This window comes from Pyxicephalus adspersus, chromosome 4 (assembly GCF_032062135.1).
Source record: "Pyxicephalus adspersus chromosome 4, UCB_Pads_2.0, whole genome shotgun sequence".
Taxonomy (NCBI): domain Eukaryota; kingdom Metazoa; phylum Chordata; class Amphibia; order Anura; family Pyxicephalidae; genus Pyxicephalus; species Pyxicephalus adspersus.
Genome location: NC_092861.1, coordinates 66,924,604 through 66,996,692, shown reverse-complemented (window position 1 = coordinate 66,996,692; position 72,089 = coordinate 66,924,604). Strand labels below are relative to the sequence as shown.

Here is a 72,089-nt window from a genome sequence, read left to right as displayed (position 1 = left end):
AAGGATCTGCAAGACACTGATGGCATCCCTGTGCTCTCTTTCCTCCGCTAGTATAATTGCTTTGAATATACTTACAGAGTGCAATGCAATAGAGCAATGAGTGGCTTAATGAAGGACATGTAAGGCAAACGTTATCTTCAATTTTTTTATTTGTTTAAAACTCTTTTCTTTAAAAAAAAAAAAGGAGAAGCCCCTACCCTTCAGATCTTATGCATATGCAGTGAAATTGGTACTCTTTTTTTTTCCATTTACAGTGGCCCTGTCACCCAATCTCGCCCCTGCGCCATGTGAGATCAGGTGACATAGGCAGAAGCCAAAAGACAAAGGGTTTGATTTAATAATGCTCTCAAAGGCTGGAGATAATACACTTTCATCAGTGAAGCTGGGTGATCCAGTAAACCTGGATGATCCAGCAAAATCGATTTCTTAAAAATTAGTTGCTATTTGTTAGCAAATGTTTTCAATCCTGGAACAGATCTATTCTGAGTTTGCTGGATCACCCAGCGTCACTTATGAAAGTGTTTCTTCTCCAGTCTTGGAGTGCTTTAATAAATCATGCTCAAAGAGAAAAGATGGCAGCACCCAGCGCTTCCTCCATTCCGAGAGGAAGGTGGATTACCTAATCTAGGAAAGCTCCTGAGGGATCAAGGGATCTGTGGAAGGTAGGGTAAGTGAGGTTTATTTTTTTTTTAGTTACCTTTAAGGCAAGTCTCCATTTAGAAAAAAATCATATGAGCCATTACTCAAATGAGTAATTTAGCCATTGGTACAATCTGTAGATATCCCTATATGGAATATATAAGAGGAAGGTATACCTATAACAGGGCCGTAGAAGTAATAAAAACAATTACATATGAAAGCCCAATGGCTGAAAAAATATATGAGTGAGCTAGAACAAAAATAAGTAGAACTATAACACAAATCCTCAGGATCAGTAGATGTCACTATATCAAAAGCCCCTACCGTGACTCAAGGTGGAAGCCATGGTCCAGATACTGAAGGACAGAGAGCTCGATGCATATAGCCCACAGTCTTGGCTAGTATGTAATGGCAGTAAGCTTTTTCTAGTCACCAGCCCAACTGCAACTTATTTGCGGTTTACAATTCACTATTTGGAACATTATTTTCTTATTTAGTATGGTGACAAAGTATATAGTGCACATTACATGGTTAGTTCCATTACATAGATCACTACCGATATGGTATTTATGGTAATTATTTGGATATGAAATATAATATACTAGACCAATACACAAATAACATTCCCAACCATAACTTTGGCTAAAATCAAAAATATGAAGCTCAACTCTAGCCACAAATTTTAGTTTTAGTTTTTGAAAGATAGGAAGTTGGATTATATATATATCTAGTTAGGGACATCTCTTTTGAACCCCCCCTGGTGATACCAGCTTTCAAAGTATGTATTTTAATAGAAATCAGAATTATCCCCAGACAGCTAGAAGGCTGTAAGTATTGATAGGTGAACCCCCTCAATTGGCCAAGAGTACAAAGAATCTTTTTCAAAATTTTTTGGATCCAAAAAATGTTATGAACCTGTCAAATCCCAATGGAAGTCTATGGGGGGGGGGGGGGAATCTTGTTAAATATTGGTCCACTAGTAGGACTAATAGATAAACTACTGTTAAAAAAGGCAACATAAAATGAAAGACAAAAAGCCCCTTCCAGGTATATTAAAAAAACTAAACCACCCTTATTATGCCAATGCTTGTTAGCTTACCTACAAAAGCTTCCGAGCGCTAACTGTATAGCTGTACCATGTTCCCCCTTTTACTGTAAGGGGGATAGCTTAAGTCTCCTTGCCATAGCTCAAAGGTCATTCAATGCATTATGCCGTAGGCCTGCATGAATTACAAACCTGCACAATTCCTCATAAACCTATAGAAGAGTCAAATCCGAACCTCAGAACAGAGGCAGTCATAATTTTTTTAACTATAACTCTACGCATCAGACAAATGTACATGCATAAATTAAAAAAAAATAAAAATAAAAAATACATTTTGTCCAGTTGTTGAGCTGATTTTTCCCTCACTAGCTAAAACCTTGGCTATATGCCATATTGAAATAGGAATGGACGTATGTTATCATTTTGTTTCATAAACTTGAACGTCTGACAAGAAAGTCATCTTTAAAAAGTGCTTGAAATAAATGTAAACTAGAGAAGTATCTTACTTTATAAACCTTGGATTAGTATTCAAAAGCTGTTACAAAGAAAACAGTTGTGTTATAAACTGATGTCAGCATTGTGGGTGATTGAAGATCTTTCAGGCTGATTCGTGGATCGTTAAAATGAACACAGCATGGTGCACAGCAGAATAACAGACCATTGTTTCTGTTATTGGTGTTCCAATATAATATGAAGTTTAACTGCCTGGTCTAGAATAACTTTATTGCCAATGTTGTCAGCTGTTTTTGTAGAAGATTTCTGGTACTGTGAGTGTATGCTAGTAAGGAAGTTTCATCAAAGGTTATACATACACTTAACAACATTCAAGTGCCAAATAGGGTTTGGATAAGCAAGGTCATAAACAGAGGTCTATCTAAAACACAAGAATGGAATCATACTGTGTTAAAATTTGACATCAGAAAAAAAAAAAACGAGCCTAACTTACCATGGTGTGCACTTGTTTGGTTACATTTGTGCATGCCTGGATTACATACAACATAGTGCACTGATAAGGACAATGAGGGAAAGTCGAAAGTTTAGGAGGACCTTACAGGGTGAGTTAGAAGATCAAGAGATCCAACAAGAGCATAAAAACCTCTAAAATCCTGTAATATGATATTACCTCCTCCTTCTAACCTAAATTGCCTGGTGATAAAGATTCTGGTCTTATGAGAAGTGATAAGGTAATGCAGTGGTATCATCAACAGGGATGCAAATCTCCTTTCTCTCTTTAGCTGCTGAGTATAATCAATGACACCGCATCCCTGTCATACCATTGGACATGCATTTTGTTTCCTCTGTGGTGACTGGTTGCTTGGGTATATCCCTGGTCACCACATTTAGGAGAGAGAACAGATAGGAACTTTAAATAAATGAATTTTCTGAAAGTCATAGAGGCAAGCAAGGTTTGTATCATTATATTGAATTACTATAATCAACCCTACTTTACATATTCAGAAGAAAAAAAAATAGTTAAAATAAAAAAGTTTTAGAACAAAACAAACCTGTAGTATTTAAATATTAAATGATGTTACGTTATGCTCTGATCAGCATGATGATTTGTAAGATTCCTCTATACAATTAGTTATAGTGTAGGAAAGAGAACAAATTAATTGGTGCAATAGTCTGGAATAAAACATTTAAAAGATACATACTTAAAATTTGTATTACATTTATATCAGGTATTTCATTAGAAGCTCGTTATATTTTTAACCATTAAATTACTTATACGACACGTGGCAATGCAGATTTATACTGAACTATCACAATTTAAATAGTGATAAATGACTTTGCAAGGCACGGATTGCAAAGCTCAACATGGTAACATTGCTTCATTTTTGGTTTAAACATTATAGAATTCACAAATAATTTATATAGTCTCTTGCAACATCTGGTTAATCTGCATCACATATAATTAGCTTCACTAACATGTGTTTAAACTCACTATGTGAGAAATTATAGCAGTCCCAGGTGTTTACCTTAATTCTTGCTCAATCACTTTTGTTTATAATGACTGACAATTGTTTTGACAGCCTTTCAAGTCTTCTCTGTTATCGTTCGGCTATTCAATTTCCTCTGTTCGCTTTACCTACTTGAAAAAGCCAAAACCAATTTGGAGGTAAGTGATTCAATATAGTTATGAAAGAGGTCTTTAGAGATTTGAAAGCTGGCTGAATACATCATTTCTTTTTTCAATCTGGTTTTGTTGTTTATGTTTTGGCAAAATTCAAAACCTTATTTTGATCATATATTTTGGTGTATATAATGGTTGCATAGAAATACAAAACTGAGATACCTTGAAATATGGTTTATTGCATTGCTGATATTGAGAGTCAAGTTCTTGTAATTTATGTTCTTTAGACATTTTGTAATAAAAGAGATACAATTAGTATGATGACAAAAAATCCATAATTATTTGAACCTGCACAGAGAAATTATATGGATCAATAGTAGGATATGGATAGTAAAGGCAACATGAAGAAAGCTAAAAGTATATCTAAAACCTAACTATGGCATTTAGTTTGCTAAAGCTCTGTGTCCCAGAAAGTTCTGCTTTAATTTTTAAATAAAATATATATTTTATATATATATTTGTTATCCAAATGCTGCTTATTTCTTTAGGGTTTTTTGCAGCCCTTTTCTGTTTTACATATGTGCTCCATCAATGCCTACTTGCCATTTCTCAGAGAGAGTTTCCAGATGGTTAAATGGTAGAACATGCCTGTATCTTATATGCTGAAACTACTTGTAGTCCCCATTAAGACTTATGGGAAAGGTTGACAGCACTGAAGTACACCTTGAAAACAACAACAGAGTATTGTTGACCTATACCAGAAACAAATGGAAGCAGTTATTAGATGAAAGATTCAGATAAAAAAGTGACTGTAGGTACATCTATCTACTAGTAAATAATATGATATTTTCAATTCATTAATCTATTAGTACATATCTCTTTCTGACTCATGACTGCAATTTGACTATTTCGACCATATGTTTTCAGTTAGGTAGTTTTAGACTGCCAACACAACCACTTGTGATGTACGTTAATAAAGTGGAACTAAAGCCATAAATACTCACCTGTCCCTGTTCTGTCATAGGCACCTCCATCTTCTCCCTTCTTTTCTTCTTTTTCTATGCATCATCTGACCCTTTCTGCAACAAACACCTGGCTGAATCGCAAATACTCAAAGTGGAACTTTTAGTGCCACTTTAAATATTATAGTTAAGTAAAAGTGTTTTTTCTAGCTTAAGCCTTAAGCTGCGTACACACGTCCAATTTTTATCGTTGGAAATGAACTACGAACGACCGATTGGCCAAAAATCGTTTGTAAAAAAAGTAACCAACGACGCCGACGAACGAGGATAGTTGTTGGAAATATATATTCATATATATATATATATATATAACGATCGTGTCGTTATCTGTATGTACAGGATCGGTGCTATACGATCGTTCGCAGATATCGTGCAGGATCGTTCGTCGTTCGTTTACAAACGATAATAATTGGAAGTGTGTACGTAGCTTAATTGTCTTTGCTGAACAATACCCTGATAATATTTATGTTATTGCCGGTTTTTGTTACACTACCCTCTCTTGAAGAACATGATTATGGTGATGAACTAGGTGACAACAATGATAGAGTTTGAAATTGAAGAGGACTCTGTTCGTAAGGGTTTTGATCAGCATGAGTTGAGGTATTTGGCATGTAATTTGTGACTATCGATGAAGGCTTCAGAACTCCTAGCATCAAGACTGAGTGGGAAAAACCAGAGAACTTGCATTTCTGCAGTACTTTAGAACTGACAGTGGCTTTGTGTATTGCCATAACATAACATGGTTTAATGAAGAAATTTGGATTTCCAATCTACAAGTCAACTGAATGGTGACTATTCATTGATAGCTCAAATTTGAAAAAATAAAGGCCAGTGTGTTTGATGGTCCACAGATTCGGTAGCTCATCCAAGATGGACATTTCATCAGACAATGTCAGAAGTCAAAAAGAATGCCTGGGTATCATTCAAAATAAATGTCATAGAGTAACAAAAAATCCTTTCTATGAACAAAAGACAAAATTAACAGTACATTCAGGTTATCATTTCATTGTTTTTTCATTGTTTGTAAAATTTGTGTGTTTTTTGACAAAAATGGAGGGTACCCTGTATCGAAAAACTGGATATAATAGCAAAAAACTGGGGTAATTTCTGGATTCACCACCCAAAAATGAGTAAAAAAACAAGTAAAAGATCTAACTCAACAAAAAATGCGTTCCCCAGTGTAATTAGATGTTAGCAGTGCATATAAAATAATTGATGTAAAAAAGACTTTTTATATATGTACTTTATAGGACTGTAGGGATGGGTCCTAGATGGGAGATATAGTTTCCCATTATACAGAGCATGGGCTCTTTAAACCAAGGTGTATGCTTGGAAAGGAGTCCATGAGTGGAAAAAGCAACTATGAAAAGGTTTGCAATGGTTTATTTATTTAGGGGCCCTGTATTCTGCAATGGGAAGGAAGGTACTGGATGGGCCTTCCCTATCCACCCAGGTACACCCATTGGGTTGTCTACAGGGGACTGGAGGTCTGCTATTAATAACATGGGAAGTGGTATTGTAGCTTGTAGGCTGCAAACAAGCTAAGAATCCTGTGTTGCTTTAGTTTACCATGAAGCATCAAAGAATTGTAACAGAAGAATAGAGACCAACATTTTTTTAAGTAATGTGTGCCTTGATGCAAGGAAAAGGGGGGTGGGGGTTGGGACATTAAACTTTCATTTAATGGTTTGATACAAACTTGCATAATAATAAAAGAAATTACATTATTTTTACTGATCATGTATGTTAGTAACTATCTTGAGAATAGGAGGCTTTCTGCCTAGTGCCTAATGGTAAATCCAGACTTGTGAGTGCTTTTTTGAGATATGAATTTAGGTATGTATTCTGCCATTGAAAACTGCATGATTTGTGACCATAATAACAGATAATTGTCATTTTTTGGCTTTTGTTCTCCTTTTTTTGTTACTTATTCTGGAGTTTCTGCATTTTCAACATTAGCGTTAAAAGCATCTACTATACTTGACCTGTACCATGTTTTTCAGTGACACCTTATAAAACAAGAAATAAAATAGAGACCCCAAACAAAGTGTACAGCCCATGTAGATACAGCCCCCTTTGAAAATTGTAAGCTATCAGATCTTTTTTTTATTTATTATTGATAAATAATAATAACAATATTAATAATAAACAGTATTTATATAGCGCCAACATATTACGCAGTGTTGATAAAATGTGTATTTGTCTAATATGCTGAACTGTATGCCACTGCCATTTATATAGCATTTTAATCCTCTCTCCCAGCAGCTTTCCTTTCAGTTTTTTGCCTGGAAAAGGTTACAGAGAAAAGCAGCACAAACTCTTTTATTTGACATATTGTAGTTAGCATTCTGTAAACTTGAAAATCTTTTTTGAGGGGGAGCATACAAGTGTCAAACTCTTTTTCCATTGAATTATGTAGAATCAGCATCCATGGATAACTCTGAATAATTCAGTGTCCCTATTGTGAGAAGAATGATGAGGACAAATACTGCAATCTATTTATCTCTGATGTATTTGATAATTCTAAGGGTAATCACTTCTTCCTGTGCTATAGGTACAGTTATAATTTAAAAATTTGTCACACTCGGCTAATCTAAACCTAGAGGCTGCATGGACAGGCTCAGCTCTCAATGACTCGATCCAACAATGGCATCACAAACTAATGAGGGAGCTGTCAGAAGTGCTGCAGTGTGTGGGAGGAATAAAATGTTTCGATCACCAGATGAGATGAAAGCAAACCAGAAGAGTCTCTTTTGACATGTAGCTCTTAGTTCCTCTGGTATGTCAAGAGGCCTGTTTTTATCCACAGAAAGGTAAAGTCATCAGTACAAACCCATTTTTATCTACTATTCATTGGACACAGCCTGCAAATGTTGTTAAGCTTATCTCACATCAGGTCACTATAAAATATAATAAATGGGCAATGTGAATTAGGCAGCACAAACCATCATTTAAAAGAAAAAAAAATGTAGCCATGCACTAAATGCATATTGTATGCCTACAAATTACGTTGATATTATTGTCGTAAATGAAAAATGGTAACAAATGGTTGTCAAGGTAAAACTACAAATTACAATATTTAATGTAGGAGCAAAAGGTTTGCAAGTGTTAACATTAGAACCAAAGTTGAGTATTTGTTGAAAACAGTGACATGATAAGACAAGCATTTGCATACTGTACGTTTATACTTGGCTGTGATGCATGATAGTTCAACCCCCTGCCAATCTGAACGTGTTTAATTATTTCTGCAAGTTACACACAGCCTATTTTTATCTGAAGGAGTCTGATGAAATTCCATAGAGCGAAAAGAAATGCACATTTTTTAACAGAAAATATTACTTGTAAAGTAAGATAGATAAATACTTGGTTAAAATGCTAATGCAATAACTGTATATTCTAGTGAATTAGGAAAGATGGAGATAGTGGATATGTAAAGTTATACTTAGTGTGGTGAATTTCCACAGATTAGTTCTGCCTGCTTTGGAGAGTTTTTTAAACACCTCGGAAAATGTTTAAGAAGTCACTATAAAATATCTTGACCTTATATAAACCTCATATTTATTGAAAGAACGATTAACCAAATACAGATATACTTTAATTAGGTAAAGGATGCAGTCCTACAGCAGAAGTATAAAAGTATTACATACAGTATAAAAATATTACAAAACATTATAAATCTATATTTCACATTGAAATGTTCTAAAATGATATAAAATGTATCTTATATAATCAAACACTCTGCTCAGTTTAAAATCTGACATCATTGTCTGAAACACCATATTTGAAGACTAATGCAATGTCATACAGGCATTTAACATAATAATCAAGAATAATCTATAAAAAAAAAAAAACAAAAAAAAAAACTATAGGAATAAAAAAAACGAATATTGGTGCCAAACTATAGGTCCCAGGACTTTTTATACAGTTTATATAGACTTACTGGACTGTTACAAAAATATGACCCTTTCTTATGCACACAGTACCTTCATATTCAAACCACAGTGGGTTTGAACCCTGTTTGTTGTTTTTATTGGTGTTCTTTTATTTGATTTCACTTGTCTCCATATTTTTAGTTTTTTTAGGTTTGGGTTAAATATTTTGTGGGTTAACTTTCTGGGGGAAGGAAGTTGAACATATTTACTGTTAGAGTCTTTTTATTTTGGGGTGTGCAATATACACTTATTTTTATTATTATTATTATTAACAATAAACAATATTTATATAGCACCAACATATTATGCAGAGCTGTACATTAAATAATACACTTGTTACTGACCCAGACTAAAGTTGTCCATTGATTGCAGAATGTCAGCGTTAGGAGATACTTTTCTGGATGGCGATCCCATGCTGTGCGTCGCCTCAGTATCGTACCCCGTTTATTCCATCCAGCGATGTCACTTGCAGCAGCAAGGAGAATAAGAAAATAGGAGCATATCCTGTTTCCCTTTAGCCGTGTAGCCTGAGATGTTCCTTCTCCGCAACCCCAGCACAAACTCTGAGGCTGTACACAACTCAAGGTGATTTAGGAGCAGATTGGTCCCTGGGTTCATCCTGCACTGCCATTTATTGCCTTTTTGCTCACAGTCACCAGTTGCCTGATGTAGTGTTAAGCTGGGCTGACCTGCTTCTGGTGTGTTTGTTAGATTTCCTGTTCCTGACCCTGCAACTGTATGCTGCCTGGACCGACCTTTTGCCTGTGATGCCGACTCTGCTCTGTCTTTTCCCATTAATACCTTGTTTGGTGGACTGATTACCTCTGGCTCTGTATTCTTGACTTGCCCCTGCTGGAATCTTGGCACCAGATCATCTGTGAGCTCCGGAACTTCTGTCAGTCCTTCCATAGACGACATCCATTGCACACAGAAATCCTGGAAGCAACTGTTTACTAGGATGGCACAAACAGATTCCTGAAGCTGAGCGGGGGCTTCCTATAGGCGAAGAGTGCGGCGTTAGATTGGGGACTGTAGGCTGGCCTTACAGTCACTGCATACTTGTAAAATAAAGTAATGTGCACTCAGATAGCACATATTCATCCACCCTTTCCTATTCTTGAAGATGGCAAAAAGTTTAGGCAATGCCCCTTAGCAGAGAAAGAGGCCTTTTCTTTCTTAGAGTCGTTCTGCAATATAGCCAGGGCATTCAGAGGATGTAGTGGATTGGCTGACAAAGCCTTCATTTGTTTTCTAAATATATATTGTTGGTACACTTGTTCACCATGGTCTTCAGATGTATATTAAATACTACAGGGTTGGACACCAAAAATCCCAACAGACAGTAGGAATGTGGTAAATAGGTGAGCAGAGTGCCAAAGGACTAAATATGTTAAGTCTGCAAGAGTAGGACCAGTTTGAGCAATGTATCTACTAATTCAGTAATTGCTGATTTTAAATACAAAAATAAATGTATCATGCAATAGGCCCCTGTGTATTACACAGTTGACTGTAATAGATATGATTGTTTGCCTGGCATTAAGACTAATAATTCATATAGCTTTTTTCTACACTTTTATTTTCATTCCAACATTTGAATTGCAATTTTTTTTTTAATATTTTGCTTACATCAACCTATAAAATTCTTAATATTCTTTATATACCAAATTAACTGAAAATGTATGTTATATCCATGCATGTAGATCTTAGCGGTAATTATACTTTAAATGTAAAGTTTACCATCTGTTTTGTTTTCAGAAAATAGCTTACTTGAAGTATTTCAATATGGATAACTGTATAAAAAGGCATGCTAGCGAATTCATAGATTGTTTAAGTACTTATAAATTTAGATCTACAGAGATTGAAATGAGTACTTTCAGATAGCACATTTTTAGAGTAATTATTGGCACATTTACCATAAAGTATTATTTATTTGACTTAAGCATTTTACAGGATCATTTATTTTAGAAAAATAGAGATTTGTAGTTTAACCACTCAATGGCACGGTGCAATTATATTGTCACACTTAACAATGGTCAATATAAAATATTGGTCACATAAGGGATTCTTTTCCTACAGTGAGGTTGATTTCTTATAGGAGATTAGGCTGTTCACTTAAAGTGAATTATCACCTTACAAGAGAACACTTAATCACATGCTAGGAAATGGAAAAGAAAGAAGTTAAAAATATGAATTGTTTTGCACACAATTTGATTATTGAATTCAGCAAAGTGTAACTCTATTCACCAAGCTGAGTGAAAATCCTCTTGAAAGGTGATAATTAACTTTGTGAAGTGAACATCCTATATATAGCAAATCAACCCTAATGAGTCAGCCAACTCATAGGTTCTAATTTACTAAAAGGTAAAAACAGAAGCAGGGATAATGACTATAGTGTTCTTAATTTGCAGGCCTGCATAAGGATGTATGCTACATGGTGTATGCAAATTCCAAGTAGCTGAGACTAAATAAGATAATGGAGTGTGAAGGCATGTTAGAGGTTTGCTATGTTTTCCTTCACTTCAACTGTAATATAAAAAAATAATAAAAGTCCTGGATATTGCTGCAGGTAATTGTATATTCACAGATTTTTATTTGGGATCCAGGACCAAAGTTTCTTGGAAGAACCAAACACTCTGCTGGACAGGAACTTAAGGGGGTTCTGAAACAAATGGTTTAGCAGGATAAAGGAAAATGTATTCTATTAGGAAAACAGTTGAAGTTTCTGCCAGGGTTATGCAGCCAGCATGCAGGAAGGCTGTGTGTGGCTTGTATGTTGGGACAACAGCAGTGAAAGAAACCTAACAAAAGGGTTCAAAAGTGCTGGCAGAGCCAAGGAGGTCTCCCGATAACCAAGTCAGCCTAGTGATGTGTGTAATCTCAAAAAAATCACGCCAAGTAGAATGGTTTGTTAGGAAAAAAAGGGGCTTGAAGAATAGAAGCATACTATGGCATCTAGGTAGCATGTATGGCACTAAGGTAATCCAACCAAATAGGATATGTTTTCTTATAGGGACACCTGATAACAAAACTGATAAATGAGTATTGGTAGATTAGTAGAACATGCACAAAAGGACAAACTGGAACAAGGCCTGGAATGAAAACTGGAGGAAAACACAAGGTACCAACTTCTAGCTGGATCCTTGATGACTGATACATGATATTTTAATGACTGCATACCAAGTGGCAGGTTAAAAACACTGTAAGTTTAAGACATTAATCTTTACAGTCCATACAACTGTCATAAGCAATGGTAAACAAATGTCTGTGCATTTCCTTAATGTTATGCTGTTGCCTATAAAATAAATATATAATAAACTGTTATTATCTCAATTATCTCTTTACATTTGCAAAACTTTGCAAACAATTTCACAAAGTTAATAAAAAGTGAACCGAACATAATATTCACCGAATGAGCCGGTAAATCCACCAGATGGCAATGTTCTCCTGAGAATCCCTAAATGGTTTTATATTCTGTATTACAACCAAAGGCATTTGCTCTTGTCCTCATAGGATATGAAGAGATGATTAAATTGAAACAACTGCTTGCTAAAAAAAATGCTGATTTGCAGGCATTAATAAATAAGAAGTGCATGTTTTCCTTTCCATTCCACCACCACGCTGAAAACAATATGTCAACTGGAAACATGTTATTTGCTAGATGAACCCAGACACAAAATTAACACGGACCATTTGTTGCTAGAAAACCTAGTTGCTAAGAATCCATTTAGGATTCTCTTTAAAACATATATAGACTCTGCTTGTGGTTTCTTGATTCTTGGTTTTTATAATCTTTAAACTGAAAACATGGATTTACAGCCAAAAACAAGATTGTAGGTTCCAAATAATAAGCCATGACAGACTTATTATCCATCTACCACCCTAAAACAGAGCATGCGCCTTTGCCCAAGTTAACCGCATGCAATGCAGCAGACATTGTTTAATGTGCTATGGTAAGGAATGTGCAGTCAACTGGGACAAGCATTGATAGTTGTCAGCAGTGCAACTATTGATATACTGCATGTTTCATCATACTAAACTGTCCTTCGCATCATGGGAAACATCAGTGTACAGCTTCTGAATTACAATTACTGTCCAGCCAACAAGAAGTATGTAATATCACTAAAGGTAAACATACTTGCTTCATCCTGCATAAATTTGCTTATTCACCTGGTAAATTATTAGTACTAGAAGTACTGAAATTACAAGTGGTAAGCTTGGACTGGCCATCTGGAAATATGGGCAGCCAGAAAGTCTGGTGTGTTTGGGGGTATTCATCGGTAGTGTTAGCTCAAATGACCTAATCATTGTTATTCACTGTAACATACAAATATCATATTTGGCCCACAATAATTCTGTAATAACGTAGTAGTGTTCAATAGATGTTTCTTATTTTTATACTATTTAATCCAATTTCTGTCCCCAGGGGTTTTTACAGATCAATCTTCTCACAGGGTACAAAATGTGACACACATTAATTCTCCTCTCAACCCCTACAGAGCTCATAAAATACAACCTTTAATAATTTAATTAACCTATTTTGAAGTAGAAATTAATTATTAAACTATTTCCTGTGTGTGACTTAAACTTCTTCTTATTTAAATCCTCTGTTTCGGATGAGGCATAGCACTAGGTATCTCTAATATACTGTCATTCTTTATGCTGGTTCTTATATCTGCTTTATTTGTATTCATTCTTACCATTCATTTTTCCCAGATCCTATTCCTCTTTGTGTTGAGAAGTCAGGACAGTGATGCTTACATCAGGGATATTGGCAATAGTAGTTTTGCTTGTTCATTTGTAATTTATAATGCAGGTGGGGCCTTGGTCTGAATTCACAGGGGCCCCACACCAATAACTGTTGGTATGGCCTGTTATTGATACCACACCTTCTGCCACTGACACACTATAAGATTGCTAGAAGTGATCCATGGGAGCACAAAAAGGCCCTTATGGCAGGATGGATGCCATGCTCTAAATCACCCTTCCATATATATAAGATAGCCATGAGAATACAGAAATACCAACACAATTTACGGAAAATGCACCTTATACAGGTACAGCAGTGGGAAAGAATTTTAGAGTATAACCCTTAGATACCCAACAGTTCCATGTTACCTCCAATGTAGACTGGAATACTAAAATGAGTCAAAAAATACTAATTAGTAAGTCAGCCAGTATTATGAGAATTTGTGTGTGTGTGTAATAACCTTGTTGTTTAATTAGAATTTAATTCTGCTTCACAAATTAATTTGTGAATACCTGTCCCTCCACATTACCAAATAAAGACATATACTGTATGACACGGATGATAAATTGGCCACAGTAGTCCTTTAATAAACAAAACATTCAAATAAATAACAGTAACCAATAAAAATCATAAACAAGTCAATAAAGAATATCTTTGGGTATATGAACCTGATTACACCAAGGGACTGAGCTCCAGGTAGAACCAACAACAACCTGCGAAAGGGAAGACACCAGAGGAAACTCAGTATTTTTTTAAATATTCTTAAGTCTTCAAAACCCTCCAAAATCTGCCAAGTTGTCGAGACAGGAAAAAGCACATGACCCATATACAAAAACCCCAACTGTGGGTTGATAGGACAACTGCATTTTCCAGCCAACACTTTCTGAATGATCTTCCCAAGTTTCTTCACTTCAACCCCGTCCTGTGTCTCTCAGCCATCAAGCCACCTCAGATCAGGTAAGACCCCCTATTCCTTATGCCATTACCCATCAAGGAAAACAGCCACCTATTCTTTCATATGGCATGTTCATATCTGTATATTAGTTCATTTTCACTTTTGCAAATGCATGTTAAACTATAAAACGCTTAATCAATAAAGATTTATAAAGCAAGCAGTTTCATCCCAAAACTCTTTTATCTGAGATTTTCTATTGTACACACAACTTAGCAGTCACATAAAAGATTTTTTGTGCACAAAAGTGTATGAAAAGTAAAGCAGACTTGTAAATGAAGAAACATGGGATCTAGAAATTTGAAGTTGCATGCTTCTGATTTGCCCTTCATTATGGACATGTCACCGAAACAAGCATTAAGCCATTAAAATCTATACTTTCAACCTGCATACTTTTTTTTAAATCAACATTGAACTACACAGTGAATTCAGTATGAGGATGTCATCAAAACAGCATGCAGGGTAACACAACACAACAGGTGCCCTTTAATGCTGCCCTTCCTTTCAGCACAGAGTTTATGATTCTGAGTATAACTGCTGTCTCACCCAGGGTTCCTGAACTACACAGGGAGCACAAGCTTTTTTGTGCTTTTTTTATTGCTCATTATGCTTCTTTTAGCAGGTTATATCACATATCTCAGCTTGATGAATCAGGCCTGTGATGAGATCTGTCATTTGTGAATCTGCCATAGTCCTTGTACAATTAAATCGTATCACTGTGAAGGTCATTAGATAGAGCAACCTGTTCTGGTTATATGATGCGGGCTGCCATTTCTGACTTCTTGTTATAGAAATGCTCTTTGCCTGGATGTCTTGTTAATCCAGTGACTTTAGCCATTTCAGTTCAATTAACTTCATATACCTTTAACTAGACATAGGCCTATGTGCCTCTTTAATAATGCACCCAGAGGAAACTACTTAACTACATGTAAAACCTGTGTTTGTTACACTTTTGCTGAAGGTTGAAGTCTTTGTCAACGAAGCCTTCTTCTTGTAGGTGATAAGTGTGTCAAAGCTGACATAGTAAACACATATGCAGTAACTACTGTCTCTGGTTCCCTGTTATGAGTAGGAACCTCTTCTGTCAGTGACAGCCATAATTTAAGGGCAGCAGCTATGTGAAATGTAAGCTGTTGGTTCTGAGAGGGGCAGTTAATAAAAGTATCTTCTGCATAAGTATTGTGCTTGAAAATAAAGTAAACAGGTTGCAGCTAGAAAGGTGTTAACAGTGTAAATGTTATAGTTGATGTGATTAACGGTCTCCTTGGAAACACCTACAGCTACCTTAGTCTATCCCTTGTAAAATTCTAATACTTTACAGACACATATTATTAATTATGTATATGTAAAAAAGTATATTTATATAGAATATATTGAAAGTATACCTTACTTTCAGCCAACACACAGGTTTCACGTCACGTCGTCACACAGCCAACCAATAGTTAGCAACAGCTTTCTGTACTCACATAAAAACAATTCACATTTAAATAGATAAAGCTGTAAAATCTTACATTTTGTAAAATATTTTACCATTTCCTTCAAGGATTGCCTGTTGTTTACCAGGAAGATGGGTCCAAAAAGAAACTTGCTTGAGGGGAGCATACGTTGTAAATTGTGCATATTGTGCATATTGTTATTGGAACAACCATCGTTACAGGAGTAACTTTTTCAGCCAGGCAGGCCAATAACTCATGGGAATGTATTTAAGCAAATAGATGTGTATGACATAGGGGAGTTAAAAAATATAGGATGTTTGAAAAAAAAAAAGTTTGAAATATTTTTTAAAATAAATTGAAGTTATGGGACTTGAAACAAACAAAACTAAACATGAAAACAGTAAAAAAAAAATGATAAACTATTAAGAAAATGTATAAACTTTCAGCCAAACTACAATTGATTACACTTTTGGGATGTCCTAGGACAGCAGATGTATGGAAACTAAAGGTCTCTTTTATAGGGAGAAAGTTGGTTAACGCAAATGTTCTATTGGTTACCTCTCTAAACCTGTTGGCCACATTCCACAGGCCATGCAGAGATACCATCAAAAAATTATTTAATAAAAAGAAAGAAAAAGATTTGGATAGGGTAGCACCCTCACTAGAAAAGGCCTTTTTTGGTGTTGTTAGTTGGTTTCTCTTTTAAAAAGTAGCCTTTTTTAAGGAGTGATATTGTGGGGTTTTTTATTTCTTCTGTTTCTTAACTTTTGTTCTTTGTTGAAAGGCCTTCAGGCTTGGGATGCACAATACACATTGCTCAACACCTCTTACTAAGCATCTGAAATGCATTTTGCAGTACACACGCAACTACACTGCTTAAATAAAAAAAATAAATTAAAATAAATCTGTCACATTCTTCCCTATCACCATAGTAAAAACGAAATTTAGTCATACACTGGTTGAACCTTTTATCCCTGATTAAATTGACCTTTTATTGACCAGTTTTCTTTTCTATACCAAAACACCTGCCCAATAAAAATGCTTTTTTGCCATCCAATTTTACAATGCTGTATCATCTGATTAAAAAACAATTTCCAGCATCAAGACACTTTTGCATCTGTAAGAACAGTAACAATCTTCATTTTTGGAAATATCTGTAATAGGCACAAATCTTCTCAAAGCCTTTATTAACCTTAAAAAAAATCTCCTGTTTGTTTGCCTTTGTTTGAACTGTATTTTTTTTTCTGTCGGAGGTGAAACTACAGCCATGAAAAGGCTGAATAAAAGGAGACAATGGGGGAGAAGGTAAGTAAAACTTGGTAAACTGCAGGCTTTGCTCATAACCTTGAGACAATGGGCCTGATTTAATAAAGCTTTCCAAAGCTGGTGAGGATACACCTTCACCAGCGAAGATGAGTGATCAAGAAAACCTGTAATGTTCTTCAAAGTAATTTGTTAGCAAATGTTTTCAATCCTGGGCTAGATCCATTCCGGGTTTGCTGGATCACCCAGCTACACTGATGAAAATGTATCTTCTCCAGCCTTGGAGAGCTTTAATAAATCAGGCCCAATAGTGGAACAAATTTCCAACAGCAACAAAAAACACCTATATATCTGGCATAATATATACATGAAAGCTTTTTAAAACTTATGCAAATAGGGTATTGCACCACTTTTACACAGCTTAATTTGTCCAATGTCTTAAAAATCTACATTTGCAAGGAACATCGAGTTATTCCTGCCTTTCACATAGAAACCACTCCTCACCCCACTTTGCATTGACAGATTTGAGAGAATCATGGGTAAAGAAAAGAAGCTGTGTAAATGAAAAACAAATATGTACCATTCAGTCAGAAAATATTAATTTATTGTGACAGGGTTAAAAAACAAAGGACAATCCATTTAAGAAATTAAAGTGACACAATTAATTGGGACAATGTTTCTGGCATGCTTTATTACGTATAGTAAATATATTTTAGTCTTAGCACTCTCATTTCTAGCTATGCTTTTACAATTACTTATTAAAATTCATTAGGTTTCAACCCCCATCCTGCCAAAACTCACATTGTTTCTCCTTTCATTGTTTTCAGAGAGTATTATTGATTTTTAATGTGCATGTAATAGCATTTATGTTTTATGTATTCTAAAATCAGCAGCAGCTTATTTCATTAGTGGTGCAACCAATTCATCTTCTAAACTTCTTTAGGGCTTTTCCCAATCATTCACATGAGATACATAAGATGGAATTCACTTATTCATATTGCAGTAAAATAGATTTTATTTTAAGTATTTTACCTGACACATAAAATACAACACATAGTTTTACTTTACTTATCACTGTTTCCAAAAATATTTCTTAAGCCAAAAATTTTCTTTTGGTATTTTGGGTATATTGGGACAAATGTTAGAACACAATATTTATTGTCACGTGTGTGCCTGCTAGTGAGATGCTGCATTTTTATTTCACAAACATTCTTAAGGAATATCTAAAAACTGATAGACAAAAACAAAAAACTAAACCAATGACAGTAATTCTAACTATTCATAAGTGTAGCCAAATATTATATAAAATAATTTACCTATACATATATTCATTCTACATATATATTTATTTTACCTCCCTTAAACACTTCATGCCCTAAATCTAATCTTAAAATATACCTAATCCTAAGTATAATTAGCTCATCTCCAGGTGTCTGGTAATCTGCAATCTGATATCTGATGCCTATGGTAAAAATAGAGTATATGACCCATCATCCTTGTCATTATAAGGATCTTGTAGTGCTAAATCCACGTTAATAAATACAAAAGTCAGCCTGTTAAATATTTTCATTCCAAATGTTAAGGGCTAAGAAAATCACAAAAATGATAGAATTGTGCCCTTCCCTATGCAACAATGTTTAGAACTACATCTAATAATGTGTGTATGCCAGGGGCCTGGTAGGCTGCCCAAGAGAACAATAAATCACATTGTGCAAGATATTTTAAGCAGAACAATGCTCAAACTGCAGCATAAATAATAAATCACTTGCCGAAAGTGGAACATAAAAATGTTGTCCCAAAGGAAAAATGTCTAATACATGTCTGTTTGAATGTAGCTGCTTTACACCTTGTGGGGGTTAGGCACAGGATTTCATTCAAAGGCTGCAGTAGTTACAAGGTGATTGTTCAGAAAAGGAGCCTTTCTTTTCAAAGCTTGTTATATAGTTTATATATAAATATGAATGATTATAGGAAAATGTTTATTTTAGCCATTGCATGTTTAGTTACAGGTGGACAATCAAAATCCGGCAACGTCAGGACCTGAGGAGTGCGAGATTTGCGAAAATTACAAATTTTTTTATATTTACCTCCACACACAGGCCAGCTTTCCTCTTGCAGCAGCCGCGGACATCTGGCACAGTTGCAGGGAGCATGCAGCAGGGACATCTTAACGTGTATTTAGTTTAGCAAGCAAGACCTAACAGCTGTTTCTGCAGAACAGCACCATGAAAACATTAGTGGCCAAACAGTGTACTGCAGTCCCTGAAAGTGCGATTTGAAATTCATGTCGGGAAACTGAAGGACCCGGATTATAGATGGACGGATTTTCGATTGTCAACCTGTACATCTTCCAAAATACTCGGGCTTCGAGGGCTGATTTGAGTAAAACAAATCTGATCATACCATAAAAAAATAAAACCTTTTTCCTAATTTAATTAAAAATGATGTTGGATTGGAAAATACATCCCCACCTCTCAGATTGTAAGATTTTCGGGGCAGGGTCCTCTCCTCCTCCTGTGTTACTGTCTGTATCTGTCTGTCATTTGCAACCCCTGGTTAGTGTACAGCAGTACAACAGTGTAATGTGTTGTCTCTTTATAAATATGGTTTATTATTATTAATAATATTAATAATAACAATAATAAACATATTAATAAATAATGTGCTTTGACCTAAAATAGTTTTGTTTCCCATAGTGGAATCTGTAAGTATTCTTTCCTCTGTGTGTGTGTATATTGCCATTATTTACTTTAATTCTTTGTGAGAATGGGTAAGGGGTAATAATGTTCCACTATACTTCTTCTTGTAGGTTGTGTATGGTCACTCTTTTTATAGGGGACTTTGAGATTCAACCAAAAGCCCCCAAACAAACCTCCATATACTTTTTTGGGGGATTGGATATGGAAATAAAGGCCCTATTTCTAAATATTTGAGCCCCCTCCCCAATATTGAAGGAGATACATTTAGCTTGGTAGGGGTCCTACAATGATTTCCTAAAGATGCAAGTGTCAAATTCCCTTTTTGATTATTAGTTTACCCAGTCAATTTGGTAATGAAAGTCTAAAAATATAGTAATAGCATCAACAGGCCTGGAGCATATGGGACATATAGAAAGGCCTGCATGACTTGGGGGGCAGGTAGCAGGCAGAGAAAGGGTTAAAGTTTAGGACGGAAAAAAGTAATGGTCAAGGGGGGTTGGGTTTGTGATGACTTAAGTCCAGGGGGGTGGGTTTTAGGTTATAAGTTCAGTTGGTTAGAAGTGGGGGGGGGGGGTTAATCGTTTGAAGAGCAGCGTGCTGAAAGTTTTTTGTTGTTACCTGGTGCTGTGTTTCCATGAAGGGGTGGAGGATTTGTTGGCCCAGCTCTAGTCAGCTGTGGTGGATAGTGGGCCTGGATGGCTGCAGGAACAGGTAACTGCAGCTTTGCGGGGGGTGGCTCCTGTGCCCATAGCTGGGGGACAGGATGTCTTGCGGCCTCAGAGGTCCTGGTCTCTGGTGCGCCAGAGCCCTAAATCCCTCAGGGTTCAGCACCGCATAAGGAGCCCCCTTGGGTACCTTTCCGTTGTCCGCAGAGCAGCATAGGCCTGTTGCTTCTTCTGCTAGGGCAGCCGGTAGGAATCCTAGGCTTCAGCGGAGCCCTAGGATTGGGGGAGGGGGGTGCCTTGGGGGACACCTTTTATCCTCTGGAAGTTGGTCTAATGTGCTGCCTGAGGCATGGTCAGGCGGCGTGCATGGTGGAGGCATCCAGGAGGCGCAGTCCTAGGGCCCAGAGGCATGGGGTTGAGCCGCGGGGCTCAAATTGAGTTGTGGGGCTCCTCTGTGAGGGCGAGTGTATTGCTGGGCCTTGGTGTTCTGTATACGTACCCGCGTGTCTCCGCAAATTTGACGGCGGGGACTGCGGGCTCTTTCAAAATGGCTGACCCACGTGGTTGAGAGGCGTGGCTATGAAAAAAGGTGGAAACGTGTGGCTACAGAAACATGGCGCCCTCCCCTGATGACATATGGCCAGAGGATTCACCGACCTGTGATTTGCAGGTTGTGTCAATGTGCAGGTTGCAGAAGAGAGGCATCGGAGCTTGACTACAAAGGGGGCAGATTGGCAGAAGGCTGAAATTATTTGGCCCAGTGTCTTCCCGTGGTGGAGCCGAACCTTGTGCGAGCAGGGAGCAAGAAAAGGATACTCTGTCAGCGTCGGCTGTGCGGGGAGAGGGGGACCAGGGAAGAGCTCCCTGGGAGGAAGAAGGTGCGGCTTGGTGCTCCTCAGTTCCTGAAGCTTTGCCGGGGCAGGGGCCAGCACCTGAAGAGGACCTGTCCGAAGGTGAACTGGAGGCCAATGCAGAAGGGGCAACACATGATCCGGAGGTTCCATGCGGGGCAGGATGAATGCTGTGGGTTGGGTTTGGGGGGGAATAGGGGGGTTGCATGAGGTTTTGTCAGCATTGAGGGCAGTGTTGTTGGGTCTGGATAAGGGGGGGTGAGCCTGGTTTTTAAAAGGGGGGACGGGAGTCCAGTGCGGGGAGGGTTTGTAGGGGTGGGGGAGCTGTCGAGTGTTTTTAGGGGCATTAGGGTTCAGGGGGGTTCAGTGAGGCTAGAGTCATCCATGGGGGACAAGAGGTGGTCAGGGTCAGGTGAGAATGGCGGGGGCAGCGGTGCCGTGGGGGGGTCTATGGAGGGAGTTGGGGCGGCAAAAGGTGAGGTGTATGTTTGCTTTAAGGGCACGTTAAAGCAGGAGGTGCAGGAACAGGTTTGAAAAGGTGAGTATATAGATATTTTTTCCCTGTTGCCGTTGGAGCAGTTCAATCTGGTGCGGATGCCAGGTGAGTGGAAAAAAAGAGAGGAGGAGACCAGGAGGTATCGATCCTGTGGACGTTTGTGATTTGCTGCAGGTGTTTGAGATTTTTGCCAGTGTTTTGGGTAAAAAAGAACCCGAGCATTGCCCAACGTTTTTCTGTTACCTGGAGGCTATCGTGGAGGCTTATAGACTCTATGGAGGGTAAGCGTGGTTGTGTTATGACAAGCAATTTGGTCAACGCAAAGCGTTTTGGCCATCCCTTCGTTGGGATCACAAGGAGATAGGCCTGTGGATGAAGCTGATGACACCAGTGCAGGCTGGTTGGCAGCCCTTTCCTTGGGGATGCTTTAGGTTCAGGAGGGGCCGTGGAGGGAACGGTGGTAGGACGGTGGAAACTAGTGATGGTAGGGCCCATGTGGCCTTTCCTAAGTATGTTTTCTGATTGAAAAGCAGCATGGCTGATTGAGGAGGGGTTTACAGTGGGCTTTAGAATTCTGTGTTTTTTGGTGGAGCCACCACCAGTGGCGCGAAATTTGAAGTCAGGATGCACCCTGAAGTGGTATCAGCAAAGCTGCAGAAGGAGGTAGAAATGGGGGGGGGGGCCCTTTAAGCAGGCACCGGTGGCTGGTTTTGCTGTTAGGGGTGGTTCCTAAGAAGGAGCCGAATAAATTTCAGCTCATACAGCATCTGTCTTTTCCAGCAGGGGGCTCAGTGAACAAAGCCATTCATCCAACGTTGTGTCTTTGATTGGGTTCGCAGATACGGAAGTTGGGCTCTGCTGGCAAAGACAGACATTGAGTTGGCATTCAGGTTGCTGCCAGTCCAGCCTGAGAGACAGAGGTTTTTGGGATGCTAGTGGGATGTGTCCATATTTGTGGACAGATGCTTGCTGATGCAGTGCTTGTTTTCCTGCACCTTGTTCAAGACATTTAGCAGTTTTTTGGAGTGGGCAGTTAAGGAGGTGGTCAGGGTTTCCTCATACATTACCTGGATGATTACCTGATATATTACCTGGATGATTTTCTGATCAGCTGGCTGCCGGGGAGGAAAACGTGTCAGGTATTGTTGGCTACGTTTCAGTTTCTGGCAGACGATTTGGAGTTCCCTTAGCTGGGGATAAGACGGATGGGGCATCAACTGAATTAGTGTTTCTGGGTATTACTATTGACACACTTGCCAACAAGTTGAAGGTGCTGCAAGAGGAGGTGGCACGGGTGCTGGAGAGTAGGAAGATTACGTTGAGGTGCAATGTAATGTAATCCATGTTGGATAAGTTAAACTTTGCATGCAGGATCATGCCGATGGGACGGATTATTGCAAGGCGATTGGGGATGGCTACCAGTGGGGTAACTTGCCCGTCGCATTTCATTCGACCAGACAAGGAGGTGCGGGCGGACCTGCAGGTGTGGGCATGTTTTTCAGCACAATGGGAGTGGATGGACAGTGTGGTGGCGAACGCGGAAATTGAGTTGTTCACGGAGGTGGCAGGTGCAGCTGGTTATGGGGCATATTGAAAGGAGGCGTAGAGTATGAAACCCTGGCCTGAGGAATGGAGGGAGGCGGGATTGCAAACCAATATGGCTACATTGGAATTGTTTCCCATTGTGGTCGCATTGGAGATTTGGGGAAAAAATCTGTCAAACTGATTTGTTTTTGCTGCGATAACCTGGGGGTAGTGCAAGCATTTAATTATTTTTCTACTTTTTCACCTCCAGTTATTAGGTTGTTGAGGTGCTTGGTTTTGCAGTGCTTGACTTGGAATACTGCTGTGTGTGCGGTACATGTTCCTGGAGTAGTTAATACAATTGCGGATTCTTTATCTCGCTTTCAGTGGGAGCGTTTCTGGCAACTGGCCCCGTCAGTGAGGCATTACATGCCCCAAGGTCTTATGGAAGATAGCTTTGGAATCGTAGCTGGTCCAGTGGTCACTGAGTCAAGCAACGTCGAAATTGTATGCATCAGTTTGGGAGGAATGGTGGAAGCTTTGTGCAGAGTGTGGATGAGCTGAAGTGGAGGAGGAATTTTTTGGGTTTATTAGTTTTTCTTTGTAAAAGCTTTGAGGCAGGTGTGTTTTTATTTAGGTTGCTTGGAATGAGGAAACTTACTAAATAGTTTATCGTCAGGCAGGCTGTGAAGGTCTTCAGGAAAGGACGTCGGTTAGTGGATAAGAGACGGCTGGTGTCATTCCCATTACTGTTGACATTGTTGCGGAGGTTGGGGGGGATTTGTCATTCAGCATATGAGGTTTTGTTGTTTTGCACAGCATTTGTGCTGGCATTTTTTGGGGCTCTGTGGATTGGGGAACTGGTTAATCCAGCCTGGGAACGTTGGGGGGGGTTTGAGCTGGGGTGATGTGGTTTGAGTCGGAGGTGGAATTGTGGCTAGCCAGGTCAAAAAAAGACCAGGCCGGGGTTTTGGAATAAAGTTGTTATGTGGGGGTGGAGGTATAGCATGCCTGGTGGCGTTGGTGGGGGAATTTTTACAAAGGCTGAGAGGGAAGGGGCCATTTTTGGTTCATGAGGATGGCTCTAAGCTGATGCAGTAACAGTTCTTGACGGGTTTTAAGAGATGCTTTGGGGCGGAAAGCTTGAATCCTTTGGAGTTTGCATTTCATTCTTTTCATATAGGGGCGGGCCACGGAGGCGGCCCGGTGTAGTCTAGGCTTTGATTCCATTAAGTGCATTGGAAGAAGGGAATCAGATCATTTGGACTGCTTGGTTTTTTTTTGTGGGGGGGAGTTCTTTGTTGCAAAAGGGCCGAAGGGTCAGGATGGTGATGATGTTTTACACATGCTGTTCTAGGTGGTAATCAGTGCCTGGCTTGGATCATCAGGCATTCGTATGTGAGTTGAGGGGCTCAATGGGTGGCTTTGTGGCCCCATGTCAGCAGCTGGGCATTCCGCAGTAGTGGTAGTGATTCGGTGGATCGGATTTTTTTTGCACAGCTAAAGGGAAGCTGAGAATGCTGGAGGCTGCTGGACAGATGATCTGAGGGCAGAGTGGTAACATTTACACAGTGATATAAGAAAAAGCTAAATGGCTTTAAATCACAATGATAAAAACTTTTTTTGAAGATTCTTACAATAAATTTAACAGCACATTGCATTTAGCATAACTAACAGAACTACAGATATTTTAAAACTTAAATAAACTGATATGTGTAACACATCGGTCTTATTAATACACCAACTACATACCAAGGGAATGCACTAAACAATAGATAATGTGCTGTCACCATTGTCTTTATTGTAGCTAAAAAGGTGCACTTTCACAGAATTCAAAAATGATTCTACAGAAATGGATAAAGAAAGATCATTATCAGGCATAATGGAATGTATAATATGGAAAACTATTTCTATGAAACTTTGTGTGATTACTCAAACTGATCATATCCAAGATCGGCAGGAATTCACTTTTTGGAATGGGGTGAAGGAATAATTATTTCTGCCACACTGCAAGGTAGAAGTGGTTAGGCAGATTTACTCTAAACACTGGTCATTTATTAGGTGTGCATGTGTTTTTAAAGGAAAACAAAGTATGGCACATATCTTGCAGGCATTTTCTAAATTACTATATTGCTGTGCCTGATTTATTAAATGAAATACAAGAGCAGGAAAGATTTTCTATGCAGTTAATTGAAACGCTTCACTTGGTTTGCAGCAGTGTGTCTAACCTTGGAATTTCTGCCCTCGCTTCCTTTTCCCACCACCACTACTACCACCATTTTCCTTGTGGAAGCACTCTTCTTGTCAACTAATAAATATACTATTTCTTTTTCCCAGGTTTCCTTGGCTAGTGAAAGTGGTGCAAACCTAAATCTTCCTTTCTACTGTGCTGGAAAAACAGTTTGAATGTATAGTTCTTATTTGCTTTGGAATGGATAATCTTTTACATTTGCAAGATTTGGAAGTAACCGTCGGTAAAGGCGTAACTGTGCTCATCAACAGCCACAAGACTATTGCAACTTTTAAACAGTTTTTCTTATTTGATTTTTTTTTGTTTGTATAAAAAAATATATGATGTCTTTAGATAATTATCCGGTGTAATGGCCACCTTTAATTTGCCATTATCTTTTTTTTTTTTTAATGCATTAGAATTTTTTTGCAGGGGATGTTGGAGTACTATAAAATCCTTTAAGGTATCAACCTTATGTTTACAAGAGTACTACACACAATATTTTACAGTTCTGGGATCATGGATTATATATGTACAATGTATAAGATATTAGTAAAGCACAGGCCAGAACAAAAATTTACAATCTCATTGGAATCCTGCCAACATCAACATAAAGTTTTCTGTATGTTTAAGCCAGTCAGTAAACAGGATAATGTGCATATATTAGATGTACAAAAAATATATTTGTATCTTGTCATACACTGCTGCATTATGTGCAGACACTTAATATCATCACCTTAACACTATTTTCATTTCTACTACACATATTGCTATATTGACCCAACATGATTCATACATTTTCATCTGCCCTTTGGGGAGTTACTAAATTTACCTTTAACAAAGTGTTTTGAATAATATATGTATTGTCAAAACAGAACTTCAGTTTAAACACAGTACAAATTGGATCATTTGAGCTTAGAGTCTCAGAGCTTTACATTTTCTCACCAATTACTAGTGTTTACCAGTTTTGTTATAGGGTCAAAAATACGTGTTCAAATAAAACTTTGCATCTTTGTCAACATATTTGGATTCTTTTTTTTTTAAACTTTTAGGTGCACTGAAATAGTTTTGTAGTTTTAATAACAGCAACTTAAATAAAATATATTTAATTTTGTTTGCATACTTATACTCAAAGGGAAAGAAAAAGAAGCAATAAGCACATATTTGTAACACTTTTATTGCATTTCAGAAAAGTATTTGTAAAATCAGAAATCATTGTAATCTACAAAGGGTACAAGAAAAAAAAGGAAGCAAATTTAAAAACACAGTCTGGTGCATTTACTCATGGTATTGAAAACAGCACTGTCAAAGATAAATTTATGGATATTAATTCAGTTAACTAAGTTCACACAGATGAAATATTTCACATTAGGAAAGTTTTCGTACAATAATACCTGACTTTTTTTTTTACAATCTATAAAAACTACATATTTGTAAGGACAAATTAGCAGTTGTTCTGATAATGAGAATATATTTGATGATTGGATATGGATAGGGTGGGTTAACAGTGGAAAGTTTATTTGGTGGCAGTAGAGGCACGGAGTTAGAAAGTGAAAGATCTTGCCTTTAGTCCTGAATCCATACCTTCTACCTCCTCCGGAGGTCTCTCCAGGTTATAGTGAAAACCAGCTAACAAATATCAGTCTTAGCCTACCACAAAGGGTTCTGCTAGAAAGGAATAAGGAATAAATGGAAAAATCATTTCCTATCTGGTGTGGTTTGTGTTTTATTTACCCTTTATTTTAAAATGAAGGGTAATGAGGAGGTTGAAAACAAAATAAAATATGGATCAAAGTACCTGCTTTTCATAACAAAATGTTGGTAAGTGTGTAGATTTCAATAACAGAAAGGCAATAACTATGTGAATTGGACATATTACTTGGTTTGGATAAATCTGATTCATTTTGGGCAATTTTCAGTTCACCATAATATGCAGTACAAATTTGTTTGACCTGACACAACATTCTTTCATTTTCAGTTTACATTTTGAACTACCCATTTCCTAATAAAGAAGAGTTTGGCTTACTTAGATTAGAAAATCTGAGATGTTGCACATTTTACCTTTTTATGTCTGATATCATTAATGCAACATTCTTCAGCTGTGGATAAAACAAGTCTTCGGAGACTATCAACATAAAAAACATGTGTTGGAGAGTAAGAACCTTATTTACAATTACTATATTTCTGTAAATTTGTCTACTCGATAATTTCTGAGAAATCTAAAATTAAATGTCCCTTTTTCACAAGTTGTTTTGGGTGGATATTAGTTGGTTTGTTGAACCACTGACACCACATGTCAGGTATTCAGCAACTGAGATATCAGAATTAGAGGTGGTTCTATTGTTCAGCTAAACCCCCCCCCCCCCCCCCTTCCCTTGGACTAAAGCTATGTACACAAGTGAAATGATACCAGCCTGATATAAACGGTTGCTCTCGTCTTGGGTGAGAAAATGATGTGATGATGATGTGTACAATGGTCGCCCAAGGTGGTCCATGGATCTGTCCAGACAGATCAATGAGTGACTGATGGAGAACTACGGTTGTACAAGTTATTAGAGAAGAACACAGCAGGGTGCCACTCTCTAAACAACAGAACGTGGTGTGTGTACAAAACTTGTTTATTAATATAAGCCTTACTTTGTTTAATTCCTTGTTATTTAAGTTCCAGCACAAAATGTGAATTGCCTAAGTTATACAATATTATTTGTGGACTGGAACACCTACCTCCAAAAGTGGAATTTAGCTGCAGAAATCCTGCAACAGGACACCAAACTTATTGGATATTTTCAACCTATCCATATCCAGGTAAATATAGACTGAGTATACTGATCCACTTGACATTTGCATGATATAAAAATAAATATAAAATATATGACATAGCGGAGTTCATTTTCTAAATTATTATATTTTATTTAGCTTAGTGAATGTAGTAAAAATATATGTTTACGTACCCTATCATGTGCAAGGAATATTGCTTTCACATGATTGGATGGTTGGGGGCAGCAGAGCTTCAGCTCATCCATTTAAGTTAAGTGAAATATTCTTTGCAAGCAGATAACTCACTTTACTTAGTGAACGGACTGTATTCATTTAGTAAACAAACCTCATTGTACTTTTCTATCAGTTGACTTCAATAAGGTTTAATGAACCTGACAGAAGAACAGTATATAGCAGCAACTAATATTGTACAAGTGATTATACTACCAAAGCGAAAAACGTTGCTCACAAAAAAGCAACTTGTTTGTTTACTCCTGTCTACACAGATGTCAGGTCCTGGGCCAACACAGAAAATAATTTTAAATTAATATTTATAAAAAAGCTGATTTAAATAATTATAAACTTAGAGATTCTGGTAATATATAATAAATCATAAACCAAAGAAAAATTGAATATATATAAAACAACAAGGCCATGCGCAAACATATTTATAAACCATGACACAGAAACAAAACTAATTTATGAATGGTTACTATAAATATGAAATATTGATCCTGCTGTTGTATAATACACAATATCATTAATAATCCTCAAGCAATGTAATGCAGATATAAAAAATAACAGGTTTTCTAGAATCCAATGGGCACACAATTACAGGTCTTGCCAATTACCAGCACATGTTGTACTAGTGAGTCATCTTGGTGTGAGAAAATGAAAAACAACATCCTGTCATATGCACACACACTGTGTAATTACCGGCCTTTTTGTGTTCCCAATGGAGTAAGAAGATTGCTGCAAAAGACAGAGAGCATTATAGGGCCAATATCAGCTGGCCTTGTCTAGCTGTCCATGGAGAACACCAATAATTATAACAGTACATTTCCAAAGATTCCAGACACCAAGTGCTAAAATAGAGACTGTGAATCACCGCTTAATTCCTAAATCCAATAAGAGAAAAAAAAATAGAAAATTGAAAATGAAAATTAATAACTGCTGTACAAGACGTCTGAACGTTTACCACTAAACCTGGCCTTGAGCCAGCAACCTAATTTATCAGAGATCCTTAATATGTGTGTATTTTAGTCCTAGTTTATAGATTTTTCCCAATGGTGTAATTATTTTAACATCCTTAAATAAACATGTAGGAGGTAGATTTCTAAACCAGCACAGGAAGCTAAATCAAGCTTCTGAAAGACAGAATTCAGTCAATTACAAGAACTTTATGTGTTAAGCTTTCAGCCTGTAGTTAAGTGCACAGCCTAAATTTACACGGTTAGAATAGTGTTGCAAAAACCACCAATAATAGATTTTTTTTTAAAGTGCTCCAGAAAGATCTTTACAAGCTTTCAGTAAAATACAAGTGAATACAAGTAAAAGCAGTTTGCTTTTCTTTAAATAGAATAATGTGCAATACAATGTTTTTTTCATTCCTTCACTTCTAAGACCAATAGTAAAATAAAGCAGCAAGAGTTTTACACTATAACCATAGGTCACTTATAAAAGAAATATATATATATATATATATATATATATATATATATATAGGTTTACAGAAGATATTAAGGAGTAGGGTTATGGCCTGGCCAAATAAACATACATACTATATTGGTTAGATTTGATTAATATAATACAAAACAAATCATTTTAAAAAAATAAAAATAAAAATGTTGGTATGTTCAGGATAGTTGCTCCTTCTTTGCCTCCTTTTTTAGGCACTGAGATTAATTCTTAATACTCTACACTTTTATGGAACCAAAACAAAAAAATGGATATTCATTATTATGATACTATATATCATGATTATATACTAGTTTATATACTATATATACTTCATTTTAGTAAGTAGCCCAGGCTGGTATTTGCTAATGGAGTATGCAGATACAATGTATCCGATTATGACCTTACATGCTTGCTTAGGTGTTACGATAAAAATTGTTAAACTTTTGTGACTAGTTCAGGTTTTAGCGATTCCGGCAGCATTTTTCATACACCAGGGCTACCCTTTGTCTACTCAACATTTTAAAATGTAAAATGTGGCTAAAAGGATGATTACAGAGAAAAACTAACTATAGATAAACATGTACAGAAATATGTTGCAAGTAGAAGATAAAGTGATAAGGAGCTTTACACATAACTACAAAGCCAGTTAGTAAGAGACAGTAACCCTTCACTTGCTTTGGTAAAATATAATAATTAAAAGTAAATTACTATCTTAAAAGTTTCAAATATAAATAAATATATATATATATATATATATATATATATATAAATTATAATATAATTTTTAACGGATGTCAAAATGGATGAAATCAGTGCACTTCAACAGCTAAAATACAAATGTTTACCAATCAGTCTGTTGTCCCATGATAAATAATGGGAAAGACCTAAAACAAATTTACAGTGCTTGTATTATAATATGTTATCTCCTCTTGTAATGTGTCAATAATACAATCTCTTTTTGCCGCAAAAAAATCCCCAGTCTTTGCTACTTTTTCTTCTAATGTGGGTGGCCCCACCAAACTAATGCACGAGGTAGGATTATGACCATTGCATTCCTACAAGTAAATACACTGATATACTTGCACCAACAATTTTACTTCAATAGACTCAAAAGGGGAAAAGCACATACCATTTCTACATCACAATAGCCTTTAAAGCAAATATCAGAAAATTTAGTTACAAAGGTTTTACTGTTTAAAAAAAACAAACCTCAAAATATATACAATATAAAGTTCTCTATAGTTTATGTACACTCCCTGCATTCACATTCATGCAACGTGCGTAAAAGAGCACCTCTTTGGTAATCCTGATTGTACATATAAAGTACACAAAAAGTAAATAGAAAAAATTAAGACTTTAGAAAAACTAAAAAAAAAAAAAAAGTTTACACATGCATAGCTTCGACATACAATTACTGAAAACTATGATTAAAAGAATCTTACAAGTTATGAACAAATGTATGGATACTGTTAAGTTTAATAAAAAACTGCATCCAATAAAAGACTAGTGTATAAAATCAGTATTACCCAGATTTGCTCTGTCCACCACCACAACACTAATAACATCTACCATTAGAACGCACAATTTTAACTTTGCTATTAAACCTTCTCTAATTACTAATGCCAAGTGCAGCCTCCTGTTAATAAGACAAGTGCCCCTCTATTATGACACTGAATATCTGCTCCCATTACATGTATCCTTATTAGCAGTAATGTACAGTGAAATGGTAAAGAAAGAAAACATACTGCGTGATTTTTCTGCCTAATGAGTGTAGAGGTATTCAGTGCTATATGAAAATACAAACACACTAATTAGTAACACAATATCAATAACTGTAACAGCAGCTGAATTTAGCTGAGGCCTGGAGCAAGGCGTGTGAAAAGAGCTAGGCGGAGGTACGTTAAGGCCATTTATTCCATAATGGAAAAGATGTGATGAAAGACATCAATTTTAAGCGGGACTTTTAAAGCAAAACAAAACAAACATAATTTTAAATACATAAAACACGATAAAATCATGTATATAATAACCTCTCCTTACAGAATACCCCCAAAGGGTTTAAGTTCTGAATTACTTCTCAACGCGTTTCTGCTTCTTCAGGAGGAAGGAGAGGAGAAGTCTGATGTTTGTACTTCAGGCAGCCCTCTTTTAAAATTGTTGCAAGGAAGGAAGTGGTTATGGCGGCAATGGTATATTCAAGCATGTTTAATAATATTAAAAATGTGTTATTTTTGTAATGTATTGATGTTTTAAAAGTCACGCTTGTTTCATTGCATATCTTTTCCTATGAATGTCAGGGATGTGGCCTGTTTAAGATAAAGAAATGTATATAGGTGGATGTTTCTTTAAAAATTATTCCATAATGGGTTTGTGAGTTGTTTTGAAAGATGAAAAGGGGAGGTTAATAGAAAAGAGGCAGTGGGTAAGACGAGAGGCAAGCCTTCGATCTACCTATCTATGTGTTTTATGTGGTAAAATAAGGGAGAATCCTATGACCTGGCAACAGTATCTGTGAATATCTATGCTGTTGGTGGTACAGTGCCTTAGGACTGGGGAGGACATGTGGAAGAAACCAATCCATTGCACTTTTTCTAATCAGTATGCTCCCTCTTACCTATTGTCTGAAGTTAGAGCTCACTAAAAAATACATTACAACTCCATTTACTACCAAAAAGTACCTACTGCTTTCTATTTTTACTGATTTCTATTTTTCCTGGATATGCACATGATAGTAAAAAAATAAAACCATTAAAGTGATATTTGTAGGAGGTTATGTACTTATACCAGACAATATACTTAATGTACAGACATATAATAAAAATAAATTACAGTTAAGTACTGCATGTGATACTTTTTATTTTTACATTACCAGCTACAATTTCAGGTCAAGCTTTCAGGGGGTCTACCCCCTCCCTTGGTCCAAATTATACTGATACACAAGGGTTTAGCAAAATTGTAATCTGTTCAAAGTTTACCCTAAAATTGTAACTGTTAGATACTAAAATGTAATATGGAAAATACACACCCGTGCTATTTTAAGTGCACTACTATACCTACAATCACCTTAAAAATAACAATAAAAAATTAAGACTTAAAAGTTTAAAAGATGTGCAATATATCACTTCACAAAATACATTTAACTAAACGAGAAATAGTTGAAAGAGAATTTTTTTTTCTTTTGCAATTATTTATAGCAAAATATCAACATTTTTAAATAGGAGAAAGTTAAATGGTTACAAAAAGCTGTTTAATAAAGCTGCCTGTAATATAAATGTACATGTTTGCATGTGAATACTTATAAATATATAAGTTATATTTATGCAACCCAAAGTCAGCAACACTAATTAGTGCAAATTTAAGGCCAGTTAACAATTCAAGAAAAATAGATAAAGAAATCTCCAGAAATAAAATTCTTTAGTTAAAATTTTTTTAAATAGTAGAATTTTGTCAATATTAATTTAAAATATTGTTCTTTGCTGACTTTTGTGCTGCTTATTGCCAGTGTCAAACCAGCTACAAAAACAAGAATGCTTTGTAGCTACATTATAATATTAAACCATTTTAATTCTTGCACTTCCCTCAACATGATTTGATACACCCAGTCTTGGTTATATTTCCTAGCTACCATAATTTTTTTTTTATAATAACACTAGCTGCAGTTAGATTTTTATTAATATCCTTGATATCTGAGGTACCCAAAATGTTTCCTAAATGACATGATTGTGGAAAAAGATTTAATAAATTAAAGGTTCAACTGATTAAAAAAAAATTTTTATATAGATATATATATATATATATATTTTTTTAATTAAAAGTGGTTTTGAGCTGGGCTTAGGGCAAGCCCAAACTGTAAAGCTGCAGTCATGAGAAAAAAAGTACACCTTTAATTTCTTAAGGTTTTGTTTATCAGGACATTTCATCCGGTCCTTAATAGATCTTACACCTAAGTAAACATAACTTCAGATCAACAAGAACACATGATATATTACACCGTGGCATTATTTAACAAAGACCAAGTCAAAATGCTGAAGCAGTGTATAATTGTGCATAAAATAAAATACACTTTAAAACTTCCAAAGAAGAAGGAGCTGCAGAAGAAGGAGCTGCAAGGTCACATGCACTCAGTTGATCCTCAGCAAGCGTGACCACCTCTAAAAATAGACGTTTTGGTAGTTTGCTTGTGTAGAGCATTTAGGTGTGTGTTAGCATAATGCTGAGGAGAAAAGATATAAGCAATTATCTTGGGAGAAACTTCAAATCAAGGGTTTGGCAGGGAAGAGTTATGAGGCCCTTTCCAAATAATCGGAAGTCCATCATACAGTATAGAATAATATTACAGTTATTATTGTCAGTCTTCCCAAGAATTGGCATCTTAGCAAATTCACCCCAAAATCAGACCATGTGATGCTCAGAGAATATGAAAGAAACCCAAGAGCTATATCTTAGACTCCACGGGTTAGCATGTCAAATGTTACAGTTAATGACAGTACAGTTAGAAAAAGACAGAACAAGTATGGCTTGTTTGGATAGGTTGACAGGTAAAAGCTTCACCTCTTTTTAAAGGCTATGGCAGCATGGCTTAGTTTTACAAAGATGCATCTGAACAAAGACAAGTATTTTGGAACAATGTCCTTTGGGAAGATTGTGGAGATACTGGGCCATAATGCACAGTGCCACATTTGGTGAAAACCATATCATTACAAACACTCCATACCGACTGTCAAGCACAAGGAGGTGGAGGGGTGATGATCTGGGCTTGTTTTTCAACTACAGGACCTGGGTATCTTGCAGTCATTGAGTCAACCATGAACTCTGCTTACCAAAGTATTCTACAGTCAAATGAGTGCGACAGGTAACGCATAGTCAAGACTGAGTCAAGCAGCAGGACCATGATCCCAACAACCACCATCAAATATACAACAGAATGACAGGTTTTCACACGTTTTCCATTTTGGCATTTGTTTTTTTAAATAAGTAATACTGTGGTAGAACCTACTAAGGACCAGATGATTTTTCTGTTGTTCGGATGTTCTAAACCTTAGACCTGAAGGTAGATATGTCTTCTTTTTCCAAAGACTGCACTCAAAGAACCAATAGTAATATTTAGGTCTGTTAACACATACTTTGAGGTGTGTTGTTTGTATTAGTCACACCACAGTCATAGTCATCATAGTCATATTTAATTAATGCAGTGTAAAGATTTTCTTTTTTTTTTTTGGCAATTAAAAATCCAAGCCGAAGACCGTACTTTTTTTTTTTGAGATGTGGGGGGAAACTGGAGTAAGCAGAGAAAACCCATGCAGACACAGGGAGAACATACGAACTCCTTGCAGAGGTTGTATGCAGAGACTTTTCGTTGTATAAGCAAATACAGCTGAAAAACAGGGATTATACATTTAGGGAATGGGGGATCCATATTTTTTTCCTTTGCTTAACCATAAATTATGCAATTTGGGTTATATAAAAAATCTCAACATAAAAAGTTACAAATATAAGAATAAAAATGCCACAGCGTGTCAAGAGAAGTAATGTAAAAAATACATAGAAAAGTAAGTCATGGACAGAAAATCATACTTAACAACATTCCCCTATAGAAAACCTGAAAGCCCAGGAAGTGCTGACAAGTATGAAAACTGCTACTTTAAGCAATATAAATATGCCTTAATTGAAGTTGACTTTGGTATTTCTGTTCCAAGCTTTATACCTCACACGTACTGAAAATTACAGTATTTCATATAGTTTGGTAAAGATAATACATAAAACCTGAATGATGCATATTTCACATTTCACTGAACAAAGTAATGAATAACACATTAAAGAAGCAGAGGAAATTGGTTTGGTATGCCCATAGCTGATAAAAAGTTGGGCAACTCCCATATCTTTACTAAGAAGACTGGGGGGATGGCATAAGACCTGTAAGCTTTATTTTGACCAAATAAAATGACCTTGTTGGAAGCTGCTCTATTACAAGGCTGTTGGCTGTTTATAAAATGGCCCCCAATCGCATGTTCATGCCAGCAATGCATGGACAGCATTGAACCCGTATTTCAGCATCATCAGGGTCCTGCACCCCAGGTGCCTGATATCTTGATTAAACTGTGCCTTTGCTGAAAAGCAGGCTATTTTCCATTCAGTCTGGATCTCCCATGTGCAGTGGGATAATAGCAATCCACGGGGTTACATCTACCACTTATGCCGGGGTTTCCAGGAGGTCCTTGAATGCCTTGGGGACCAGGTTCACCTAAACAAATGAAAAACAGTAAACGTGATGTCTGTAGCCTATAAATATGTTATCAAATGACAACAAATATTTTTTTTCAGCACAATTTATAATTCTGCCTAGCTGTGTATTTTTCTTTTGAATTCAATAGTATAAGACAAAGTGCAGCTTCACAAGTGGCCTACTGAATAAATATGTCTAATATTATACTGCTTCTTTATACTGTAGATGAGCATTAGCAATAGCATAAATGTAGCTGCTTCCAGTTGTGTCCCTACCTCTAACTATAACATTCTCAAATTACTACCCCAATAAATGGTTTGAGGACTCAGTGGAGGATCATCTCTAGCTCACAATTAAAAAATTCTAGAAGCACTCAATGTAAGGAATTATCAAAGAAGACGGCAAGTTTACTGGTATTGAGATAAGGTATCCTTTAATGACAGACTCTGGGTATCCTGTGTCAAAGTGTAATTAAAAACTTGTATTGCCTGAAACCACCAATCAGATTCAAACCTGGAAATTAACAGTTGAAATCTGAAAGTCTAAATCAACTTCCTGGCTATGGGGTTAGAAAAACAACTTTTACAACTGGACTTAAAAAGAGCCTGAGGTTCTTATATTTTCATACTAAGAGTTTTATTAATTCCTCGCAACTAGAAAAATTTCTATTTGTAATTTTTACAAATCTGCAACAAAGTTCTACATTGCTATGTGCTGAACAAATCTGGCAATTTATTTATGATCTAAAAAAAACTATTTGAATCCCTCTCTTTCTGCAAGCAAATAGATGAGGAGAGGTGATAATAAATGCACCGAATAGAGTAAAAAAATCTGGCAACCACTTATTGTTAAACTGGTAAAGAAAGAACCAGCACAACCAAAACTTTTGTTTTTAGATTTGGATAGGGCAAAATAAAAAGATAACAACTTCTCTCTGGTTGTAATCTTTGTGTCTTTTTGCTTAGAAGAGTAAGCATCATTATTTGCCCTAGAGTCCATTACTACTAGTACAGAAAGGAGAATATTTAGGTTGTCAGAGAAGACCAGTCAGGGGAAGCCAGTTCTGGTGACATCTGTCTAAAAAGAGATGCCACCTGTTTTTCTTACTTTACACAAGATTTAAAACTGCTGATAGTTTTTGTTCTTTGACCTTGTTTCTCGTACCTTTTCTACTACAGTTAACATTTTGGTGCTAATACTATGTTGGAATAAGTGGAGGACATAAACTTGAATGCAAATTCGACTAAACTAAAATATTTGTTAGGATCTATAGGAGTATCCAATAAAAGTGGATTGAATAAAATCTAGGTAAATTTGCCCATCTCCAATCAAAATAAGGTACCAGTGCTTTTGAACATGTGAGCTGGTACATAAACAAGGGGTAAAGGGTCACTAGCCTGCCTGTTCCATTACAAGTGTTTTACCTTACTCTAAATGCATAATCAAAATAAAAAGTTTGTGCAGAAGGTACAATGTTATAGTGCATATAGTGGATAAGTCTGAAAATATATTTTCTTAAAGAAGAATTTCAGAAGAAAACACTTTTAACAAGCTTAGATGGCACACACATAAAAATCTGGCTTCCATTACCTATTGCAATTGTCCTCTGATTTCAAAGAACACTTAGCCTGATATGCCTTTGCAAAGTGTGTGATGGATGATTTTAAATATATGGAACCTTTATATGCACACAGCACAGGGAAAAACATTGTAAAAGATATTTATGATATGTAATCCATAAACATACTCTGATGTTTCCTGGAGTTTTCATTCAATCCAGAAAAAAAAAATATTTTTTAGGGAAATTTTATTTTATTTATTTATTTTGGAAGTCAGGGTTTTTACTGTTGTTTGGGGCTCTGTTCAAGAGACTTACCCTCTTTTACTGCCACAGTGACACTGGTTTTACCAAACATTAGGTGAGGGAATGTCTGTAACAGGTTCACAGACAACATGAAAAAGCGTGGGGTTTTAGGCTTTCCCTACTTATTGGGTTTTATCTGCATGTTTTAAACAGGGATTAGTTGTCCAATGCCACTATGATTGATTTTCAATTTGAATTGCATTCAACAAAGTTTCAGTAAAATCTTCAAGAGTGATAAATACTTTTAAAAGAGCTTTACAGTTGTTTACTGATTCTTAGGGCAAATATGCAAAGTAATGTCAAAGATGGAGTGACAAGCTGGGCACTGTCATAGGGGACATGTGCTGTAGAAAATAAAAAAAATGCAGTGCAATGGGCAACATTAAAATACAAGAATAATTTAAATCATTAAAGCTCTCCCAAGCTGGAGAGGATACACTTCATCATCAGTGAAGCTGGGTGATCCAGCAAACCTGGAATGGAAGTCATTTGCTATTTGCTAGCAAATTTTTTGATTCCTGGGCTAGATCTACTCAAGGTTTGCTAGATAACCCAGTTTCACTAATAAAAGTGTTTTCTCTCCAACCTTGGAGAGCTTTAATAAATCAGGCATTTTCCTTGATAATTTCGTCAATATTTTGGCCTTATCATATTGGCAAGAAAACTTGCCAAATATTGGTCAGTGAAAATTAGAGACAACATTTGCTATTCAATACAAAATGGGCGTGATTGTAAGATTTGTCTTAAGAGGGAATGTTACCTTACTTGCACATTTGCTTGACTTTCCCTTAACTAAAGTGTATCTGACTGAGCAGTGAAATCACCTCATCTTCTACTAAAAATGCAATGTTGCAGTGTTACACCTGTTCAAATTTGATTTAGGCACGGAGACAGCGCCTACCATTTGAATAGTTTTAAGTGTACAAGAAATGATTCTGTTGTGACATCACTGTCTGAATCAGGATCATGGATTAATTTAGTTATGTTTGGCAGGAGGTGGGGAACTACATTTTAAAATAAAATTTGTGTTGTATCTACGGAAATTTACCTCACCTAGTGCCACAATGCTGTATAAACACAGTTTCAGGACCACGGAGAACTACTGTTAATATATTTATATAAGTAATAACCTATTCCTAAAGTTGACCTAAACTTTACCTTACATATAAGGGTAGACATCCCTTTTATATAAGATAAAAGTATTTATATCTGCCACAGTGTTTAACCCACAAGTACAACAGTAATTTAGAAAACAGATTTTTTTTTAGAGAGCTCAGTGCAGCTGCTGCTACAAAGTAGTGAAGAAAAAAAAGCTTAAAAGCAATGTGATTACCTGTAGGTCCTGTGGGACCTGGGCTCCCTGAAAGACCAATTCCAAATTCACCTCTTTCACCTTTCTGTCCTCTTAAACCTATTATACAGAAGAAACAAATCTTTTATGAATGGCAAACATACACAGAATATTTCTATACCTGCCCCAAATAAACTAGACACCAATAAAAAGTGTTCATGATACAGTAAATAAAATGAACTCTGGACGAGTACCAACACTTAAATACATTGAAATGTCAACATTTTTACAAAACAATAACACATTTAACATGCCAAGCACAGTTATAATCCCCGGACAGGACAGAAACATTGAGCAAATGTGGTCATCATGAGGTGCCGATTTATGTTCGGCATTATAACTCCTACAGAAGCTACATTAGAAAAAAAATTCTGCAAATGCACATCTTTAGTAAAGTATTAGTGAGGAATTATTAGAAGTGTAAATCTCCGATGTTCTGATTAAAATGAAAATTATTTGTTGTCCATGACAAATAAACAAAGCCTGCAATAAAAAGAACAACACAATCACGCAGAAGGTTAAAAAGCCCAGATTTGATGTAGAAGGTCTTCAACTGCAAAATAGCAGTATCCACTGTAACTGGTAATATGAAACACATTAGTCAACCTTGTAACCAGAACCTGTACAGGCAATATATTATGAAAATGGAAATCAAGAAAAGGTAAGACCATGAGGTGCCTGCAAATCATAAATAGTTCAAGGTACTTCTGTTTAGGAGTTCCAGAATCGTACTAAGCAGATTGCAGGTAGTAACCACATTCTAAAATTAAATAAGTCTTGGTGATCAACTGAAATGTGTTCACATCTTGGAACACACTGAGGGCATGCTTATGGTCAAGATCAACACTAAACTGCTCAGGGATTCTGGGATGCAATAGATCAAGTGATTAGATCACTGTCTGGAGGACTGTTTTTCTAATATATAGTTTAACATGTTTTCTTTTCAAATAGACTTCAAAGAGTTCCTATACTAAGCAGTAAATCTGACATTCACTGAAACATTCTCTGCTGGAAAATCTTCCAGGTCCATGTGTTTCAATGCCAGTAACTAATTCTCCAACAGGGAATGTTTCTGTGAATGTCAAATTTACTGCTTTGTAAATTTACCCCTTTAAGTAAGATCCTGGCTGTAAGAAAACCTGGAAAAAGAAGATAAAGTAGGTAGTAAAGCAAAAGTTTTGCATACATTGGAATCTTTCAAGAAAATAAAGACATTTGTAACATTTCCTGTTAGCTTACCAGACATTTCAGATTAAGTAAAGGACTATCATTTCAATGTTGTTTTTGATAAAAAAAATTTTTAGCAGAAAGTGTTTATATCATGAATAATCTTGGCATCTAAAGCATGTAAATGACCATGGACATTAGCAGAGATTTTATGAGCAATTTTACCACAAAAAAAAATTTGTTTTTACTTGATTATGAGCATTCATAACACAGAACACTTTAATATATACAACCAGCAGGATCTGCAGTAATTTGTCTAGGGTTACCTTGAAATCATAATAAATAGTTAAAATTAGTTTCAAGCACGTTATCAGAGCTGTATGTAGGAAAAAAACAGTCATTAGCTAAGAGTAATATTGGAGCTACCAATTCTAAACTCCTTGTTGAAAGGCTAATTTGTTGGATGTTAAACTGACACTTTAGCTTGATTATTGCCTGAGTCTCTGATTTTGGACAAGTGTACAGATAAGTAAAGTAAGTCTCTATCTTGCCATACTTGCCCTGGGATAGTAAAGCCAAAAATTGATATAAGCCATCCAAAAAGCCTGAGCGGAGTTCACATTAGTGATTAGTGATTAGCTAGGCCCTTATCTTCCCCCAAACACTGATGTGAAAATGGACTTCATATAATGGACTTCATTCAAAAATAAAACACAAAAATGACATTTGAATAGCAGTAACTGAAATCTGCCCTACATTGAATGGAGGACAGAAAAACGCATAAGTGTGAACTAAGCTTAAATGTTAAGTATTGGTATAATCAAGAACCAACCATATTGCAACAAAAATATATAGCACCGGCAATTCAAATGATTAAACTATATTATCAGGATATAAATATATTACCTGCAGTATCTCTATTTATTTAACCTGTGAGCTGGAACTGCAATGGTTGCTTGCTTTCCATGTCATTTACTCAATGCATAGCAGCTCCATCTGGCCAAAATTTATTGACAAATCAGCAAAAAGACCTCCCATATATGCATCCCTCAGGTTTTCTTTATTGATTGCATATGATAAATGAAAGGGATGGTTCTTTTTTACCACACTAATAAACTCTGTATTTTTGCAGCCCAGAATGTACAGCCATAGCGTGTTCCTTTAATTTATGTGGTCTTTCATGTACTTTTTTTTCCAAGTTTCGAAAACCTTAGAATGTCAGATGCTGCAGCTGTTATTACGGTCTCATCAAAGCTTTTTTCCTCAACACGAAAAAGTAAAGTTCCAGGCCTTTGGAACTCTTGTTCAGTGAACAGATGAAAATTGAATGTGAAAGGCTGTGAGTGACCATGCGGTGCAGTCAATTCATGTAACTTGAACTAAAATGTGCTTTGGCAGATTTCTGTCAAGTGAAGCCTGCAGCATCGCAGCCTGCATTCCCAGTCTTGGATTTACCAGGAAACAAGGAACCCAGTGTATTAGGGATCACAATACAGCACTCAAGAAAAAAAAAATCTATATGGTATGCTCCAATGTATATAATAAAACATTCATGCCATGCAAGCATGCTCCATTTTAACACATCATCATCCAATACAAGCATGGGGATGCAATTATCACAATACCGCACAATAGACATATTCCAGCTTAAAAAACCCTCATGCACTTAATTATAGCACTGCTATTTCTTTAAAATAAAATTCATTTTTATTTATTTAACATTAAAATGTAACTTTTAGAGGGAGAACCTTACCATTGGGATAAAGGGACATAATGGATTCAGTTTGAATAAGAGATTATAGAGATAATATTGTAAAAAAATAATATTTTAGAATAGAAATTGGCTTTCTCTGGGGCTTGTGATTACCCATTGGTGCTGAAATGATTCAGACACACATATGTTCTTAGTGAGCAAAACAGCCTCATTAACTACACTAAACCATGTAAACATTTTTTTGTGTTTTGTTTGTAATTCTAATATGTAGACTTTAAATTTTACAGTGTGTAAGATGCTGTAGGTTAACAAGTCAACAGCTACCAGGTGTTAGGTGTCCTCTCTCTACGACTAACAAATGTTAAAGTTAGACCTAAGCTAGTGAAGTTAAATATGGGGCTAAAATAAATCTCTCATAAGAAAGTCTGTGCAGTTATGATAATTTAAAGAGGAACTAAGCCATTTATGCTCACCTGTCACCAAGGGCCACCATATTTTTCCTTCTCTTCCTGAAAACAATCTTTGGTCATCTTGACTGGCTGAGCCAGGATGACATAACTCCCACCAGGTATGTGTAAGGGAAGCTGGGGCATTATTTTGGCAGATACTAGAGTGGTCAGGCAGGTACGAGGTATTATTGCAGAAGGGACATTGCTTGTTCCTTTCTGCAATAATGACCTGCCTGACTGTGGAGTCATTTAAAACTTTTTCTGTTTTATGGCTTAGGAACATACTTATCAATTTCTCAATAAATACTTAAATTATCCAATTTTCTTAAAAAATGCAACTCCTAAAGCGGTAAATTGTGGAAAAAGGCTTTTTTAAACTTTGTAGTTTTTAAGGCGTATCTTCTTTGCCCCTTTAAGTGTCCTCAAGCAGTTGAGGAACAATTTAGACAGAAGCTGAGCTTTCAGTTTGGTTACCATTTCCTCACACATGTGAGGTACATGAACATAATATACTACATGACCCCCCCATAGAGAATAGATAGGGGCGGTAGTCTGCGTTCAGTACTGCCCTGAAAGTTTTAATTTTGGTTCATTAAGAACCCAAGCAGTGCTTGGCTGGCAACAGTCTGGAACCATCAGGCAACCAATGTTCCAACCTTTTGCCTGCATAGTCCATAAATGTAATCTGTATCAAGAAGTATGGATGCTGGGTTCAGTGGGTTCAGCCCCCTCTAAGCCATCTTGGAACAAAGGACCTTGAGCACAAATTCTGACTTCACACTGACTTTGTAACCTGTATATTTTTTCCAGACTAATATATTAAAGTATTGAAGCTACATATAGCCAGGTAAAAAAAAATTGCTAGAACCAGATCAGTAATGTCAGTCTCCATATTCCTCTCTGTATTCTTTATAACTCTACAATGCCGTACTTAAATACTGATTTTTTTTTCCTGAACATTATTTGGTTGGTATAATAAATGTATACTCGACCACAGACAGGCACTTTGTAAGATTTGTTATTATAAACAAAATTACCGTATTTTTTGCCGTATAAGACGCACTTTTTCTTCCCCAAAACTTGGGGGGAAAAGTTAGTGCGTCCTATACGACAAATGTGTTAAAAAAAATATTTAAAATATTATACTCACCCGATACCCGATCCTGCGTGTGTCTGGCTGCAGCATGTCTCTCTCTTCTCTCCTCTGCCAGCATCGTGTTTTCTCCTGTCTGTAAAGCAAAGCGAAAGAAGCCGGCACAGCGCCACCTGCTGTTCCCTGTCCTAACTGCCGTACAATAGAAAAAAAGCACAGAGTGATCAGAAGGGGAATTTGAATGACAGAGTGAACAGAAGGGGATTTTGAATGACACAGAGTGATCAGAAAGGGAATTTGAAAGGTACAGAGTGATCAGAAAGGGAATTTGAATGGCACATGAGTGATCAGAAGGGGAATACCGGTATGAATGGCACATGAGTGATCAGAAAGGAAATAATCTTTCAGAATCTTTTTTTCTAGATTTTCCTCCTTTAAAATTGGGTGCGTCTTATATTCCGGAGCGTCTTATACGGCGAAAAATACGGTACTTGCTGTTGTCACAACTTTTGAAAAAATACAGCAAGTGTTTAATAATTCAAGACAATGCAACACTGATAACAAGCAAAAATAGGGTTGGCTAGTGTAGAAAAGATGAATTTGTTCATAGCTGAAATACAAATTCCTTCCAGTCTATACTGCAGTCAAGCAAAATTTGCATATTAAGAAAATACAAAGCCTTTGTATATGAAATTGTGACCCTCAGAGGATACTATTGCATGCAGATTCGGTTATGTACTTTGTATGTAAATGTACACACTACTTGGCTACATTTTGTGAAATACTTTTGGCAATCCAGCAGGATGCAAATAGAAATAGATAAATATGTTTGAACGAATGAAGAAGATAACATAACATTTACTTATCCAACAACCTAACATTTGTGTTCTTTGAGGGCTTAACAAAATCAAAGCATAATAAACATTTTACATAGCTATAAAGTCATGGTTGTAGGGTAAAATATATTATCAGATATAACATATAACTCAGTCCATAGTATTAATGTACCGAGGGGTGATATCCATCGACATGTAATAATAATTGTAATTTAATAATCTCCACATAAGTTTAAAATAAAAATGTAACCCACAAATGTATTCATTAAAAAGCAAAACATGTATTTTTTTGTCCTTTTATCAATTTCATGTAGGCAAGTGACAGTTGCCCAGCAGAATCAGGGTTAGTATTCTGAACCAGTCAGGGCTGCTTTGTACAGTGCTATCATTAAAAGAACGGACTGATTACTTTATTGGTGTGTTATTTTTGCTTCATTGTCAAGCCACAAGCTAGGAGCATTAGCAGTTTACATCAGGCTAGTACACAGTGTTTCTCCTGACCGTTAGTTATGGCAGGGGTGCCTGGAACAAAAGACTAGCATACAGAATTACCAACCCTCTAGCATATAAACAGATATTTTATATCAGAGTTTTGATTCGTTCCAATTTACAAAAACACATATACTGTAACTTTCAGAACTTATCATCAGCCCCTAATATAGCATACAAGGAAAATAAACAAAGCAAGTTTAAGCCGCTGGCCAAGGCTGTAATTTGCAATAAAATGAGGTCAAAATTTACTTATATTACCTATAATTTTACTTATTTGTAAGACAGGAAACCATCCAGAATTCAATCTAGTGCAATCAAATCAGGAAAAGTGGTTTTTGATTGTTTGCTATGCATTACTACTCTGTAACTGTGTTTCTGAATAAAAAATGTAGGTATTGACTGTATTTACACATATTTATATGGAAAGATATATGGGTGCGCATATATTATATATATATATATATATATATATATATATATATATGCATGTAGACAGACAATTTTGGACATCCCACCTATATACTTGTTTTTTTTTCATACAGTGATTGAATCTAGTTTTTGGAGATAATTTATTATCACTCCATAATGGAATGAGCATTACCAATAATATCTGGAGAAGTACTGAATATCGTTGTGGAGAACATATATGGGACACCACCATTTCTGTGTGTTGTCATTTTAATTCTGCCTACCTTCATACCAAGAGAGTAAGCATACTGGTGAATGCAACAACTTTTGGTATGTAGAGAATAATTTGATTGTATTGAGGAATTGATGTATATGATAGAGTTGTACTTATTGTATAATAGAGCTGTACTTAGTGTTTTTTTGTACATGTTGTAGTGCTGATACACCTACTAGCTATACCAATTACATCCCTGAGGAAGTAGGGACAGTCTGCGAAACGCGTCCGATGATCTTATATGTAATGTGTACAATGTATCTAGCCTATGTATGCTAACAATGTTGAAAAAACTTGGTATAAGGGAAGAGGCATGTATATTTTATTGTTGTTTCTTAATGAAGGAAATAAAAGGTATATGATAACTTTTTACAAATCCACTGCTGTTAAAATCCGGTATCTTTCTTGTTTTTGTATTCTTTAAGGTATTGACTGTACTTTTTGCCTTTTTTGCCCTAACACGTCACAAAAAAGCAATCAAATGGTCAGTCTATTCAAAACAATTTACGTTCATACGCAGAGCTTGGTGGTCGAGTTCTCGGCTTTTTGTAATTCCGCTAGTAGACTAGTAATACCACTACACTCTAGCTCCAGAGCCTACATAAAAATACATCCATCATAAGTTAAATGATTAGTGCAAGTCTTTGGCAGATGCAGGGAGTGTCAGACTGTTAGGAAGCTTTTTAATGCTGATGAAATACGTACAACCAAGGCTGATGTAATTAACATTTTTAAACCAAACAATATTTTTGTTTCAGGAATACGAATTTATTTCACAGCATAGTAACACAAAATGTACAATTTGTAATGTACACATAATTTGTAATGTAATTTATATAGTTGAGCAGACCTGTTTACCATTTTGATGAGGTATAATGAATATCAAAAGGGACAACCCTTTGTAAACTACAAGAAACTACAAAAGTCTTACCAAAATATGATTGTCATAAAACATTTCAGAAATCAAATATTAATGAGATTCTGTTTCAGAAACATTCTTTTGTTCTTTTGAAATTTTGAAATAGAAAAAATACAAATATTGTTGTGGATCTAAGGAACCCAGGGCCCTTTCAAAGCAGTGTTCCCTACCTGTAAACATAAAAGAGGTATTCCTTATATTGTACTTTGAAAATGGTACTTGGTATGCTCATGCTTTATGTCATTCTAAACATAACTGATCAAGCACAATGTTCAAAAGGCCCTCCGTAAGGCTTCTATTGTTTGCACAGATTTTAAAAATTCTTCAAAATGTTTCAAATATAAGCTTGCATATAATAAGGTTTTATTGTGAATGTAAATACCAATAAAACCACCATATGCACCACAACCTTTTGGAGTGGCTAAAAAATGTCCAGAAAACTATTACGTTTTCTGATCACAGTATTGGCTGCATGTAAACAAGAAATGTTTGTGGAGCCCAGTACCTTTTAGACATATTTGCAGACAAAACAAACTTAACAGCTTTATAGATAACATATTTACATTTTTAAAAACACTGAGCTCATCCCATTTTGTAACCACAAAAATACAAACAATCAATAAGGGGCTTATTTAATAACAAAATAAACACACATCAAACAATACAAAGCTCTAATGGACAGAGGTGCTTCATCTATTACATTTGGACTAGCAGATATGTACTTTTTAACCAAAATAATATTCATATTTCAACATCTGATGATCTAGAAACACTAAGTATGACCTTAGGATCCTACACCAGATCCAAGCTTACATAAAGTGCTTTTCCGTTCTAGGGGATTAATAGGTTAGTGTGAATGGTAAAATGGCTCCAAAACTTTACATTTGTTGTTCTAGATATAAATTTTCTTATAGTAATCTGAAAAAATTACACAGGAATTAATTTTGTAATTAACAGTCCCAAAGTAGAAGTTGAGCACCTTTGCCCAAATCAGGCAGTTACATTCAGTTACAATAAATTCTGAATTTCCCTTGTTAACATGTATAGTATGACAAAATACAAAATGCTTTTAATTTGTTGTATAATTTTACTAAATAAGCCCCTGAAATGAAATATAGAAAGATATCAATAACACTATATATTACAATACACAACAGTACCTACCATTGGCTCTGAATCTTTGGATGCGTAAGAACTGGTTATTGAAAACCATGTTCTCCTAATAAAATGTCCTGCACCGTAGCTTACACAAGCCTCTAGAACAGGGGTTGGCAAACTTTCATGGCCAATAGGCCATTTCCGGGGTGGGCGGGAGCACACTAGGCTGGACTCTGAGTCCTGCCCTAATGGTCCCGCCCACCACAAGAGAACGCCCCCTGAAGTGAAATCCCTCTCCTCCGTATGCATTGCAGAGGACAGGGATTTCCTTTCAGGAAGTATCAACGCCAGCCCCAGTAAATAGGGGAGCAACAGCAAGGCGGCACCGGAGCTCCGGCAGTTCCTAACCGATCCGACGGCAACCGGGGGCTCCGGATAGGCCAGGGGGGCGTTGAGCTGGAACTAACTACCGGCTAGGCCGTACCTGGCCTTAAGGCCGGAGTTTGTCGACCCCTGTTCTAGAACATAATGGAGTCTGGGCTTTTTTTTTTTATCAAAGTGAAATACCATGCAAGGTATAATTCACCTATTGAAATGTAGGGCAGCAAATTGATGGAATTTAGTCCACCCTATTGTATTATATATATATATATATAGAACATAATGGAGTCTGGGCTTTTTTTTTTTATCAAAGTGAAATACCATGCAAGGTATAATTCACCTATTGAAATGTAGGGCAGCAAATTGATAGATAATATATATATATATAGAAGTATATCATTTAATATGTATATATATATATATATATATATATATATATACATATAAAAAAAAATCACTACTTTAGCTACATGTTTTAAAACCCAACTCCGGGTTCTTCCTTACCCTTCCCCTATCTGTGCAATTTGAACACTTGCCTTCGCTGAGGTCTTATAAGTCTTTGCCTGTCCTCCTGAGAGTTTCAGATGATCCTGCCCACCTTTATGTGTTCATGCCCCTATTGTTGTATTTTTATAAAATGGATGTGGGTGGTAATAGACTTTTAATCATGTAGCTAAATCCTATGTATCAATGAACAAATAAAATAAAAAAAAAAAAAAAAAATTACTTTTTCTTTGCTACTCATTTGGTAAAACCAGAGACATGTACACTTCACAAGAAAGCCTCACTAAATTTCAGTTGTCTAATTTCTGGATATATATATCTGCAGTATCTTAGCCGATAATTACTTTTATGAATTTATGAATACAAACAAAATACAGGGGGCAGATAGGTATAGAAAGGGTGTGGCAGTGACCTTTGTGTAAATTGGAGTAGGACTAGGATTCTTCAGAAGGTTTGGATTTTAAGCAATACTGTAACTCAAAGGAATTAAAAAAACCCAAGCTTTCAAAATACATTAGCATTCTTTGTCAGGCACAATCATGCCAGGTGAAGAAACCAATGCATTTTGAAAGCTTGCATTTTCAATCTTTTAAGTTAGCTAGTAAAGGGGACCACATTAACTCTGATCTTTCTGCTTCCATTGACAGCTAACATGGTTCGGTACTTTGCTGCTTTATTATTTTGATAACTCGGTACAAAATGGACTATCAATAAACTTTGTTCCATTTGTATTTGCTTGCTCCTTTATGCAATCAATATAAAATTTTAATTAATTTATAAAAAACAATTGTCACATTATCAGAATGCATTCAGTTTTAACATGTTGGAATATGGAATACACACACACTTCATACACTTTAAAAAAAAAACATTTTACAGTAGGGGTAGAATTCTACATCCAGACTTAAAGTAGTAATTTGGCAAGTCTGGCTCTTGCAAACAGGCTTGTTTCTCATGAAACATTAGCAGCCATAACTGAGCTTCTACAGGTGTGTCATGCCTATTAAAAGCAGAAACCTGTGCTGATTAGTTATCAGTTATAAAGACAATAGATGTTCTTAATTCCTGTATTTCCAAGGTTCGAGTCTGCCCCTTTTTTACAAAGCCCCTATCATATAAGGATGGTAAATTATTTGACAATCTCAGCAATAGAAAACAGTTCAAGGAGTTTTTCCATGTGCCCTCCTGCTAAGCCAGGCCAAATTTAAATTTTTTTTAAAGGTGTCTGTCCAAGCCATCCTATCACATACTGATTAATGTTCTCATTTTACACTTTGCGCTAGTACAGTGGTCTTGGTTTATCAAATCTGGAGGCATGCAAAAGTGTCATTGTTGCTTAAAGTACCCAGTCAAATTCCAACTCCTAATTTTCCAAGACAAGTAAATTTATAAATAAATCAATAAAGCGTAATGTTTATTTCGGTGGACTACATCTCCACTTTTGCTTTTTCCAGTTTGGACAAACCATTATCATATTGGCTCATAGTTTAGTAAACTTAAAAATGCACACAATTCAATTTACTTTTTTTGCAATTACACTAATAACATTAAAGTGTTAGGAAGCTGATTTAGTAAAGCTGAAGAAAAGAAAAGGGCATAAAAGCAGAGTTGCTGCTCTAGTGAGCAATCAGAGATTTGTTTCATATACCGTAAATAAAAAGTTAACCAGTTTGGCTGAGGTTGAAACCAGCCTACAAGTTTCTCAGTTTTAATAAATCAGCCCCTATATTGAACACATGTTCTGAAAAACTAAATCAATAATTCAATATCCCTAATCTACTTCACATTCAATACTGTTTCAGTTTACAATCAGTGGATTTGTCCTATAGGTTGTATGACTTTTTTTCTCCCAGTTTGACGTCATACATCTTCACAGTGAACTTTCTTCTTGTCTTCATTCCAGTTGGACTTATTCTGATGCCAGAGAAGACCAAACTACTGGGAAAATAATAGATAGGAACCACCTATCAAGAGGCTTACTAAAAGATTGGCATTCTTATTTTTTATAAGTCAAATCAAATACAAATATTGTGTAAATCAGTCAAAAATAAGAATATATGCAGCACAATATAGCATGTGAACTGTGCAAAAAACGGTTATGGAACTGTCAAGTTGTCTGCCCCAGTTATCACCAATTAGCCTCACCATGAACATCTATACCTAAAATATTTAGTTTTTTCCTTTTTAAAATTCCTAAATGGGGACTTTTTCGGTAACGGCTTTAGTGTTGTATATGAAATATTGGGGAGAAACTCACCCACTCCAATAGTTATGTTGACAATTTGAAATATTAAAACTGTCACCAGAACAGGTGGCAGGAGAAGTATTTTAAGGGGGAAAAAAGTTCTGGTTTTTAGAGTTTATTTTCACCCCAACGGTCAAGATATGTATTTTCAATTCTTGTGTTTTCTGTACGTAACTAAAAAGTTAAAGTATTAAAAGCCCCAAACAAGACAGAGACCACTAAATTAGCAAACAAATGCTTACAGTTTGTTTATCCTATTATTATCCATACTATATGCCTCATCCTAAATTACAGGAGGAAAAAAGGTAAATAAAAGACTGGTGATCAAATACAGTCTCAATAGAGATTGGAAGAGTAAAGCAGACTTTGCAATGTATACATCTGTGCAATCTGGCATTAATACACATTATGTTAACGCAGTCTGCTTTTTAATGGGATGCCTTTGCACCCTAGCTTAGGTTTTTATAGACCTGCAGCATTTTTCTCTACACCAGGAACGAAAAACACAAGTGGTTCACATTGTTGTATTGTAGAGTGGGTTTTGGAATGCTATTTAAATTATATAGCACTATTATGCATCACAGTTGGAATAATGTGTTGCAATAAAACCCACATTTTCCCACGAGGCAAAAGCACGAATCAGCCCTCTTAGTAAAAAATAAAAATATATTGATTTTCAGCATATTTTCCTACAGCATTAGGCAGGTGCATCAAGGGATGAAACACTTTTCAAAAAAGAAGACTGTCCCTGAGCCCTATTGTAGCTACAGCGCTCTTGAAAGCAATCAGGTAAGGATGGATATGCTTATCTGCAATTTACTTGCCCCACCCATCCAGTGGACTCCTAACATCCTCATTATGGCATGTAAAGAAATAATTGGTGAAGGGGGTTCTCTATCCTGTGTAATATGGCAGACAGGTCATGTCCAGCAGCTTTAATGCGGGATACTGCACTATACATTTCATTTACATTATAAACAAACATTGGGTACAATCTACCAGCTGCTCGCAGAGCATCTTACCATTTGTAGAAGAACAGCCAACTATGTACTTTACCATAAACAGTGTCAATATTAACGAGAAATGCAATGACACAGGAGGCTCTTGTAAAACTTCAACACAGCATTTCAGTATCCTCGATAATGTTATTTTTTATCCTTTATGCACAGGGATATGGTTGTATTAAATAAAATTAGGCACTAGCATGTATATTGCTCATGGTGTTAATTATTTACAAGCAGATGAATAAACATACTGTGGGACATATGCATACTTGAAAGAATTTTGCAATGGCCACGTTAGTTGCAAAATGCATGAAAATAAAGGCACAAACTTTTCTAGTAAATGCAATAGTAAATGCAGATTTACAATTAGTAATATACTCATTAATGTGATTTAGCTGGTATATGGTAGGTTGATATATTATATATATATATATATATATATATATATATATATATATATATATATATATAATTATACACTTATTTTTTTCAGTGCTTCTCAGATATGTTTGTAAAATAGATCAGCTTGATGCGAACATAATGTATTATGCACTATATAGTATTTTTTAAATATTGCTTTTATTTAAAATTTTTAATTATATATGTGCATAGAAGAAGTAATATTTGTTCATAACACATTCAGGTGCTGCTAAATGCCTGAATACTTATATTTACTAAGAAAATAACTTTTTGGACGATTAACACAAAACTTTATTCCTATGTAAATCTGCCCACATAACTATATGCAAACCACACAAAAACTTCCACTATACACCTAATTTATTACGTCAATGTAGTAAGCACAATATTATTCAGTCATCAATCACAACTCACTGTCATCAATAACTGATGTAAAAGAACTATGAACATCTATTGGTATGGAGTTTAACATAATCTCTGGCTCTCTATGTTAACCACTGCTCAAATAAGTTCATGTCATATTCCCAATAAAACCAAATCTGTTTTTTTTTTAATACACCACAACTTGCTTTTATAAACATTCAAAAAAACTAAAATCTAAAAATTTATATCATGGGTCAATTTACACCACAAGTTTTTTTTAACTCATTAGGCATTTGCGTGTTTCAACATGTTTTGCATTGTAATGCTTTTTTCCTTAATTATTTATTTATATAAGAAAAAGAACAGAGGTTCAGAAAAGCTGGACTTTCAAGGGCTTACTTATCTAAAAAATCATATAAGAACATTTTATTTCAACAATTTTAAAACAATGAGCTACAATAAAAACAGATTAGCACCAATATAGATATGGTTAATAGATCTCAATATTATCAGTAACTTTTGAAACAATAAATCACCCCTCCAAAGGCATGAAAGCAGTTTTTGTGGGGATAGTTAATATTCATAAAAGTGCAAGTTTTATTAATTATTTTAAATATCTAAAAATAAGCAGAGGTCTCATATGCTAGCCCTAAGCTAACAAATTCTGTACGAATGGCTGTACAATAGAAGTTCATGAGAACATCAAATCCTCTTTTAGCAGCAAACAGACTTATTTCCCACCCTATGCGTTTCGCCCCCCAGGGCTTCTTCAGGGGTCTGTTAGGGAAACGTATTAGTATTGCTGAGACCTTTTTCGAGTAAGGTGTATGCTAACTACTTTGGAGCCCTAATTATAAAATCTAATGGAGCTTTGACTGTCCAATACTGTCTCTCTCCTCCTAAAACTGCTCCCATGGCTTTATCTCAGGCTGGGCATCTTTGAGTTTACTTTCCTCCTTAAACCTTAAAGTGTCACCTTTTTTGGTGGAACACACTGCTATAACACCCTCCCAAAGTGAAAATCACTCACAAACTCATTTGTACAGTGGTGGTGGTGGGGGGGGTGTTCATTCAACGCATTTCGCTGCAATTTTAGCTGCTTTCTCAGGAATAATTGGCAGAAATCATATATCTATATATAACAATCAAGATCATACATAACAGATGTACCGATGCTGGGGGCACAGAGAGAGCATCCTCAGCTATAATCCTGTTTGGGCTTCCACATTATTTACCTATCTGGGCTTTTTATTTACTTTGAATGGATTCATCTTTATCTGAATGGGCTTCTAAGAACTCTTCAATCTTGAATACACTTCTACTTGGAGGATTTCTAACCCTCAAAACTTTTAAACTTGGCCCATTTGTTATTCAGCCCGGCAGTGTTCTGCTGTCTTTGTGCCCCCAGCATCGCTACATCTGTTGTGTGTAATCCTAAAACCACAGGTTCAACTTTGTTATCCTACCTTTAATGTTATGCGGGTAGTCCCGGGTTACATACGAGATAGGGACTGTGGGTTTGTTCTTAAGTTGAATTTGTATGTAAGTTGGAACAGGTAGCATAGTTTACAAGGGTGCTAGAAGAAATGGGGTCTCTACATATTACTACATTTAACTGAAAATTCCAATATATCTGTTCTAAACTATTTAACTATTGATTTTTATATTGGTATTATTTATGCTGTACCTTGAGGACCAGGTGGCCCTGGATCTCCAGGTGGTCCCGGAAGTCCATCCTTTCCCGGTGGGCCTGGTTTTCCTTGAGCAGCTAGCAAGGCAGCCGGTGTTTTTAGCTGAGATATGAAATCACTCATTTTCTCTGCAGAAATAAACACAAAAGGTGAGTTCTCAGAATTGTCAGAAAATACACACAAGAATTTTAATGAATATTTCTTGTTATTATTTACACTACATGCTGAAGTTGTAAAGTTCAGTTTTTTCCATCAGCAAAGCACACTGTGCTTTTCAAGTCATCTCAACCTCATGATTAAGATATGAACAGTATATTCACATAAATTATATAGAGTCAAGAGCTGTGAAGAAAAACATCTACCACTGGGAGAACTGAAGATTTCATTATCACAGAATTTCAGATGACATTTTCACATTTTTCGTGATTATGAACGCAGCTAAACTGGCAGAACAGTGAAAAAGTATATATATTGCTGACAAATGTGTTACTGTTGAGTCATTGTTAGTAAATGAGATTACATTTGCCTAAATAAATACACTTATATGTAATATATTGGTTTTATGGTAAAATGTACTTGTTTTTAAAATTAAATCAAATGTATATGATATCCATATGTTCACATATTTTCTGTGCCATAATTTTATGATTTTGACATTTTTAAACTGTGCTTTCCAACAGCTATTTGCATGTCAGTCAGCTCAATCAACATTTTTAGAAGCTATATAAAAGCATTAACAGCAAAATCTGTCTAATAAGTGCAGAATTTGATAGAACATGTGCAACTTCAGATGCAACAGTGATACCCCCCCCCCCCAAGAAACTCTCTAAGAGTGTATTGCTCTCTAAAAGTGGAAAGTAAGTCTAATAATAATAAAAAAAAATGTTGCTGCCTGGGAACTATTTCATCCCAACCCAGCCAGTGAAGATAGGCAAAGACTTTAATCTCAGAAATAAAATGGGAGAAGCTGGATAAACTGGATACCAAAACGAAATATGTTTTGAAATGCACTTGCTGATAACGCTGGAGCTTGAAGCCAATTCAATTGTACCCAAAACAGGTGGATGGATGTCATATGACATATGAAAGTTGCTTTTTGGAAGCACCAATGCTTGTGAACAGATTTGAAATACATGAAATCTCCAACGAGATTTGGACTCACTAATGAACACTTTTTAGGACTGACAACTAACATTTACTGTGACATTGACCATCTTGTCAGTCAAAGACAATACACAGTTCCCATTTGAATAATTCTGTGTAAATGAGTTAATAATCTTCAAAAGGAAATATTTCTATATTTAGTTTGGGTTATGCAACACATGATGGTTGCATTGTATTAGGGAACATGACAACTCTACTTGATTTTTGGGTTGCATGATATCCGTACTGGGTATGTAAAAAAAATCTGTACTTAATAACAGATATAATATCTTTTTATTTTTATTTGACAAATCATATGGCACATCATTATTTCAAGTGGGACCTGTTTTATTTGATTAAATGTTAAATAAATGGCAATAGTAGTAGGACTGGATTGCAATATGCAGAGGGTTTTAGGCTTGGATGTTTAGAGAACTGCTTGCGGATCTTAGTAGAAACATAAATGCCTCATAAATGTGTACTATATTGTGCTGATACAGCGATCTTGCAAGGAAAAAGAAATTATTTTATGTTTGATAAGGCAGAGGTTATTAAACACAGCAAGCAAGCCCTTGAAATATTCTGGAATTAGTGATCAGCAGTGAACCTTACCAGATCAATGTTTAAATTATAGAAAATAATTTTATTTGCAATTGCGTGTCTTTAGCTAATCTAAAATACAATATACATATATACCCACGCACACCTAAGAATATTGACTATCAAAACTTAAAAATATGAAGATTTATGTTTTCTTTTTTTTAACTCAGGTACCTTGATTACCTAACCACATGTATATTGAATATGATAATAAACAAAAAGGACGTGGACATTGAACAACACTGCCCCTACCTATTGTTATGACGTCTTTGAGGTTCAAATCACATTTTAGAAGCTATTTATGCATAAATCCATAAAAGTCTTCAACAATGTTTTAATGCAAGTGATAATAAATGCTACTAGATGCTTGAACCATTGGTTATTGAGAAGCTTGATGTAAAATGTTCATGGTCATTTTTTTTTTTTTTACTGCGGTTTAGATTCCAAACAGAAGATCATATCAGAAGAAAACTGTTTAGAGCCTTTGCTAATGGAAGGATTTTGCTGAATAAGCCAGTTTTCAAAATTTTGTTCGGCTAAAGCTTTCCATAGCAACTGGGGATAAATGCAAAAAAAATGAGCGTGGCTTTCATCTGCTATTACCAGCAAGATTTTGGAACCGATCTATGCTGTTTAAGTGGATAGTCTTCTCCCTAGGATAAAAAGCATGATAGCAAATTCAGTGTGTTGCTTAGCTCCATAAGCATTCAATATGCTTTAAGATTATATATTCAACAGGAGCAACTGCATAAATAATTGATGCTCAGGAAAAATTTTGTCCCTAAGGATGATTTCCTTAAAGTGAGTTATGTTTTTAAGTCATTTAAAAAAACATATAGCTCTACATGGAATTAGCTACATGTATAGTGATGAGATATGACATCACACGTAGAAAGAGTTACACAGCTTTGGAACCATCAAGAGGACCACTAAATTAGAATTTTTGTGATTAAAATCTTTATTTTTCTATTAAAGTAACCTTTTGAATACCCTGCAGTACAATATCTTTGTGTTAACATTAAAGCAGCAATGTTATTATTGCATTTATTTACATTGTTTTTATTCTCTTAAAGCGCACTTGTGCACAGATTATGGATAACTATTAACCTATTCTAAAACACGGTCTTAGCTTTAAAACAAGCAATCCTTGACCTCATAATGTTAATGTAAAGATATAAAAACCCTAAAACATCATAGCAAGTATTCTAGAATCATTTTTTGTCCCTTTGTAATCAATATTCTGGTGTAAAAGAAAGGCATAGAAAAGGAGTTAACTATTGAATATCTTTGTAGTGAACATTAAACATGCAAATGTATATTAAAGAAAAACATTTTTTTGCCTTGGATAAAGAAGGAAGCATTAGAATCTTTAAATCTTTGTTCAGTTACTGTTTACTGAATTGTGCAAGGAAAAGGTGTGAACAGACTTTACACCCTAAAATGCTTGTAAAATGATACTAGTAAATGATTTGTGCTTTCCTTAATTCCTGCTCTGCTTGACTACCTTAAAGTACACTCATATAACTTTTGCTCTTCAGTCTTACAAAGTAGTAAGTCTTTCTGTAATTCTGTCCTAATGGAATAGACAATTCTGAGTTCTTTCCCTGCTAACATACCAAAATATCACAATAAAAGGATACATTTATATTTACTGGCACTGGTTTGCTTAAATAGTATGTTGTTTCCTATAATTGTGGCATTAAAAGAAGTTTAATATTTGTGTCTGCCAATGAATTGCATTCATGTTGTTGCAATTTAGCCATGATAGGTATTTGCAAGACTACTGAGTGAACTATGCAAACACAATATTTTATACACGTGTATGACAAGAATACCATTACAAGGCCCTCATTTTTAAATTTAGTTTGTTGGCTGACTACAGTCAGGTATGAAAGCAATTGATTTCTGTTAATTTACTCAAAACCAGTTTTGAGCAACATTCATTAAATCAATGCCTGAAGCAGTAATTACCTGCTATTAAAATGCTTTTAGAGATAACTGTTTAGCACTTGGCTCTGCATTATTGAGTTATTTCTTTAATGTGCTACCAGAGTTGTCAATTAGTTGTACTGAGCAACGGGTTTCACAGAGTACACAAATGAGCAGCAATTGGAAGCTTTTAAAAACTCTTTGTAGCACAGTACTTTGACCACACATGATAATTGATTGCATGACTACAACATCTTGTACAAAGGCAAATTATTTTCACATCATTTCCATTCAGATATGAAATGTAAAATCCTGCAGGGCAGACAAGAATGAACTTTTTGAACACTGCAAACCCAGTTTTGATATTAAATGGTTATCTGCACAATGATGCAAAGCGTAATTTGCTTAAGACATATTTTAGCTTTTCAAATGATGCTTAAATGTATAATAGTTGTCATTTTCTATGGTAAGTCAATTAGAGTGAATATTTTGTCTTTGAAAATGATCTCTTTGGTGGAGTAAGAATGAAAGAATCGTATAAACCAAAAAGGGGCAAGCATTTGTGGCTGTGTTTTTATTGTGTGTTTTTGCTATACAGCATGAACTTGATAAAGTATATTTTAAAACTTGTGGAGTTAATCTGGATTCATTTTAACTAATATTTATTCAAATGTCAAGTCAAGGCTGTTAACATATGTTCAACTTAAAAATAACTAAATAATAACTTGTGAAGTAAATTACCAGCTTATACGTTAAAAATATAATTCACAATATAACTCATAAAATATTACAAATGATGTGTTGTTATTGTGCCTCCAGTCTGGACTTGAAAGTACAGTAAAAAAAAAAAACAATTTGTGGGGTTAGGTGGTGAGAAGGTTTCGAAAGTACTCAGGGGCTGGGATAGAAAAAAAGAGAGGAAAAACTAGAACATTTTATTCCTCTAGTATGATACACATATACATGAAAAATTTTGTACCATTTGCGATCTACAGCAAGAAGTTTTAGTGGTAATTCACAAAGGTTTTACCACACAGAAAAAAACTGTTATTTGCATCACCATCATTGTCTAGCATTACAAGCCTGGAGCCAGTTGGACACAATCAGCACACTGAACTGCATCATCATATTTTTTACCCTACCTAGTTTTTTTTTTTATATTAAAATAATGCACCTCACATAAATTGTATAATATCAAATGCTGACTCTATTACAGCTGGTTTCCATTCCTCGAACTGCAATAATTCTAATATTCAATGGATCACTTAAAGTAATGTGCATGGTCTTTTATAAATAACACAAAGTAAACCCATTCATATAATGACAAAAAAAATGTATTATTTAAGCTTCTGGCCAAACACCTGGAAAATACCCATCTATTACTAGGATGAACTTTAGCATTGGGTAAATCAGAACTTGTTCCGACCAATTTGAGTATTGGGGGACGCTTTTGTTTTCACAAGTAGAACTAACTCACAGGTTTGGTTCTGCTTTGGAGGGGTTACAGTTATAAATCTCCTTATAATATGCACACATCCTTTGACTCAGCATGGTTAGCATGATGACAAAATACCAATGGGCAGCACAGTGGCTCAGAGGTTAGCACTCTGGCCTTTGCAGCGTTGGGTCCCAGATTTGAGCATGGAGTTTTTGCAGGTTCTCCCCATGTCTGCATGGGTTTCCTGCAGGTACTTTGGTTTCCTCCCACATTCCAAAAACATGCAGTTAGGTTAATTGGCTCCCCCCAAAAATTTGACCTTAGACTACTTTAATGACATATGACTATGGTAGGGACATTAGATTGTGAGCTCCTTTGAGGGACAGTTAGTGTCATGACTGAAAAACTTTGTACAGCGCTGTGTAATATGATGGTGCTATATAAATACAGTATAATAATATTAATATAAAAACAAGTTTCAGAATTTACATCAATTATTCACATCAATGTTTCCTTGCCATTGCTGTGGGACCTCTGTAATAAATTCGGAGTTCAGGTGCACAAATCTAAAAACAGAGTGCAACATATATTGTATAATCTACGTTAGAGATAATCACAGATGTTGTGAACAGCTTGAACATTCATTTTCATTATACATTATCAGTAATGAATAATGATACAGCTCTGACTAGATGGTTAAAAGCACACGTTATTAAGGTTAACGATGAAGCTACTAGTAATACTTGTAGAACTGATAAAGTAAGTGGATTACAAAATGTATGTAAAAATGGTATAAAAACAATGCTATTCTAATGTTATATTATTTTCTTGGAGGGGTTTAAAACATTTATCAAGTTATTCTAATGTAGCACTTACCCCTATAGGGGTGGCTGTTTGTACCCAGCTCTTTCTGGTGGGGTGACCCTAGGAAATTTAACACAGGCTTTGGAACTTTTTGGAGTTTTATTTTAAAAGTTCAGCACATATAAGAAAGAAGTCAAGGGTGCATTACATTAACCAATTAAATTCTAGCATGCAAAGTCCTAAAGCAATTGACAATATAAGATAGTTTCAAAGGCAATACTGATACCTCCAAAGGGAGTGAGAATTTAACAAAAAATTAATGGGGTGAGGGAATGTGGTATTATATCCTAGAGTGTGTAGCTTCCACCTTTAGCCTAACCAGACCACAAAGGTCTTCATGACTGATTGCTCTGATCTCTCTCATCATCTGCATGCTATGACTCCATGAGGGTACCACCTAGCACACAGGTCTCCCATATTTAGGCATATGAATATGACCCTGAATAGGGCACTGAAATAGCCCATGGGTCAAAAACAAAAAAATAACTACAGTAGAGTAGTGATTTGTTGTTACCCATTTCCACACAGATACCAACTACTGTATGCAGCAACAGTCATTCTTCAGCCATCATTCCCCATGTGGAAAACTAAGTTCTAGAATTATCTAGAAACATTCTTCTTAATCCTTAACACTGAACCCAGGCTCAAGCTACACAAGGATCTAAGGATCACTTAGAGAGATTTCCCTTCACTTTCAAAAACAAACTAATCACATTATACTAAAGGAAGTGGGAGTATTTCTTGACCAGCAGTACAAACCAATCAAATCAAAAAAGAATTGATTTAAAAGAAAAGACCAACACCTTGTCAAATATCTATTTCCGTCTGTGCCCGTTTTTTTTTCCAAATATCCAGTCTAGAAAACATTGCCAGTAATATAGGAAATAATGGGAAATTTAGCTAATGTATGGCAGAAAAATTGGATTTTACTGCTTATAGGGTAATTGCAGGTTATTTGAAATAGGTGGGTTATTATTGTTGAAGGATTAGCATCATTGTGTTGTACAGTTCCCAGTGTGGCACCATACTGTGAATATTAGAAATTACATTTAAGAGAGAGAAAACAAAACATCCTAAGTAAAAAAAAAATCTAATTAGAGAAAAGACTGAAGTAACTATTTTAAATGTTAGTGTATGGACTACTTACACTATATATCCACTGTAAGAGACCATATTTTAGTCATCTGATGTACAAACCAGCGAGTTGTCACCATATTACTGAACTGGGATTCTGAAGGGTCATCAGAATCATAAGGGTCATCAGTTTCACATCAATTGAAAAAAAAAAAGGACAAACACACATGCACACACAGAACAATCTATATTATTACATAGTTCATAATAACTTTAAACCAGAATGACAAAAAGGTCTTCCTAACAGCAGTCTGCAGAAAATCCATGAATACAGGGTATAATGATAGCTAGTTACACATTCATATTTTCTACCTGGTCTCCCTTACCTTCAAATATCCGTAAAACTTCTTGTTTAATATATTTTTTCAGTTCTTCAAATGAAATATTCTGTGTCTGCAGAGAAAGTTATTGTGGTTATTTGCATAATTGAAACAAAAGTACAGCATACAATACAATAAATCTTTGTATTTGAGATGGCACAGAGGTGTCTTTAAAAATACCTCTCTATCAAGTTGATTCCTAGATTGTTATTTTCCTTGTCAGGTTTCTATTCAGTAAAATATTTGGCCATGTGCTGCAGAAGATTCTATCTAGATGAGTAGGAATGAATCCTGAAAAGTTGCATAGCATACCTTAACAGCTTCTAGGTCCCATGTGGACATTTGCCCATTCATCTCTGACTCGCACACTTCCAGTGTTACAATATGAATTTCTTTTTGCAGCTATTGCAGACTAGGAGCACAGGAAATATTTGCACTATGTAAGTATGATTTGTGCATGTTCAGTTTTCCAGTTTTCTCTTGAGAAAAGATGACGTATATAGAGATTAAGAACCCATGACTTCTGCACCTTGTCAGTCAATACTAGAATAAAAGAATATTCTGAAATTGTTTGTGTGTTAGGGACTTTGTAGTGCAACTGGTAGTGCTACCATTTCAAAGTTTATATATTGTCACATTTAGTTTACTGGCTTAAAGCTTATAACTTTCTTACAGTCCATATCTTACAAATGTGCTGTCATGTATAGCACCACGATTGCCTTTCTGCAAATAAAGGATGTCACAGGGTTGTCAGCTTTAACTTGTAAAGCTCATATATTTTACTGTGATAACCAGAACTCTTCCTTCAACTATGAAGCACAAAACCTCCCCAAGTACCAGTAAGCCCACTTACAACCTCAGAGTAAGAAGATTTTTATCCCCACTACATTGGCATTATGTCTATAGCTTTCAAGTTATAGGCAATACCATATTTAAAGGAAGAGAATGGAACATCCAACTGGAAGTTTCCCAATAGAGTTGTCCGTGCTTCAATAAAAAATGTGCAGCCTGGTATCTGCATTTTCAAGTAAACAAGTAGCAATTACTCATCAACTGTGCATAATGAGTTAAGCTGTTAAAAACTGTAGGTTAGGTAGGGTTAGATCATTTCACTGAGCTCCTAGAAATCTTTAAATACCTTATTAAGGAAATTATGCAACAAGAAATTAAAGAAATCTCCCAAAATGTGTGTCTCTGGAACAAATGTCCCCATTGGAAGATATTTCCATACCTTTTGTTCAGGGGAATTATTTTTATTCTATATGGTTTTAAACATTTTTTTTCTAATATTAATATTCCTATATTCTCTGTAGTGCATCAAGGAGCTCGCGCTGTACTTCAGTTTTGCTGCTAATTTTCCACACGTACCAAGGACAGTTTCTGTGGTAAGCCAATAAAAATAATCATGGGGGAGGTGTGGGGGAAATTGGGGTGCCCAAGGAAACTCATACAAAACCTTTTGTGTTTTTTGTGACAGCAGTCATTGGGTCAGAATATTCAAACTCTACAATGGGGTCTATCCCTTTACTTACTACACGCCAAGATGTCCGGTCATTTTTTTGTATTTTGGAATAAAATGTTTTTTGGTTACAACCATAGAGGAAAAGGCACTGTACAAACAAGGCGATTTTGGATGTACATGATAATCTATATGGAAATAAGGTGGACATGCAGTTTAATTATGGTTTATTCTTCATATTGTCCACTGCCACCCTCCCCGCCTTCCAGCTGTCCTACTAAGGGAACCTTGGTTTTATCATCCAATTCTGTTCTTTTCTCCTGAAGAAATGGAAGCAATTCATCAAACTCGTCAAGGATAGCATGTCTCTGTTAGTGGCATGCTAAAGAAAGCATACATGTTTGTATACATGCTGTTATGTTTTATTATCGTGTTTTCATATTAATCATTTAGTCATATCAACTCCATTATAGATACCAATAACTAATTAATATATGTTAAAAAACTGTGGACATTGGGAAATGTTGAACATATGGTGCCTCTAAAGTCTCAAATATATATATTGCTTGAAATACAAAAGTGTTAATTCACTTCAGGACGTGGCACGTGTTGATGAATCAAACGTAAGGAAATTTTATAAATTTATTAATAAATGAAAAGGCTTTCATTTTTCAATATCTTTCATGTAACATGCATTCACCCACTGGCCAGTTAAGAAGATTGAAGTGGTTCTACCTACAGCTAGAGTTGTTTGAGGATGAGCAACTGCCAGACTGTCTCTACATTTATAATTTTATGTTTTTTCGCTTTTCTTTTGCTTTAAAAAACAAATAATAGGGTTAGGGAGGAGAGATTTTATGGCACAAGCTGAGATTCATAATAGGTAAAAAAAAGAGTTTCAGAAACCCGCAGGGGTCAGTTGAAAGTTGTGGCTGCCATAAAACAATAAAAAAAACAACCTAAATGCCCAAATAGTAAAACTGACTTTTAGCATAATTTTAGGACAATGTAAACTCCTAATTCCACTTACCCCTACATTTTTAAATAAAATATTTTGTGATTTAGTTAGTTTATTTATTTATAGTTATTTAGTTGTTTTTAGTTATTTTAGTTATTTATAGTTATGTTTGTAAATATTTGGACAGAGACAACTTTTTTTTGGTTCTGTACATTAATTGGCTTTTTAGATTTTTTTTTAGATTTTTTTTTTTTTTTTTAATTGATAATGTCACCTGAGTCAATTGTCCAAATACTTTTGAGCCCCTGAAATGAAGTGATTGTGTAAAAAAAGGCTTTAGTTCCTCACATTTTTATGCAATCTTTTTGTTCAACCCACTGAATTAAAGCTGAAAGTCTGCAGTTCAACTGTGGTAATGTACAGAACCAATATTAGAAAAAAGTTGTCTTTGTCCAAATATTTATGGACCCAATTGTGTATATATATATATATATATAAAAATAAATATCTTTATTTACACACATAGTTTTAGCCCCCTTCTCTATCACAGCTGTATTTTATTTTAAATAAAAGAAGCAAATGGAAAAAAGGATAGGACATGCATAAAAAGGATTTGTCTTTAAGCAGTCCTGGGATTTCTGTGTACATGGTTGCAGGGCAAAACAGACATCAAATGAAGATTGCAGGAAGATGGATCAAAATGCTGTATGAAATGTATACCTAAGGTATGAGTTCAGAGAAATACAAAGCTAAGTGTTTCCTTATGGATAAGTACGTGTTTCTTCAAAAAAACAAAAAGCAAAAAAACAAAAAAAAAAAAAAAACACACAATATGAAGCTTCCTTTACGTTTTTCAGTGAAAAATAAAAAATACAACCCAGTAACATTATACCTTTGCACATCAACACTTAGTCTCAATTTTTTTTAAATGGCTAATTGCAGAAAGATTTGCCAATCAAGCTACTTGCAGAGAGAAGAATAATGGGTTCAGACAGTGTTTTCGGAATGTAGAGATAACCATATTCAAAGTCCATGGATGGGAACAAACAGGGGAAGCTACAATGAAATGATACACAATATAGTTGTATATTATGTTAACAGAACACTCTGGATATGGTAATATGAATTGTAGTATTATTATTAAGAATAATGTAATATCATTGGTTAAAACATTGTCCAAGGATCTCATCATTTATGTGTGTTTAGAGTACCATGATCTTTTAAAATAGGCCACAGTTCATGTGAATGAATGCTTTTGAAAAGCAGTCTGGCCAGGCTAGTCCCGGGCAAGAATGTGACGTGTACAGTGGTCACCCAACGGTGTTCTTGGATCAATCCTGAAGATAAATGACCGTAATACACGTGAAGGAAAGAGCTAATTTTCATATGTATGCAGCCTAATACATATGTATGCAGCCTAATAGTTTCTCTCTCTGTATTGCTGTACATACAGTATACTACAATTCTGTGTAATTGTGTACAAAGTGCTGTTGATATCCTTAGGCTTTTTAAGCACATAGGCTCATCCTAGTTTTTATGAAAACAGAGTTGTAGAGGAACAGCTTGACCAAAATACAACATTTATTGTTTAGCTACTACGAGGTACATATTTGAACACATCTTAGACGCTGGAATTCAAATGGTATGTTAATTCAATACTGTATAAACATTACATAGACATTCACCTGTTATACATGGGAGGTGACAATGTATTCTTCACAGCACAGAAATTAGGAACCCTTACTTAATATCCTGTTAGTTTACTTTTTTAGTTGTGTACTATATTGTAATATTTCTAAAGAATAAAATGTTGTCCGAAATAAGCAGGTCATATCAATAAATGATTTATTGACACTAAATATACATAAACCTCATAAGCACAATAGGGTAAATATTATAATATATAAACATAATTTACACACTAATTGATAATTATGTCTTCTTATAATTAGGGTTTACACTAACCGTTATTCCTGGGGGTCCTGGCGGTCCTGGGTGACCATCTTTTCCTGGTTGTCCAGGGTAGCCCCTATCTCCATGTGGCCCTGCAGGTCCCATATCTCCTTTTTCTCCTGGTAGGCCTGTTTTTCCTCTTGGACCTTGATCTCCTGGTATACCCGGATCACCCTTTAAAAATGGTAGACAAGATAAAATATGTTTATAAACAGAACACAGAGATAAATAGCCATGTTACAAAATGAGAGGATATCGACCTTCAACCTATAAGAATTAAAAGAGCAATGTATTCTATAAATAAATGCTGCTAAAAAGACACCATAGTAAACTGATCTGTGCAACCTCTTGTGATAAAAGATAAATAATTGTATATGCATTTCACAGTAAGTCAATAGCTAGCCAAAATATAACAATTAAAACATACATGGCTAATAAATAATGGTGTGTACAATTCATCACTTAAAGCTGCAAATCCTGCAGATGCTATTTGTCTTGTGACAGTGTTTGAAATAGGGAATCATCTTGAGCTACATGATCCTATATATAGCTAAGCGAACAAGCTAAGGGTTTCAAGAAATTTACAGGTCCAGTGTTCTTCCTGACAGTTGTTTTTGGATTTTCTAAGATTACATCAGCAGTAAACTAACAGGATCGTTCAATAACATTACCTAATGATTGCAGGATCTTATTGACCTGTAAAATCTAAGTTATCAAGTATTTTTTACAATTTACAAAGTAACATTGGAAACCCTATGAGTTTTAAAAAATAAATATGGTCACTTAGATTGAGATCAAAATCTTTTTTCACTTTCTTCAGTATTAAATAGGCAATTTTATGAAATATGTAGGATTTTTTTACCATAAAAAATTACTTTGGACAATTAATTATTAAAATGCATGAGTTTACTGAAATGTTTCTATTTATTTTGATAGATTGCAAGTGGTATCAGAATTAAATATCTGTATATTTTTTAAAGAAATACTGAAATGTTTCTATTTATTTTGATAGATTGCAAGTGGTATCAGAATTAAATATCTGTATATTTTTTAAAGAAATACTGAAATGTTTCTATTTAAAATAACATGTCTTTAACGTGTCCCATGAATAAACGTATTGCGGCTTCACAGAGGACATTATTATCTGCATAGTAAATGCAATGATAAAACCTAACTCAGATTCTCAAAGTAAACCTGCATTCCGATCATGGAAACAACAAGTGTTTCCTTGATATTATTAATGTTGAGAATAGCAATGAAAGCCATACATTTTCATCCTGTGAACTTCTATAAGACCATGGGCACACAATGTGCTCATGTGACCGCCACATTATAATACACAGGCGGTCAAAAAGATGATGGGTAATTCAAAGATGGAAGATGGAAGTGGGTTTTAGCATGGTAGCCTCCCTAGAGAGTGACTCCAGGATGAATGATTATATCAAGTTTTCCATGAAAGATAAACTGAATGCCTGTTCATTCAACTGCAATAATTCAACTGATTCCCTGAGTCTTCAAATACAGTCTGTTAAAATCTTCCAGTGTGACACGGGAGGCTCCCTACATGCACATATTACAGGATTATAGTGGAAATGTTTCCTGTCACATATCTGATTATCAAGGTTTTCCTTCACAAATTAAACATCTGTGAAGGGATTGCAATCATTAATTTGAATAGTAAAGAAGCTTTTATGTTTAACCTTTTTGATATAGTATATACCACAAAAACCATTGTTAATGCTCCTTGGTGATCTACAGTTTAGTATTCATTTAAAGAATGTTACGTTTAGTCAAAAACTTGGTTATAACCTTACTCAGAAAAATAAATAAAGGCCTTCTGGTAACAAATTTAGACAGATTATACTTTGGTGATATTTTCTAGCTGGCCATCTACCAGCTAGTAATACTTCTTATATATGTATTTAGATAGATTTACCACTTTAATAAAATCAATATACACAATTGGGCAGCATAAAAATTCAAGGGGTTTTCTGTGTAAGTTGCTGAGGACTATAGAAATATCTATGATATCTATGATATATTGTGTATGAATACAGATATATCTAAAAACAGACACTAACCTGTACTAGAACCCCATTTTTGTCTGTTTTTGAATCTATTGAATAATTAAAGCGAATGGCCAACCATTTAATCAATAAGCAGATGTATTGAACACCTGCACATATTTGTATATCTGCTGTTGGACACTATGGGACCAGCAAAAACAAAATGGATCCAATGCAAACCTAAACATTTCCCAACTAATAGCAAACTATTTTTAGGAAATTCATTGCAGATGTGCTGGATCACCTAGGCTTCCCCAAGACAGTCTATCTTCACCAGTCTTGTAGAGCTTTAATAAACCAGACCCTATGTGTAACATCTCACTTGCAGGGGTGCTACAGCAAGCAATTGCCTGGAAATAAAGGAAAGGCAATTGTGGTTTAACCACACAGTACTACTTGAATAGAATGCTTGTCTGAATTTATCCTAACTGCTTAGGGTGCCTTTGAGGACAGAGACCATTTACATTTCAAAGCCTACAGAGGGATTTAACCCAAGAAGAACTAAATGATCTGTGTGACTTTGGAAAAGAGTATGTAATCAAAAAGAAAACATATTTTTTCTATTTTACTAGTCAGACACCTATAAAATCTCCTAATCCTTGTGGATGTAGTATCCAGTAAGATGTACTTAATTTTTCATGTACTGTTTCTGCATTATGACAAATTTACCAAATTTTAATAACTTCTAAGGTAATTTTTCTGATGTCCTGATATGCAAAAACCTTTGAATTAAAAGGGGGGCATTTTCTTTTTCCCGTTATTTACAGTTAGATCAAGTATATTATTATAAAGGTTAGGCAGTCAAATGTGGGAATGAGAATGCACAATATATTAGTTATTTCATAATATGTATAAAAAATGATAGGCTTTGACCTATGGTTACAGCAATGCCATGGAGAGATATCTCTGATATTTGTGATGAGGAAAGGAGTATTTAGTGTACAAAGGCTAGCAGAACCACATTCACTAGGGATATACAAACACTGCTAATTACACATGCATCAGCATGCTCAATGTCATGAATTAATGAGTCATGAATTGGAGCCCAGGGAGTCACTAAGCTTTCTAATTTGGAGCATTCATCTCTACCAGCTTCATTGTCAAAAATGAAAGAAATCAGACAACTCAAACAACACTTCTATAAAAAAAAATAGCACAACAGAAATAAAACTTGAAAAGCCACTTTAAAATTACACTAATTAAAGAGAGCAGTTTCGTATTAATTTGAAATGGGAGCTACAGACAAACGGTCATCTAATGAGACCACTTCTCCCAGAATTGAACATAGAAATTATTCACAGCAGGCTCGCTCATCAACAGCATGATGTTATTCTGTTTGCTGAAATTTACCATGGCATGAATTTTGCATGAATTTATTTTGAATCAACAGGCTCATACATATTTTCACTTGGAAACTACTTGTGTCATGCTGCACTCTGGATGCCTGATATGCAGTATTTAGAAAAGCTTTAGAAGAGCTTCTGCTTATGTATTTATACTGACATTACACAAAGTAAGTTTCTTTTTCTTTCCTACTTATATTGAATGATTTACCTTATAAAGAATCTACACAGTAGGAATGTCATAAAATCCAAGTGAAATGATTAATAATTTGTACATGTGATTTTGTTAAAACTCTTCCTAATTTATTCAGTTTTGCTCCCACACAAAAAAAATATTCAAGAGACAAATATATGTTTGCCTTTTTTGAACTGAATAGATAAATATATAAATGCAGTGTTTTATAAGTAAAATGATCTCTGTTGTCTAATGCAGGCAACCAATTTCTGTCTTTTAATGTCTTAATGCAGACAAAGGGCATGGTTAATTAAATACTTTACTTAACAATGGTGGTCTTTCTGCCTACCCCTTTATTCAGAACTTTATTAATCATTATACGATCATGTACAAAAATATAAGTTTTATAATATTAAATCTCATATACTGAGAATCTAGTGTTCTCTTTGTTATTGATGTGTATGGTATCTCTATGCCAAGATTAAAATTGCTTTCTAAGGCCCTCCGAAAGAAGGTTGTGGATGCCTATGAGCCTAGCAAAGAATTTAAAATATTGCCAAATTATTTGAAATTAATTATTCTCCTGTAAGGAAGACATTCAACATGTCACATAGATTTCAAATAAAAGCTAGTTAAAGACTGGATGTTCCAGAAAATTCAGAAACTGACTGATGATAAACCAATGTCACAATAATAGTGGACACATTTAATGCAAACCAATAACAGTACTTTAAAGTTAATATGAGGTATTCCTCCTGAAGCATATTCATGGAGGGGGATGTGAAATTAGCATGTAATTGAAGAGAACCCACAGACATATTGGGCCCGATTTATTAAATCTCAGAAACTTGAGAAGATAGATTATCATGGGAGAAACTGGGTAATCCAGTGAAGCTGGAAAATTTTCTTAAAAATTGATTGGTATTTTTTGGTTATTGTTTTCAATCGTGGACCAAGTCCATTCCATGTGTCCTGGCTCACCTAGGTTCTCCCATGATAGTCTAAACTTTGCAGTCTTGTGAAGCTTTAATAACTCAGCCCCATTGTATCTAAAGGAATTCTGCACATAGGTCAAAAGTTTCAGTCAATAGAGTCAAGGATGTCTTAACTTACACCTTACACTAATACAGTAATGGATATATGCACTAAAGAAATTTTTATAAAAAATTGGCAATTATTCATTGTGCTTTTACTTTTTTTCAAGAAGATAACTTATATCTATAGGAACTGTTAAAATCAAGAATCTAGTTTACCTAAATATGTTAAAAAGTTAATAATTTCCTTGGAGAAAACCTACTTTTTTACATGAATGTAGACTTTGTCTAATGGGTTGCTGAAGATATCATTATGTGTGCATTAGAAGTAAAATGTAATGTTTTTATCTTTCCGTTTTTTGCTTCCTGTTTACAGCTTACATTAAATGAAATCATATTATGGTCATTGCTACCCAGATTCTCTTTTATTCACATTGCTTTCTTTGCACCTTGGTTATATGCTCTGCATTGTTAGAAAAAACTAGGTGCAGCAGTGTATTATTTCTAGCTGGGACTTGCATAAACTGTACAAAAAAATTATTTTGTAATAACATCATACATTTCTGCCCTTTTGTAGTAGCTCTAGTGCCATTACCTCAGTCAATGTCAGGTTAGGTAAAATCACCCATCACTACCACTGTTTAAGCCTATGCAGCTATTTCTAGCTGTGCAACTAGTTGATTCTCTATCTCTTATTTAGCACTGTGGGGCCTTTAGCGGACTCGATTAAGTAACTGTGTATCATGCTTTGCTAATGTGCAACTCCACCCATAATGTCTCAACCTCATCACATGCTCCTTCAACTAATTCTTCCTTCACATTCACTTTCAAATCAACTCTCACATACAGAAACCAACACTTTTTCATTTTACTCAGTCTTTTCGAAAGAGAGTATAGCCAGGAATGTTAGAAGCTATTACCAGGAATGTTGACAGCAATAATAGGTATGATCATATTGAGTTCTTGATAAACAGGTGAATACACAAATGAAATAGAAAATAAATAATTTTTTTATCTAACAATATTTTTGAATTATTGATTTTGTTGAGTCCATTTTATCAACTTATAGTCAGCTGCCAATGAATTGATAATTGTTCACTCAATGATGATTTAGTGTCCAGTATGCAAACAAGTTGTAAGAGAAGATGCAAAGCTAAAATAGAAA

The 72,089-nt window shown here is 35.4% G+C and overlaps 1 protein-coding gene across 1 annotated transcript; it reads right to left on the bottom strand.

Moving 5' to 3' along the window:
* Positions 1-35,266: 35,266 nt before the first annotated feature.
* LOC140330058 (collagen alpha-1(XIX) chain-like) lies at positions 35,267-66,592 on the bottom strand. Its single transcript, XM_072410413.1, has 5 exons — positions 66,319-66,592; positions 61,943-62,009; positions 54,505-54,636; positions 39,433-39,510; positions 35,267-36,253 (listed from the first exon to the last, which is right to left on the bottom strand). Exons 1-5 carry the CDS (start codon positions 66,409-66,411, stop codon positions 36,132-36,134), a joined length of 492 nt encoding a protein of 163 aa, XP_072266514.1. The 5' UTR covers positions 66,412-66,592; the 3' UTR covers positions 35,267-36,131.
* Positions 66,593-72,089: the final 5,497 nt, after the last annotated feature.

What these genes read in the sequence shown, in the direction of transcription:
- LOC140330058 (XM_072410413.1), bottom strand. Translation starts at nt 66,411, where the DNA reads ATGGGACCTGCAGGGCCACATGGAGATAGGGGCTACCCTGGACAACCA. An exon ending in CAGGACCCCCAGGAATAACG is followed by an intron (nt 62,010 to 66,318) that starts GTTAGTGTAAAC and finishes CTTTCTCTGCAG; the next exon opens with ACACAGAATATTTCATTTGA. An exon ending in AGGGCCACCTGGTCCTCAAG is followed by an intron (nt 39,511 to 54,504) that starts GTACAGCATAAA and finishes TCTGTATAATAG; the next exon opens with GTTTAAGAGGACAGAAAGGT.